The sequence below is a fragment of the Cervus canadensis genome, chromosome 11, assembly GCF_019320065.1.
Source record: "Cervus canadensis isolate Bull #8, Minnesota chromosome 11, ASM1932006v1, whole genome shotgun sequence".
Taxonomy (NCBI): domain Eukaryota; kingdom Metazoa; phylum Chordata; class Mammalia; order Artiodactyla; family Cervidae; genus Cervus; species Cervus canadensis.
The window spans coordinates 22,310,469-22,382,557 of NC_057396.1; the positions used below are offsets into that span (position 1 = coordinate 22,310,469).

The following is a 72,089-nucleotide window of genomic DNA, read 5'->3' on the forward strand; positions in this document are numbered from 1 at the left end:
ACTAGCCATTGCAAGTGCAGACCTTCAACACATCCTAAAAGGAGTTTAGGGCACAGATCAGGAACGGGGCACTCTATGCTCTGGGAAAAACTGGCAGAACAGACTTTAAGAAAGTTAGATATTTTTCAGGAAAAGATTTTATGAGCCCTATTTTTTACATCTTCTTATAACTAGAACAGTACTAAAATCATTAACAGAGACATCTGCTTCTCTTGACTAGCAGAAACCTTCTGTGGAGATGTGTGCTTGACTGCACGCACCCCTTCACCAAAATCATATGTATGTTGACACTCCCCTACCTCTTTGGAGCAGTTCCTCAGAGTTATCTGGGAGTCTGTCTCCCAGGCTATAGTCCTCATATTTTTCCCCGAATAAAACTTAACTCACAATCCTCAGACTGTGCATTTTTTTTTCAACTGACAAACATTAAAGAACACCTAAGCTCTCCACCTCTAAACTATGACCTACTTGCCTTAGTTCATCTGAGTTGCTATAACAAATTACCATAGACTGGGAAGGCTTTAAACATGCATTTTTAATGTATTTATTAAAAATACATAAATGTATTTTTTCAGTTCTGGAGGGCTGGGAGTCTGCTATCAGGATGCCAGCATGGCTGGGTTCTGGTGAGAGCCCTCAGTTGGACTATAGACTGACTTCTTGCTGAGTCCTCATGTGGCAGAAAGAAGACAAGAGAGCTCTTGGGAGTCCCTTTCACGAGGGCAGTCATTCCATCATAAAGATTCCACTTTCATGAACTTATCAACTCACAAAGGCCCCATCTACTAACACTCTCACATTGAGGGTGAGAATTTCAACATGTAAATTTGAGAGGAGGGAGCACACACATTCAGTCTATAAAAATGGTCATTCTTTCATTTATTCAACAAAATTTTATTGACCATCTACTATATGCTGGGTGCTGTTCTACTGTGTTAAGAGAGACATATGGGCCAGCGAGTTATCTAAGTATCCACAGGTATTTTCATGAAGATCCAGATTCTGATTAACAGAGAGCAACTGAGCTGGTTATTTTCTTCTAGAACTTAAAGGAATATGTCTGGATTTTTCTAATTCATTTTTTTTTCTTCCAGTTTACAAGTCAGAAGACTGAGGAACAGAGTAGCAGAGTGAAGGTAAGAGGAGAAAGTGTTTCTTTATTAATCCAACTATAATTAGCAACTAGACAAGTCTCTCTTAAAACATTGATTTGAAGTGTCACTCTGAAATAACACACTTCTAAGTGTTTATTCAGTGGGAGGCCATTCATTCGTCAATTAAAAGAAAACACGCTATACGCTATACGTCAGTCACCATATTAGGCAGAAGCTAGATTTAAAGTATGTCTACAAATACTTTGATACTATTTCCTTTAAAAAGGCAAGCCTTTTAAAAAAATACATAATAGTGTATACAATAGATAACTAATGAGAACCTATTGTATAGACCAGGGAACTCTACTCAGCACTCTGTGGTGACCTAAATGGGAAAGAAATCCAGAAAACAGGGAATATATGCATATGTATGGCTGATTCACTCGCTGTATAGCAGAAACCAACACAATATTGTAAAGCAATTGTCCTCCAATAAAAATAATAAAATCTTAAAAAAAGGAAATCCTCTTATTGCCCTCTTCTCTAACTTTCAGCATCCATAAAGGAATTCCCGCTTTAGTCTCTTGAGCCCTACTTCACTGGGCCCCTCTGTGAAGCTTATGAGGTTTGATAATCCCACCTCTTTCCTAGGCTCCCCCAGCCCTAGGGTGATGACTGCTTTGTGCAGTTACTGTCTGATGTACCTCACTGTTCCTCCCCTTGGGTTTTTTTGACTCCACCAATATCTGTTTAACTTATTCTCTAATTTAACTTCTCTCTGTTGAAATAACTAGTGTGTGGTTTCTGATTTCTTGAATGGTCCCGGATTGATACAGGTAGGGATTAGCCAGGTGAGAGAGTGAAGGGTATCCCAGACAGAAGGAAGAGAAAGAACAAATCTATGAAAGCATGAGTGAGCACAAGGTAATTTAGAGCCTGGGCAGACAAGTGGGGAAAGGAACAACATAGGAAGACAATGGGAGAGGATAGGAGTTGTGACTTGTTTTTATATTTTCTTTACAAATATCAGTAATTAATTTGTCAATCTTTTAATGGACACTGCAGGTACAAAATGAGACTACTAGGACATGACTGATGGATTAGTGAAATTAGAACCTTGGAAAATCTTTCCCCCCAAAACCAACTGGACAAAATTATTAAAAACAACTACTCCCGAACTCAGAAGTTACCCAAATGCATACAACAAATAGAGAAGCATTTATTTGAGAAAAACTACGGGCTCTTGATAAGAAGGGTGGAATCTCTGACATTTTAACTCAGAGATGCTCATTCCACTCCCAGCTTCATGGAGTAGTAGCTATGAGGAATGCTAGCTGGATAGGGCCAAGCTGATTTCGAGATTCACAGAAAAGCCCCACCATCAGAGATGATTTTCAAAACAGTAACAATCCGGAGACAACTTCTGAACAGTGGTTTGAGGGGCAATGTGTGGACCCTTTTCCCAGTGAAGCAACTGTAACTGGTGAAAACTATAAAACACAGATTTAACATCTCTGAAAGTTATCCTAAGGGAACACAGTAAATGAATAAACATTTAAAAAAGAAAATATGCTAAATCTTAGTTAGAACAGCAAGAGTTTATGGCATTTGAGACAGGAAATGCTTCTTTTCTCCATGCTCCCCATACCTACCCCCTCACCAGATGAGAAGGACGGAAACTCCATTCTGGTGGGCACAGCCAAGAACACAGGGCCTCCCTTTCCTCAGCTTCCAGTAGAGGGTATCTTCCCCAGAAGAGTCAAGCACCAGCATTTCTCACCCCCTCCAGCTCCATGTTGCAGAAGCTCTATTCCAGGCAGAATGACTGAGAAATTGAGGACTCCTTTCCTCCTCCTAGCCTCTACTTGTAGGGCACAAATTTGTATTCCAGGTGCGGTAGACTATTAATCCTGGGCCCAAATCACTCCCATCCAGCTTCCTTGTTGGGAGACACAAGCTGAGACGATCTATGTGCAAAGCTAGCATGTCACTCTGGGGAAAGTGGGCCACTGTCCCTGTCCTCAGTTCTGGAGCAATTGCAGAGGTTTCGGAAAGGCAGAACATAGAACAGAATGCTCCAAAGTTCTCACTGAGAGAACTGAGTTTATTTGGGAAGTTCAAGCCTAAGGACATTCTCAAAAACAGTGGAGATACTGGTGGTAAGCAGTTAGGAAGAGGCTGGTAGTTACGTAAGAGCAATAAATTAAACCACAGACTGACTAGTTTACCAGAGAGAACCCATAGAAAGTGGAAACTAAGAGCCCTCTGGAGTTGGAACAAACTGCAATGACTAGTCTCAGAGACTGCCCATGCAAAGGGGCCTATGTTTAATTGATTAATCAAAAATAATGGAGTAATCAGTCAGCAATTACTCAAGCTGTTACGATGCTGTGTCAATAGATGCAGACAGCTTAACAGATCAGGATAAGAGATTGTCAAAGAGTCAAGAAATTTTGATAAAATCACTGTCAATTCAGGGTGATTGTGTGCATGCCCAGGGTTACACCTTCTGAGGAGTAACAGTAAAAGCTGCCTTCTCCAGGAGAAATAATCTTTACTAAAATAGCCAAGGAAACAACTAAACAAACAAGCGAACAGCATCAACATCCCGCTCCACAGGGGGAGGTCAGTGTATAGAGTTACTACAGTATGTTACCTCAAGCGTTCAGTTTTCAAGAACAACAATAACAACAAGAGACATGCAAAGAAACAGGAAAGTATGACCCTAAAACAGGAAAAAAGAAAAAGGACAAGCAACAGAAACTGCTCTAGATAGGACCAAGTTATCAGATTTAGTAGGGGTATGCCTGTATGTTCAAAGAACTAAAGGAAATTCTGCTAAAATACATTAAAGAAAGATATTATGACAATATCTCATCAAAGAGATCATCAGTAAAGACAAATTATTTTAAAAATAGCAAAATACAAATTTTAGAGTTGAGAGGTATACTGCTGCTGCTGCTAAGTCACGTCAGTCATGTCTGACTCTGTGAGACCCCATAGACGGCAGCCCTCTAGGCTCCTCTGTCCCGGGGATTCTCCAGGCAAGAATACTGGAGTGGGTTGCCATTTCCTTCTCCAGTGCCTGAAAGTGAAAGGTGAAAGTGAAGTCACTCAGTCGTGTCCGACTCTTTGCGACCCCATGGACTGCAGCCCACCAGGCTCCTCCATCCATGGAATTTCCCAGGCAAGAGTACTGGAGTGGGTTGCTATTGCCTTCTCTGGAAAAGTACACTAGTTGACTTGAAATGAAAAGCTCAATAGTATATTTGAATTGGAAAATTATATTTGTAGATAAATTGATAGAGATTATAGAGGAATAGAGAGAAAGATCATGAGAAAAATAGATATGTGGCACAATTTTAAGTACATGAACATACACATCATAGGCAAACCACAGGAGAGGGGAAAGAAAAAAATAGGAAAACTATTATAAGAAATAACTTGAAACTTTCTCAAATTTAATGAAAAACACTAATCTGCACATCCGAGAAGCTCAACCAACTCCAACTAGGATAGTATAACGCAATCCACTTCCAGACTATTAGAAAAAGTAAATAAGTTCAGCAAAGCTACAGAGTATAGGATCAATATACCAAAACTAATAATATTTCTATAAATTACCAATGAAAAATCTGAAAATGAAATTAATAAAAAATTCTGAAACCGTTTACCTCAGATTGGGACTTGAACCCATGTGCTAGGACTTGAACCCAGCCAAAACCCAGTTTGGGACTTGAACCCACATGGCTGGGGCTTGAACCTAGTCAAAATCTTGCTTGGGACTCTAACCCACATAGCTGGGACTCAAATCTAGCCAAAACCCATGGTCTTCCAACTGAGACCACAGACCTGGTTTTAGGACCTAATGAAGCTCAGGTTCTTAATGTCTCATCATAGAAAGAATTCAGTGAGAGACAAAATGATATGTAAGAAGTATATTTATTAGGACAGAAACATACTCCATAGACAGAGTGTGGGCCATCACAAAGGGCAAGTGCAATAGCCTTTAAATGTGACATGGTTAGTTTTTATGGGCTGGGTAATTTCATAGGTTAATGACTGTGTGGATCACAACAAACTGGAAAATTCTTAAAGAGATGGGAATACCAGAACATCTTACCTGCCTCCCGCAAAACTGTATGCAGGTCAAGAAGCAGCAAGAGTTAGAACTGGACATGGAACAACAGAGTGGTTCAAAATTGGGAAAGAAATATGTCAAGGCAATATATTGTCATGTTGCTTATTTAACTTGTATGCAGAGTACATCATGTGAAATGCTGGGTTGGATGAAGCACAAGCTGGAATCAAGATTGCCAGGAGAAATAACAGTAACCTCAGATATGCAGATGAAAACCACCCTTATGGCAGAAAGTGAAGAGGAACTGAAGAGCCTCTTGATGAAAGTGAAAGAGGAGAGTGAAAAGGCTGGCTTAAAACTCAGCATTCAGAAAACTAAGATCATGGCATCTGGTCCCATCACTTCATGGCAAATAAATAGATGGGGAAACAGTGGAAACAGTGACAGACTATTTTTTGGGGTTTCAAAATTACTGCAGATGGTGACTGCAGCCATGAAATTAGAAGATGCCTGCTCCTTGGAAGAAAAACTATGACGAAATTTGACAGCACATTAAAAAGTAGAGACATTACTTTGCTGACAAAGATCTGTCTAGTAAAAGCTATGGTTTTTCCAGTAGTCATGTATGAATGTGAGAACTGGACCATAGATAGAGCTAAGCACTGAAGAATTGATGCTTTTGAACGGTGGTGTTGGAAAAAACTCTTGAGAGTCCCTTGGACTGCAAGGAGATCAAACCAGTCAGTCCTAAAAGAAATCAATCCTGAATGTTTCTTGGAAGGCCTGATGTTGAAGCTGAAGCTCCAATACATTGGCCACCTGATGCAAAGAGCCAACTCATTAGAAAAGACCCTGATGCTGGGAAAGATTGAAGGCAGGAGGAGAAGGGGATGACAGAGGATGAGATGGTTGGATGGTGTCACTGACCCAAAGGACATGAGTTTGAACACACTCCAGGAGATGGTGAAGATCAGGGAAGACTGGCGTGCTGTGATCCATGGGGTTGCAGAGTTGGACATGACTGAGCGACTGAACAACAACAAGGAGTAAAAGGATTATTCCAACTATTTTGTGAAGGGGTGGAGATTTCCAGGAACTGGGCCATCGCCCCCATTTTGGTCTTTTGATGGTGCCTTGGAACTGTCATGGTGCCTCTGGGTGTGTCATTTAGCTTGCTGATTGAGGATCAAGGTCTAATTGAAGTTGGCTTGTCTGGCATCTTGGACCCATTTGCATCTAATCAGTTTACGTTGTGTCCTCTGTTCAGTTCAGTTCAGTTACTCAGTCATGTCCAACTCTTTGCGACCCCATGGACTGCAAAAAGATATGACACTTTTTGCTCTTTTGTGTCCTCAGGCTATGTCATTTTTTCAAACCTTGTGCCCTGCCCCCTTCCCTCCTGTTTCAATTCTATTTAAAGTAACATAAAAAATGTGAATGAATTTAATAAAATAAATGAAATTCTTATAGATAGGCCATATTCATGGATCTGAGGACTTAATATTGTTAGAATGACAGTTCTTTCAAACTGATCTGCAGATTGAGCACAATTGCTATCAAACACATAGCTAGCTTTTTTTTTTTTTGCAGAAGTTAACAAACTGATCCTAAAATTCATATGGAATTGCAAGGGACCCAGAATAGCCAAAATGATCTTGAAAGAGAATAATTTCAGATAATCCACACTTCCCAATTTGAATCCTTCTACAAAGTAATAGTGATCCAGCCTGTGTGGTATGGGCATAGGAGTAAACTCAGATAATGGAATGGATTCAAAGTTCAGAAATAAACCCTTACAAGTGTAATCAATTTCTTTTTGGCCAGAGTGCCAAGATAATTGAATGGGGGAAAGAATAGTTTGCATAGTTTATTTGATAAATGGTGCTGGACAACTGGTTATTCACACACAAAAATGAAGTTGGAACACTTCCTCATATCTTATATGAAGACGAACTCAAAATGGAACACAGTACCATTGTTACAGCAAATCTACAAAACTCTTGAAAAGAAAATATATAACAGAAAAGAATCTGAAAACAAATATTTATATATGAATCACTTTGTTGTACACATGAAATTAGCATAATATTGTAAATCAACTATAGTTCAACAATAATAAAAAATATAAGACCTATGTTAAGGAAAAAAAAACCAGGCATAATATACCATATATTGAACAATTATATTTGTATGAAATATCCAGAAAAGGCCAAGTGACTGAAAGCATATTAGTGGTTGCCTGGAGCTGGAGGTGTGAATATGGAGACGAGTCTTTGGGGGTGATAAAGATATTCTAAAATTGATTTTTGTTTCTCCCTTGATAGTATACTTGTTTCAATGCTGTTCTCTCAGAATATCCCACCCTCACCTTCTCCCACAGAGTCTAAAAAATTATTAAAAGGCAATGAACTAAACACCTAAAGTGGGTAGTCTTATTGGATGTATATTATAGCTTGATAAAGCTGTTAAAACAAGACATTTACAGTTATGTGGGGTATATGTTAAAATAGCAAAAGGCATCACATACTAGAAACAAATTGAGGGAAAATCAATCACTGTGTTTGGGGTTGCTGCTGCTGCTGCTCCAACTCTGTGCGACCCCATAGATGGCAGCCCACCGGGCTCCCCCGTCCCTGGGATTCTCCAGGCAAGAACACTGGAGTGGGCTGCCATTTCCTTCTCCAGTGTTTGGGGTTGGAGGGTACTAAACATGAAACATGGATTGGAAACCATTCTTGGTTTTGTTTGTACCTGAACACCCCCAAAACCCACTAAATACAGTCACTTGTGGTCTTTCTAAGGTTAAAGTTTAAGCCAGTCCACCATGAGATTGGTGCAGAGAGAGGGTTCATATAGATGCTGGTGGTGGGAGCCAAGGGAGCAGAATCTACATTTCCACACTGCTTTGTTACTTTCTCCTAGTGTGATATGAATATTATATGTAGAAAGTTGGACGTGACAGTAGTACTTGAAATGCGGAGAGTCTTAAAATGTCATCTCAGAGGTCTCCTATACAGTCGTTTTAACAACAATGTTTCTTTTTGTTGTTGTTTAGTTAGACACGTTTTTATTTGCCTGCAGATCCTCACTGAATTATGTGCAGGTGGAGCAGCAGATGCTGTGACGTTTGGTAAGTGACTCTTTGTTGTTGTTGTTGTTTTTAAAATTTTAATTTTATTATAATTGATTTGCAATGTTGGGTTTGTTTCAGATGTACAGCAAAGTGAATCAGTTATAAGTTTTTCTGCCTTACTTCTCTTAGTATGATGATATCTAGGTCTATCCATGTGGCTGTAAATTCATTATTTATGGCCAAGTAATATTCCACTATGGAGCTTCCCTGGTGACTCAGTGGTAAAGAATCTTCTTGTAGATGTCGCTTCAAAATTATAGCACTATTTACGATCGCCGAGATATGCAAGCAGCCTTTAACAGCAATTCAAATAAAAATGCCTAGAAATGTATAGGGCTTCCCTGATGGCTCAGCAGGTAAAGAGTCCGCCTGCAATACAGGAGACACAGGAGACATGGGTTCGATTCCTGGATCAGGAAGATCCCCTGGAGGAGGTCATGGCAACCCTCTCCAGTATTCTTGCCTGGAGAATATCATGGACAAAAGAGTCTGATGGGCCCCCTAGTCCAAAGGATTGCAAAGAGTTGGATACAACTGAGTGACTACACACACACATGCACACAGAAATTTGTTAGTGATACAAAAGGACATGTCAGCTAGTTACGACCTATGATGGCCTTAGGTGATTACTGGGTACTAGATATTTCAATGTAAGCGGCAAGGAGCCAGTGGAAAGCGAGGGTTGCCATCAACAGAGCTGCTTTCAAACAATTAAATCTCTATTTTCTTCTGTAGAATTCCCCCTCATTTTTGAGGATCATTCTCTTCTGTTAATACCCATCACACCCTCCTTTATTTGCCATCTATCAGTCTTTCCATTACATTGTAATTGAGTTTAGTATTGAGTTCATGACCTTCTTTCCACCCTAAATTTTGCTTTCATTCCGCGTGTTTTCAATAGTCATCTGGTGACACATCTGACATCTAAACCCTCATAGTTTCTTGCCTTTTCAATCCAGTGATCTTCTTCCCCTTTTCACCACTTTAGAGAATCAGACCCATGGGCATATATTACAGCTTGTCATTAGCTGTAATTTCTCTGCCACTTCACCGCTCCTCTTAGTGAGTACATCCTCCCTTTCTTCCTGTAGCCTCCTGGATTTTTCACTCTTACTAATCTAATGAGTTATTAGGCTGCTTAGACCCAAGATTGAAGGCAAATTTTCCTGTCAATGGCCAGATAGTAAAAATTTTAGCTTTTTGGTTCACATGATCTCTATCACAATTATTCAAATCTGCTGTTTCAGGGGAAAAGCAGTCCTAGACAGTATGTAAGCTAATAGGAATGGCTGTCTTCCAAGGAACACTTTACTTACAAAAACAGGCCACAGATCAGATATGATCCATGACCACAGTTTATACTCCTCCCTTGAGTTTAGACTCAGACCTAGACATGGGCTTATGCAAGAAAATGCAAGTTATTTAATTTTTCTGAGCCTTGTTTCTCTATGTATTGGGGATGATGCTTTCTAACTCTCCAAGTTTATAAGAATGAAATGAAGGAACTTTCCTGGTGGTGCAGTGGCTAAGACTCCACACTCCCAGTTCAGGGGATCTGGGTTTAATCTCTGATCAGGGAACTAGATCCCACATGCCTCACCTGAGAGTTCACATGCCACAACTAAAGATCCCTCATACCGCAACTAAAAAAGATCTCATATACTGCAACAAAGGTGGAAGATCTGGTGTGCCTCAGTGAAAACTCTGTGCGGCCAAGGAAATAAATAAATATTAAAAAAAGAATTAAATGAGAAGATGTATCACCAGCATCATGTAATTGATGGCACACAGTTGAGGAACTAGAAAAAAGCAAATGGAAAACATTGCCGTACCCCCAAATTCACTGTTACTTATAAGAAAGCTGGAATTGGAGAAAGGTGGCTTCTATCTGTAGGTAAGTGGCCTTTCTAATCTGAACCCCAGAATCAGAGAAGCTTACCTACATTGTCTAGGCAGCACCACACCAAACCAGGCCTTCTCGAACAGGAAGAAGTTGAGGAGCCTGGGTACCTTTTTATAAAAAAATCATTAAGGTCTGTCCAAATGGATGGAAATATCAGGAATGGGTTCTTAATGTTCTGCAAATGTTCACCCCCTTCTCCCACTGTTGCCAGGCTGGATGTTTATGTTTACGAGGTCAAGGCCACCTCTTCCCACAAGGGTGCTGGCAACATGCTGACACATTGTCATAGTTTCCTCAGTGTGTGCCAGGGGAGTTTTTCTGCCTTTAGCTCAAACTTCTCTGTGAATGTATTCCAAAAGCAGACTAGAAGGCACGTTAAACTTCTGGGACTTCTGGATGTGACTAAAAAAGACCCCACTAAGGGAGTAAGCTTCTTTGACCATCTGTTCTTTTTATGCCAATGTTGCATTTCCCTTGGGGTATGCTAAAGTTTAAATTGACAAATGTCTAAGTTATTTTCCAATTAAACAGCTTTAATCCCCCCTCACCCACCAAATCATTGAGTAAAATTAACACTATGGGAAAAGTGTACTTTTGGAGTATATAAGTACCCTCTTCCCCTCAAATGTGGCCTCATGCTATCTCTGCCATTCGGCAAAGTAATTTTAATTTGGGAAGCAAAAGCCAAGGCTTTGTTATTTCAACCAAAAATAGCTCTCCTTCATTGCATTTATTTCCTTTCAAATCGGTCTCCATGATGTGGAGACACACCCTGAACCCACCACACTCATTCCTGTGGACTGAGGGCTTGCACAAGTCAAGGGCTGGGAGCTCTAGCCTCAGCTCAAAGGATAGTCTCAGGTAGTCTCAGGCTAGTCTCACCTCAGCTGTAACCTCAGCTCAATTGCTGACACAGTGACCTCAGGCCAGTTTTGTAGCTCCTCTCTGTGCCCCAGGGTGGTAGTAACTATCCCAACTGGCTCAGCAGCTCTTACATAAACAAAATGAGTTAATTACATATTTTAGGGGTACAAAACATTTGTCTGGTTACTATGCTATTATCTAAGGGACTGTGGTAATTACGCTGTGGCTCAGAGCATACATTTATCATCAAAAATTTAGGGAGCCAAGTATTTTCACTTATTTCTACATGAGAGAAGCTTGTTAGGGTTTACTTTAAGAATCCTGGACCCACTATTATCATTGTCACAATCCGAGTAGTACAAGGCAATAGACAGAAATGTGCCTTAGAAGGGGCAGGGAAGGATTGGCAGGATCTAGATCTTTCTTTCAATATATTCCTTTAGAAATTATCTACTCAATCTCTGTGCCAATCTTCTACGTGCTGTGATCACAGTCCTGATATACACGTAGTTATATGTATAGACTGGTACAGATGCAAACACACAAATGTTATGTGTACATACATATAGTATGTATGTGAAATAAACATATGTCTATCTATATATGGGCTTCCCTGGTGGTTCAATGGTAAAGAATCCACCTGCAAATGCAGGAGACCTGGGTTCAACCCCTGGCTTGGGAAGATCCCCTGGAGAAGGAAATGGCAACCCACTCCAGTATTTTTGCCCAGGAAATCCATGGACAGAGGAGCCTGGTGGGCTACAGTCCATGGGGTTGCAGAGTCAGACACGACTTAGTGCCTAAAGAATGACAACTATATCCACATCTCTACCTAGATATTCATCTCTATAATTATCTTCATGCAAGTGTGCATGCATACTCAGTCGCTCAGACGTGTCTGACTCTTTGCCAATAGAATTTTAGCATGGAGTCCATTCTATTGACTCTGTCCATAGAATTTTCTCTTTTGGATGCTCTCCTATCCTGTGACAGACGCAGGGTACGGTGGGATTTAGACCTATGCCTCCTCCTCTTACAGCCTGAGATTTAATTTAGATCATCATTGTTGGAGTGCTCAATAGATGTAGTTGCTTAGCGCAAGGGGAAGAGTTTACAAAGAATACAACCTGAATATTGAGAAGAACCAGGCAAATCAAATCTTAGTCATACAGCAACTGTGGTCAAAGGCTGTTTACCTTCTTTCCAGTTTTTCAGATACTTCTGTTATTGTGAAAGTAACTAATTCCACGTGACAGGGAAATGAGGGCATAAGCAAGGGAAATTCACTACCTAAATATGTAAATACGTAAAAAGTGTAAGACTGCAATAAAAGGTGACCACGGGCTGGGACTAGATGTGTCTGTTTTCTGAAATGAATTTCCTCCTCCTCCTGGCTCTGTGAAGTGAGCAGGGGCAGGGCTGTGGTCCTACGAGGCACACTTGAGCCACCAATGGCATTTCAGCTTTTGATCAATGAAGCTTATAGGGAAACTCCAGTCCCGAAATAAATGCAAAGACTGCTTTATCCAAAGAAAGTCTGGACGGCTGTAATTCCTGTGAGAGAATATGATGGAGAAGACATTCATTCATAGGTACCATCCAACTCTTATTTGTAAATTTAATGGCTGAAACAGGAGGGAGAACCATAGACCTGACGGTGATTTTCAAACTGTAAAAATGAGTTTTACTGGGGCGTAGAAAAATACTTTTAAAATGAAATACTCACATAGAATAAAATGTAAAAACTAGAAAATATCATAGTACACTGCATGCAGTAAGAATAAGGATTGTTTATGAAACTTGTGTTGTGTATGTGTATGCACATGTGTGTGTGTATGCCCTGAAATGAGATTTGATCTGGTCTCAACTGTGTGTCTCAGGCAAAAGGTTTGGGAAATGCTGCCATAATTTAGCTCTTTGCCACATACTTTTGGCATTCTGTGTTTGCAAAACAAACTAAAATTCTGGCCACTCAACAGTGACCTTCTCTAAAGGAGACACTCTTGCCCTTTATGGCAATGCTTCTCAACTACTTCAACATGAGGCGATGAAAAACCTGAGGTGGAAATAAGCTGCCTAAGAAAGCAAACGGGAGATTGAGAAGGAAGCCTCCTGAAGCAGTTAACACCAGGGAGAGAGGACGCCAGATAATGCATATGTGCGCGTGCGTGTGCGTGTGTCTGAGAGAGATTTAGAGACCAGAATTCATTACAGGGCACCAGAAAAAAAAAGTGTTTCTTAGGGTAAATAGCTGTAAAACCTTGCTACACTTGCTGAGCCATTAATGCGAGAGCCCTGATATGACTCAAATGAAAAAGTTTGTCTGAGAGTTAGGAACCAGGAGATCTTTCCTGATTCACCCAGTTCAGTTCTTTTCTTTGGGGAGGACAATTTTTTCTGATTTCTAATAAAACCTATGATGGAACATCCTGGAAACCCAGAAGAGAGCAGCTGTCTAGAACATAACCTATTCTTATTCTGGAAAAGTACTGAGGAGGAAGCTAGGTATGCAGAGCAATGTCATGTTTATTTGAATCAACATGTGAGTATTTTTCCTGTCTTCTCTTATAGGCTCCTCGCTTTGTTTCCAAATGCCATAGCTCATAAATTACTGCTGATGTGGATGTTTATCTTAGCTTTCTGGGTCATTTACTTCTCTCCCAAAGACCACACAAAGGTAGGAATTGTTTCCTTTTTCAGAATTTCAGAAAAGGTCACAATGACTTGGAATGTTCACTGTGATTAACGCAAGAATTAAATGTTAAAAGCATGTAATCTTAGCAATAGATGTGGATGAGAGGATCCTTTGTTCAGCAGTAATTCCTTTGACAATATGCATTCTATTATTATTATTTTTTGAGCGACAGGTAGATTTGCAGTCTCTACGTAGTGTTTGGCACTGCTAACCGTCCTGCCTAAGAGTTTTCTCCAACTTTGGCCTCTGAGCCTCCAATCCAATTAAATCTCCGTGTCAGCCCCTGCCTTTTTCACAGTTTTTTTTTTTTTTTAAATACTTTACATAATTCAGTTCATATTCCTTGACTTTCCTTTTCTTCAGTCTTTTTTAAAAACTGATTTTGCTTTACTTTTTCTTCTTCTCAACCATTCAATACAAATCTCATCTTTCAAAAATTCTGTTTTCATCATCTTCTTGTCCTCATGATCAATAACTTTCACCAATGGCTTTCAGAGGGCAGTGCAGAAGAGATCAACTCCTTAACCATTCAAGCTTCTTCTAAATCTGAGCCCAGCTTCTTTTCAAAGTATCTATTTCACCTTCGTCTAATACAGACCCTCACCTCCAAATAAGAAGGACCACAAATCTAGGACGTTCAGACAATGATGGAAACTGGTAAACTGTAGAGCTCTCAAACCACAGCTCAAAAACTTCCTGTCTGTGAACCTTCTCTGTAAATATGTGTTTTCTAGATTTCTCCCATCAGTCTTCTCGTTCATGCTTGTACCCTTTAATTCATATGCTCAGGTCCCATCCGCAAATATTTGTGTCTCTTAAAGTGAGGCCTGGACACTCTGCACTGAAATGCCCATGTTTGTGCATGTGTGTGTAAAATGCAGATTCCTGAGCCCTGCTTCAAAGCTGCTAAAAACAAATCTCTGGACTTGAACCTAAAATGAAGTTTTGAAAAATCTAATCAGAAAAGATACAAATACACCAAGGTTCATAACAGCACTATTTACAATAGCCAAGACATGGAAGCAACCTAAGTGTCCATCAACAGAGGAATGGATAAAGAAGATGTGGAATAGATACTCAGTGGAATATTACTCAGCCATATAAAAGAATGAAATAATGCCATTTGCAGCAACATAGAGGGACCTAGAGTTTATCATACTAAGTTCACTCCAGCAAGTCAGAGAAAGACAAATGTTGTATGATATCACTTATTTGTGGAATATAATAAATGATACAAGTGAAGTTATGTTCAGAGCAGAAATAGACTCACAGACATAGAAAACAATCTTACGGTTACTAAAGGGAAAGTGGGGATGGGGGAGGGGTAAATTAGGAGTTTAGGATTAACAGATACACACTACTGTATATAAAATAGAGGGACCTTGGTGGTCCAGTGGTTCAGACTCTGATTCCACTGCAGGGGAGCTGATTTCTGCTTGGGGAGCTAAAGATACCACATGCTGTGAGGCACAGCACCCCCTCTCCCCAAAAACAGAAAAACAAAAGGACCTACTGTATAGAACAGGGAACTTTATTCAATATCTTGTAATAACCTATAATGGAAAAGAATCTGAAAAAGAATATATATATATATATAAATAACTGAATCACTTTGCTATACACCAGAAAACTAATACAACATTGTAAATAAACTGTACCCCAATAATAATGAACAAAATGATAAAGTTTGAACAAAGTCCCCCAGCTGATTCTCACACACACTGAAGTTTGAGAATCACTGCCTTCGTATTTCCAGATCTGAGATCTTTTCTGTGCCTCACTCTTGAATTCATTCCTCGGTTATCTCCACCTGTTTCACTAGTGTTGCCAACACAGAGAAAAGCACACAGAGGTTATCTTCTTCCTCGCCTCCCTCCTTGGCAAAATAGAATCATGTGGAAAGGAATTCTCTGTGTTTTCTCCTATGTTTTCTATGTTGCCTCAGCCCATTAGTCAACTTAATCAATTCTCTCTCCACAAGCAATCAGTCACTAATCTCCTAAATTCTACCTCCTGTTTCTCTCATATCTATCCGTTTTTCTCCATCCCCAGAGTCTTGATTTAGTCAAGTCCTTTGTCATTTCTCATCTATGGTGTTGAAATAGTCCTCTTATTAATTTCCCGCCTCTGGTCTCAGGCTGATCCAATCATTCATTCAACAAACCTTTGTTGGGTATAGATTGTGTGTCAGGACTGAACTGGGTATTAGGGATACAGAAATATAGGACATAATCTTTGTGTTCAGGATCTTGAGATTATATTTCTAAAAGAAAAATGCCATGCTCCCAACTTCAGGGGAAGCATGGCAGGGTTCAGATTTCCTGGCTCACTGTCTTAGTCAGGCTTTTTTATGAAAGGATTTAGAAAACCTGGACCAAGGCATTCTTGAACTGGCTGATTCCTCTGCTTGTTCTTCCTCCAGATTTTCACGTAGCTAATGCTCTTCGTTCAGGTCTTTGCTCAAATGTCATCTTTATTTAGCACTAGAAATGGCTCCCACCCCACTACTTAGCATTTCCCTTACTCTGACTTTAAAAAATAATGATAATACTTTTCACTTTCTAAAATACTATATAATTTACTTACTTACTCTGTTCATTGATTATTGTCCCTCTTGGTCTGCTGTAAGGTGACTGCCATAAGAGAAGGATTTTTATTATTATTCATTTGTTGGTATATCCCAAGTGCCCAGAACAGTGGTTGGCACATAGTAGGTGCTTAACAAATAAATTTCTTTAAATTACAAAATAAGGACTGCTCAGTGGTCCTGGTGAGATATAATGGTGACCTGAAATAAGGTACTAACAATGAGGATGGAAAAAAGTCAAGGAATTTGAGTTAAAATTGATAGGAATAAATTGACTGTGGGGCAGGGGTGAGGATGTGGAATTAAGTAGGAATTATTCCAGATATGTACAACTGCCTGGCTGGTGATGCCATTTGTTGAACTATAGAATAGAGTAAGACAAACAGTTTTGGAAGAAAAAAGACAAGTTTAGATATGAACAGTCTATGTTGGAGGTGCTTTTAGGTCATCTAAATGGAGATGTTGCTTCAGTAGACTTGAATATACAAATCTGAAGCTAAGAAAGATGTGGTTTAGAAAAATGGATTTAAGATCATCAGAATATAAATGGCAGCTTAGCTTATTGATGTTGATGACAATTCCTTGGGTGAGCTACAGAGTGAAAAAAAAAAAAAGACCTACTATACAGCACAAGGAACTCTACTCAACACTCTGTTATAGCCTATATGGGAAAAGAATCTAAGAAAGAGTTCAGCTCAGTTCAGTCACTCAGTCATGTCAGACTCTTTGCGACCCCATGAACCGCAGCATGCCAGGCCTCCCTGTCCATCACCAAATCCTGGAGTTTACCCAAACTCATGTCCATTGAGTTGGTGATGCCATCCAACCATTTCATTCTCTGTCGTCCCCTTCTCCTCCCGCCCTCAATCTTTCCCAGCATCAGGGTCTTTTCCAATGAGTCAGCTCTGGATGTATGTATGTGTACAACTGATTCACTTTGCGGTACACCCAAAACTAACACAATGTAAACCTACTATACCCCAACAAGAATTTAAAAAAGAAGAAAAGGTTGCTAAACTACTGCCCCAAGGAACAAAAAAAGCACTGGTCTGTGAAGTGAGTGGGAGGAGAGAAAAAGACTGACAAGAACTCCCGAGAAGTTTAACTGTGTAAGTTTAGGGAATAAGCAAAAGTTTTAGTATAGCAGTTCTTTGTATAATATGGGAGATATGTGAAAATGCTTAAATTCTTATGGAAAGAAGTTAACAGAAGTAAATAGGAGGTAAAGGAAAAAATGTGGGTCCAATTAAGTAGGCAAGGGTAACAGAAAGTTGAATTGCTGACTACTTTAAAAAATTTATTTAGATTTAAAATTTTTTAAATTAATTATTTATTTTTGGCTGTACTGGGTGTCTGTTACTGTGTGGGCTTTTCTCTAGCTGAGGTGAGTGAGGGCGACTCTCTAGTTGCAGTACATGGGCTTCTCATCATGGTGGCTTCTTTTCTTGCTGAGCGTGGGCTCTGGGACGTGTGGATTTCAATAGTTGGGGTGTGAGGCTCCGTAGCTGCAGGTCCCTGGGCTCTAGAGCATAGGCTTAGTGGTTGTGGCACATGGGCTTATGGGATCTTCCTGGAACAGGGATCAAACCCGCGTCTCCTGCGTTGGCGGGTGGATTCTTCACCAGTGAACCACCAGGGAAGCCCTGGATCTTTTTTTTAAATAAGAATTTTTTAAAATATATTTATTTATTTATTTGGCTGTACTGGATCTTCATTGTGGCATGCAGGATCTTGGTTTAGTTCCCTGACCAGAAATCGAATCCACGCCCCTGCATTGGGAGAATGGAGTCTTAGCCACTGGACCACCAGGAAGTCCCTGACTACTTTTTTAGATTTTTAAAGTTTAGAAACAAAAAAATTCAGTTATTGGAGGAGATGCCTCCTGAATGTTGAGGGCTGCTTGGATGTTATCAGGATTTTCAACGATGAAGACTATAAGACAATTTCTTCAAAATTTTCAGTCAATGAGTTGAGTAGAAGCTACCAATGATTAGTACATGATGGATGATAGGAGGATTATGTAGTGATATTAGTGAAATTTGGTTAGACTTATCTTGGAAGACTCTAAGTCCTCCCCATCTGCAAAGATCTGAAAGAAGATCTTCGAGTCTTCCAAAAAACACAGTATGTATTAGGGCCTATATATGGGAAATATAAATGCATTTGAATTAAGTATTTATATTTCATATGCATATGTATTTACTCTATATTTATCTCTAATATACACTTGAAATATATATCTATATCCCTAATATTTATATTTGAAATAAGTATCTTTGAAATAGGTTGTTAAAGGAATGAGGCAACTGGGTAAGAGAAATTGAGCACTGAATCCTGATCCCTGCCCTACTACTACTATCTTAAAGAGACATTCCCCTTTCTGTGACTCATTTCAAGGGTCAGGTACAAAATTGTTTTCCCTAGCTCATATTTATGGCTCATATATTATGTGATTTCAATACACAATATTCTTCAAACAATGGAGGAAGGGAGAACAGAGGATAACGGATTACGAAGGGGTGGGAGTGGGAGGGACTGAGTGTGACTAAAAAGGGCTATATGAAGCAGGCAGATGGTGATGGAGATATTCTGGATCTTGATTATCTGAGTGTTAGTCTCTCAGTCATGTCCTACTCTTTGTGGCCCCATGACTGTAGCCTGCCAGGCTCCTCTGTCTATCAATTCTCCAGGCAAGAATACTGGAGTTGTTAGCCATTCCCTTCGCCCGGGGGTCTTCCTGACCTGGGATCCAGCCTAGGTCTCCGGTATTGCAGGAAGATTCTTTAATGTCTGAGCCATCAGGGGATCCCCATCTTGATTATATTCAGTGTCAATATGCTGGTTGTGATATTTTACTACAGTTTTACAAGGTGCTACTGTTGAAACTGGGTAAAGGATACATGAAGTCTCTCTGTTATTCTTATTTTTTTCATATTTTATTTATCTTATTCTATTGTATTTTTATTTATTTTATTCTATTATGATTATATATGTGTGAATTTACAATTGTCTAAAAATAGTTTTTGTTCACTCACTGCTATACTACTGTTCAAATTAAACATCTCATTACAAACCGAATCTTGCCCAAACTATATATCCCTTAAGAGTAGAGCCTCATGTGGTAGATTGCCTTTATCAGTTGTTGTTGTTTAGTTGCTAAGATGTGTCCAATTCTTTGTGAGTCCATGGATGGTAGCCCCCTAAGGCTCCTTTGTCCATGGGATTTCCCAGGCAAAAATGCTGGAGTGCCATTCTCCTACTCCAGGAGATCTCCCCGACTCAGGGATCGAACCTGCATCTCCTGCCTGTCAGGCAGAGTCTTTACTACTGAGCCACCCGGGCCTTGTTCAAATGTTCCTGCCTGATTCAGGTGCTACAGGAGTTATAGGGAAACATGTTAAGTTTCTCATGCAGGCTAAGAAACCTTCTTCTTGCCCCATTTGTCTGGCTGAATGGCCAAAAGTAGGGATTCCATAGAGTGGGCAGAGAAGACAAAGCTCAAAAGGGTTATCCCCCAAAGCGGAGATTAGCCCGTGTCACTCTTACCCTAAATAGCATGCTAAAGGCTTGGGGGAATTGAACTACAGGCTGGACCATTGCCCAGGTCCCAGGGTGGCCACTGGATATTAGATGCATGGGACAGATTCAAACAGTACAGGCAAAGGCTTAGAGAACTGAACAGACCTTGAAACTAGAGCTTGTAAAAGGTGGGTTGGAACTTATGGCTTTAATCTAACTAGGTTTGATTGCCTGGTTAAAAAAAAAAAAAATCAGCATTATCTTTAGGGTTTAAACAAGACCCGAATCTCATAGCACAACAGTTAAAATATCCAATATATGAGCCAAAACGATTTAGCATATGAGGAACCAGGAAAACTATAACTTTCAGGAGAATAAGCAAAGTTACTAACTCTTAGACACATAGAGGTTGAAGTTATCAAAAACTTTAAGACAGTAGTTACAATTGTATTAGTTTTCTTCTGCTGCTGTGACATATTATCACCAACTTGGTGGCTTACAGGATACAAATGTATTTTATGTTATGTTTCTTGAGGTCAAAATTCCAGAATGAGGTCCAACTGGGCTAAAATCAAGGTGTTGGCAGTATGTACACCTTTCTGGACACTCTGTGGGAGAGTATATGCCCTTGCCTTTTCTAGCTTCTAGAATTTGTGTGCTTTTCTTGGCTCCTCCATCAGTGGAAGCCAGCAAATTTGGGCCAAGTTCTTCTTAGCCAGCTGACTGGTCCTCCCTCCTTTGCCTTCCTCCTTTATTTTTTTTCCCCCTCTTTTACTTTTAAGGACCCTTGTTACATTTGGCCCACCTAGATAATTCGATATAATTCAGTATTCCCTATTTTAAGGTCAGCTGATTAGCAACTTTAATTGCATCTTTGATTTTAATCTTGAGATGCAATCATCCTGGGTTAGGGTGGACCCTAAAGCCCATGACAAGTGTCTTTTTAAAAGAGAAGAAGGGAGAGGATGCATAAGGGGAAGGTGAAGTGGATCTGATGGCAAAGATGGCAGTGATGCTTCTATAGGCTGAGAATACCAAGGACTGCTAGCATCCACCAGAAACTAGGAGAGAGGCATGGAGTATACTCTCCTTCAGAACCCCCAGAAGGAATCATCTCTGTTGACGTCTTAATTTTAGAATTCTGGCCTCCATAGCTGTGAGAGAATAAATTTATGTTGTTTTAAGCCACCAAATCAGTGACAATTTGTAATGGCAGCCCTAGGAATCTAAAACAGTCAGCAAAAATATAGAAGAACTAAAGAATACAATTAACTGAATCTGTTTGACATTTATAGAACATTTCACCCAGCAATAGCAGAATATATGATATTTTCAGCACATAAAACATTCACCAAGATAGAACATATCTAAAGTCATAAAACAAATCTTAATAGACTTTAAAGTGACTGAAATTACACAAAGTTTGTTCTTTGACCATAATGAAAGTATACTAGAAATCAGTAACAGAACAATAACTGGTAAATCTCTCAGCATTTGGAAATTAAGTGACACAATTCTGCATAATCCATGAATCAAAGAATAAGCTTCAAGGGACATGAGAGAACATTTTGAACTAAACAAAAATGGCAATATAACATTAATATTTGTTGTATTTCCAGTACAGCTAAGGCTGTACTCAGAGTGAAATTTATAAATGAAAGAAGAGCAATGCAGGAGTCAACAGCTATACTTTTGAATTTGTTCTTTTTTTTCCATGTATAACTCATCTATAAATTAAGTGGTTATTTTAAAAAAGAAGAAAGTTGCCAAATCAATAATCTAATTTCTACCTTAAAGAACAAGAAAAAGAAAGCAGAAAGAAGGAAATAATGAACAGCACAGTAGAAATCATTAAAATTGGAAACAAATACAATGGAGAAAATCAATAGAACGAAAGTTGGTTCTTTAAAATGATTAATAGAATTGATCAAACTTTAACCAAACTGATATTGAAAAAAGAAAGAGTAGGCATAAGTAACCAATATCAGAATTGACAAAAGACACATTATTAAGGAAATTACAGACATTAAAGGATAATAACGGAAAACCACAAGCTACTCTATGAATGTAAATTTGACAATTTAGATAAAATGGATGAATACCATAAAGTACCAAAAGTCACCCAAGAATAAATAGATGTTCTGAATAGTTAAAACTCTTCTGAAAAAAAAATATCTAGGCCCAGATAGTCATTTTACATGGTAAAATTCTATCACATACTTAAAAAGTAAATAACACTAATTTTATACAGTCTCTTTTTCCAAAAAAGGATAGAAGAGAATGGAAAACTCCCAAATTATGTTATTAGGCCAACATTACACTGATGCCCAAACCAAAGAGTACGAGGAAATAAAATAACAGATCAATATGCTTTATGAACACAGGTGCAAATATCCTCAACAAAATATTAACAAATCAAATCTAGCAATGTATAAAAAGAATAATATACCATAACCAACTGGATTTTATCCCAGGAATACAATTGCTGGTTTAATGTTTTTAAAAATCAATCAAAATATTCAACCATGTCAACAGGCTACAGAAGAAAAAAATACTTGATCATATCAATTTATACAGAAAAAAATTGACAAAATTCACATGTCATTTATGACAAAACCTTTAGCAAGCTAAGAATGAAAGAGAACCTCTTTAACCCATTAAATTACATCCCTAGCAAATATAGAGCTAACATAATTTTTAATGGTGAAAGGGATTCTTAATCCCTGAGATCGTAAAGAAGGCAAGGATGTCCATTTTCACCACTTCTGTTTAATATCATACTGGAAGGGCTAGCCATTATAGCAAGAGAAGGAAAAGGAAGCAAAGCACATGTACGTTGGAAATGAGGAGATAAAACTGAACCTATTTGCCCTATTTGTCCCAGATGACTGGATTGTCTACATAGAAAATCCTGAAGAACAGACAAAAACGCTCCCAGAACTATTATGTAATTTTATCAAGGTCATAGGCTATAAGGTTAACACAAAATTCAGTTTTTTTCTATATACTGTAATTTTAGCAATGAAAAATCAGATATAAAAGCCCACATAATGCCATTTACACAAGATTAAGAAATGAAACCCTGAGATAAAATTCTAACAAAATAGGGCAGAATCTATAGTCTGAAAACTTTAAAATGCTGAAAAAAATCATATACATAAAAATGTTCATACAGTGTTGAACACATACAGTGTTCATGGATTGGAAAACTCAATATAACTGTCATCAAACTACAGATTTAACACAATTTGAAACAAAATCTTCACAGGAATTTTTGTTGATCTAGATAAGATAATTCTAAAATTTATATGGAAAGGTGAAGGAAATAGCACAGACAAAGCAAGTTTTAAAAAGAAGAATAGAGTTGGAGGCCACACTAAAATAATTCGAGACTCATGATTAAGATATAATAGTTGACACAGTATAGAATTAATGAAGGAATAGACACAAAGCTGAGAAAAACAGAATAGAAAGTCCAGGAATGTAACCATACAGATAAGGTGACTTGATTTTTGAGGGATGTAGAAAGGAAGTTCAATGGAAAAATGATAGTTTTATAATGTGGTTAGAACCACCAGCCATCTGTATGGTAATAAAATGAATATCAACCTAAACCTCATAAATTATATAAAAATTAACTCAAGTGGATCATAGATCTAAATATAAAGTGTAAACCCATAAAAGTTTTAAGGAAGCAGATTATCTTAACCTCCTGTGGTTAGTCAGATTTCTTAGATATAATGCTAAAAACATGATCCCTAAAATTAAAAAATAATAATATGGGACTTCATCAAAGTTAAAACATTTTTCCTTGCAAAAGACACTGTTGAGAGAATGAAATGACAAGGAATGGAATGGGAGAAAATATTTGCAAATTATACATTCAACAAAGCACTTGTATCTATAAAACACGGTGAACACTTGAGTAACATGAGTTTGACAGCACAGGTCCACTTATATGTGGATTTTTTTCAACAGTAAACATGCCAGTTCTATAGGATCTGCAGCTGGTTGAATCCATGGATGTGGAATCAAGTATATGGAGGAGTTGCATTTACTGATAGTAAATGACTATAAGTTATACTTCTAGTATAACTGACACATAGGATAAATATAGCTGACTACAATTATACTCGGATTTTTGATTGTGTGGAGGGTTGGTACCCCAACCTCCACGTTGTCTAAGGGACAATTGTATAAAAAAGCTCTCAGAATTCAACAGTAAGAAAGCAAATCATTCAATTAAAAATTAGGCCCCCAAACTTCACCAAAAAGATATAATGGATGGCAACTAAGCAAAATAAAAATATATAATCCGTGTGATTTGCCACTAAAGAAATCCAAATTAAAACTCTGATGAGCTGACCCTATGTACCTACTAGAATGGCAAAAAATACAATAAAAGAAAACCCTGAAATTTCAACTGCTGGTAGACATGGAACTTCCATTGCTGGTGAGAATGTCAAAAAATACACATGTTCTAGAAAACAATTTGGTTGTTTCTTGTAAAGTTAAGGATGCATTTACCATATACCTTTATAATTCCTACTCTTAGGTATTTTTTTGTGGGGCAGGTCTCTCAGTTGTAGAACTCTCAACTGGGCCAGTAATTGTTTGTTGTTGGGGGTTGTCCTGAGCATTGTCAGATGATACACCTTGACCTCTACCCACTAGATGTTACAGCAACCTTTCAGCCTCCCCACCCCCCAACACACCCCCACTCTGCTTCAGCTGTGACAATGTCCCTCAGAGACAGTCAAAAAAGAACCATGAAAAAGATGCTCAACATCACTAATTATCTGAGAAGTGCAAGTCAAAACTACAATAAGTTATTACCCCACATGGGGCAGAAAGGCCATCACCAATAAAACACACCTTGACCCTGAGTAATCAATGGAAAGTCCACTCTGGAAGTCCCAAGAAGAGCGAGTTCCAATCTTCAGAATCTTCCACAATACCTTCATCATCTGTTAGCCTAGACTCTTATTTAGTTGTTACTGGGATCTTTATATCATAAGAACTATAGGATATTTGTTTTTGTAAAGAAATTAGGAAGCAGGATTGCATAGTTAAAATTAATGAAGGCCATTGTCAGAAAGAAGGAAACCAAGATGGCTGATTCTCCTTATTTGTTCCCCTGAGCTCCTCCAAGTCCTTTAAATATTTAGGTTAGACTTTTTGCTCTTTTTTCTTTTCTTTTTTGACACTAATTGCTTTCTTTACTGAAAGAATTGTTCTCGATGAAAGGTTAATGGTTCTGGACTTCTGGCCACAGTTTACAGATATATAGTAAAGATAGTCTTTTTCTGAAAAGATAAAAATCTCAGTTCCAGAAATAGCTATCCCTAAAAACCCTTTTTTCTCTTCTCTATATGGTAATCTCCCTCTTATCTTTTGAGAACTATATGTCATCAGCTCTGTGAAGCCATTCTTTAAGGGGGAAAAAAAGTTTTATTGGGATATAACTCATAAAATATACTACTCATCCATTTAAAATATATAAGTCAGTGATTTGGGGTATTAATTATAAAAACTGTGATTAAATAGAACATAAAACTTTAATATTTTAATAATTTTAATGTGTATAACACAATGACATTAATAACATTTATAATATTGTGCAACCATTTCCACTATCTATTTCTAAAACATTTTTATTGCTCCAAAGAGAAACTCTGTGACCACTAAACCCCAATTCCCATTTTCCCCTCAGGAAGCCATTTTTAACAGTCTGGGGCCAAGTTTGCAACAATCTCTTTGGAATGCCCTTGCAATTCTACTTACATGTCTTTCAAATTATTCTTTTTGTAATAATAAGTTTATATATTTGTTATTTTCACTAGATTGGTTTTTCTGGATATACAATCATATCCTCTCATAATTAGTCAGAAATAATTAATTAAATTAAAATTATTATTATTAAGATCAGTAAAGGCAAAGAATATCTATGCCATAAGAACCAGTAGACAGAAATCAACATAATATTGTAAAGAAATTATCTTCCAATTTAAAAAAAAGAGCCAGTGGAGTAGATCTTTCTATTCACTTATTTGAATTCTAGATAGACAAAAGAATTTAAAAATCCAGTCATACAAAATATGAAAAAACTGGTTTTAAAGTTTGTGTGGAGAGGCAAAACCCCCAGGATAGCCAAATCAAGAGTAAAGAACAGAGTCAGAAGCCTGACACTACCTGACTTCAAGACTTACTATAAAGCTTAGTATACCTACTGTAAATAGTACATGCTCAAGACAGAATGATATTAGTGAAAGAATGATGAGCAAATCAGTGAGACAGAGTAGAGACTCCAGAAACAGACCCGCATAAATAAAGTCAACTAATGGTTAACAATGGAGTAAACACAGTCTTTCCAGTAAATGGTACTGGAACAACTGGTCACCCATCTATGTTTTAAAAAAAAACCTAGACAACTTTTCTAAAAATGAATCACTGACCTAAATGTAAAATGTAAAACTATAAAATTTCAAGAGATAACAGGAGAAAATGATACTGACTTTGGGTATGGAGATGACGTTTTAGATATCATAGCAAAGGCAAAATCTATAAAAGAAATAATTCATAAACTGAACTTCTTTAAAAGTAAACTTGTGCCCTATGAAAGGCAAAAGAATGAGAAGACAAGCTGCAGACAGAGAAAATATTTGCATAAAACACATCTGATAAATAAATGTTATCCAAAATATACAAAGAACCCTTTTTTCCCCTCTAGGATTATTTGGCACATTTACACATGAGAAAAGTGAGAAACCACTTGATACGTATATAATACACACACAGAGTAACTGAAGCATCATCTTTGGAATTTGAAATATGAACCTTAGATAAAGCTGTAGCTGTAGATAGCACATCAGTTTCCAAACTGAAAGATCCTCTTATTTATCTCAAAATTGCCACAGGAGATGCTAGTTGTGCAATATTAAACATCTTCTCCTAAGGGAACACTCTACCATTGCTTAAACATGAAATTTATCTTCACACATATCCTTTGCCAAACCCATTTGAAAAGCCATTTATTTGGAACATTTATTTGATCAATCTAGTTTGTAGCCAAAACATCTTCTAGTCCTGTAATCAAAATTTGGAGCATATTTTCAAGCAGAGCCGGATTCCATACACTAAAAGATAAATATGAACTAAAACTTAGTAAGACAACTCACAGTAACCACATCAAGATGAAATGTTCACTGTTAAAGTAGGTCAAAATTGTTTATAAAAAGCACAAAATACATATACATTTAAAAAAGACTTTATGGTAAAAAATAAACCAACTAAGCTTTTTAATTTATTCCCTTCTTGTCGACTAAAGAATTTCTTCAGCGTATAGTACAATTTAGTGGTTAAGACTGCAGGTTCTAGAGTCAGCCTTCCTGCATTTGAATCATACTTCCCACCACTTACCGGCTCGCATCTCTGGCCAAGTTATTTAACTTTCTCAGGGCCTCAGTTTCATTTTCTGTAGAAGAGGGGAAGCAGTTCTACTAGCTTCAAAGGGTTGTCATGAGGCTAAATTAGAAAATCCAATTAAATCAATTAGGAGAGCATCCTTTTATAAGCATGCTTATTATAAGCAAATGTTTTCTATGTGTTGACTGTTCTAATTGTTTAGAATGCAATTCTAACTGGAATGCAAAAATAGGAAGTCAAAAAACACCTGGAGTAACAGGCAAATTTGGCCTTGGAGTACAAAATGAAGCAGGCAAAGGCTAATAGAGTTCTGCCAAGAGAACGATCATAGCAAGCACCCGCTTTCAACAGCACAAGAGAAGACTCTACACATGGACATCACCAGATGGTCGACAACGAAATCAGATTGATTATATTCTTTGCAGCCAAAGATGGAGAAGCTCTATACAGTCAGCAGAAACAAGACCAGGAGCTGACTGTGCCTCAGATCATGAACTCCTTATTGCCAAATTCAGACTGAAATTGAAGAAAGTAGAGAAAACCACTAGACCATCCGGGTATTACCTAAATCAAATCACATATGACTATACAGTGGAAGTGAGAAATAGATTTAAGGGAATAGATCTGATAGACAGAGTGCCTGATGAACTAGGGATGGAGGTTCATGACATTGTACAGGAAACAGGAATCAAGACCATCCCCAAGCAAAGAAGAGCAAAAAAAGCAAAATGGCTGCCTGAGGCCTTACAAATAGCTGTGAAAAGAAGAGAAGAGAAAAGGAAAGATATACCCATTTGAATGCAGAGTTCCAAAGAATAGCAAGGAGAGATAAGAAAGCCTTCCTCAGTGATCAATGCAAAGAAATAGAGGAAAACAACAGAATGGGAAAGACTAGAGATCTCTTCAAGAAAATTAGAGATACCAAGGGAACATTTCATGAAAAGATGGGCTCGATAAAGGACAGAAATGGTAGGGACCTAACAGAAGCAGAAGATATTAAGAAGAGGTTGCAAGAATACACAGAAGAACTATACAAAAAAGATCTTCACGACCCAGATAATCATGATAGTGTGATCACTCACCTAGAGCCAGACATCCTGGAATGTGAAGTCAAGTGGGCCTTAGGAAGCATCACTACGAACAAAGCTAGTGGAGGTGATGGAATTCCAGTTGAGCTCTTTCAAATCCTGAAAGATGATGCTGTGAAAGTGCTGTACTCAATATGCCAGCAAATTTGGAAAACTCAGCAGTGGCCACAGGACTGGAGAAGGTCAGTTTTCATTCCAATCCCAAAGAAAGGCAGTCCCAAAGAATGCTCAAACTACCACACAATTGCACTCACCTCACACGCTAGTAAAGTAATGCTCAAAATTCTCCAAGTCAGACTTCAGCAATACATGAACCATGAACTTCCAGATGTTCAAGCTGGTTTTAGAAAAGGCAGAGGAACCAGAGATCAAAGTGCCAACATCCGCTGGATCATTGAAAAAGCAAGAGAGTTCCAGAAAAACATCTATTTCTGCTTTATTGACTACACCAAAGCCTTTGACTATGCGGATCACAATAAACTGTGGAAAATTCTGAAAGAGATGGGAATACCAGACTACCTGACCTGCCTCTTGAGAAACCTGTATGCAGGTCAGGAAGCAACAGTTAGAACTGGACATGGAACAACAGACTGGTTCCAAACAGGAAAAGGAGTACGTCACCCTGCTTGTTTAACTTATATGCAGAGTCCATCATGAGAAATGCTGGGCTGGAAGAAGCACAAGCTGGAATCAAGATTGCCAGGAGAAATATCAATAACCTCAGATATGCAGATGACACCACCCTTATGGCAGAAAGTAAAGAAGAACTAAAAAGCCTCTTGATGAAAGTGAAAGAGGAGAGTGAAAAAGTTGGCTTAAAGCTCAACATTCAGAAAACTAAGATCATGGCATCTGGTCCGTCACTTTATGGGAAATAGATGGGGAAACAGTGGCTGACTTTATTTTTCTGGGCTCCAAAATCAGTGCAGATGGTGATTGCAGCCATGAAATTAAAAGACGCTTACTCCTTGGAAGGAAAGTTATAACCAACCTAGACAGCATATTGAAAAGCAGAGACATCAGTTTATCAACAAAGGTCCATCTAGTCAAGGCTATGGTTTTTCCAGTAGTCATGTATGGATGTGAAAGTTGGACTATAAAGAAAGCTAAGCACTGAAGAATTGATACTTTTGAACTATGGTGTTAGAGAAGACTCTTGAGAGTCCCTTGAACTGCAAGAAGATCCAACCAGTCCATCCTAAAGTTGATCAGTCCTGGGTGTTAATTGGAAGGACTGATGTTGAAGCTGAAACTCCAATACTTTGGCCACCTGATGTGAAGAGCTGACTCATTGGAAAAGACCCTGATGCTGGGAAATATTGAGGGCAGGAGGAGAAGGGGATGACAGAGAATGAGATGATTGGATGGCATCACCTACTCAATGGACATGGGTTTGGGTGGACTCTGGGAGTTGGTGATGGATAGGGACGCCTGGCGTGCTGTAATTCATGGGGTCACAAAGAGTCGGACATGACCGAGTGATTGAATTGAACTGAACTGATTATTAATGTATTTAATACAATTTTAATTTCTCACTTTGTTTTCTAATTTTCCATTGAAGTCTTCCAACTTAAAAAATTCAGGGGAGATTAGGTGCATCTTGCTTATATTTCCACATGTCTCCATAGTTAACATAAGGTTGGGTGCATAGCATGGACTTACTACATATTTTATGGAAGAAGGGAGGGAAGGAAAAATGAAGTAGGGAGGAAGGGAAGAAGGGTAAAGGAGGAGAGGAGGATAGGAGAGAAGAGATATGGGAGAAGAGAGGAAAGAAGAGGAAATAAGGAGTAAAATAAGTGAAAATGTTTAGTCAGGAGTAGAAAACCAATAACAATATGGCATGGTTTCATGATTTGGAGTAGAACTCTTAATAATTTCACAGGTGACTTGACTGTTCTTTATCTAAATCTACTTTTTTGATACTTTTGATACATATGTACAATCACAGTTGTTTGAATACATTATAGATGTGTTTTTACCTGTGGCTCATTTACACTGATGTGTGGCAGAGGCCAACACAATATTGTAGGGCAATTGTCCTCCAAAAAAACTTTTTTCCAAATATTTTAAAGTATTTAATTTGTTTGGTTTATACACACACACTGAAAGGTATGAGGGAAAACACAGAATGAAGCATAAATTCATGTAAACAGGCTAATTCGAAGTTTCGCTTTTCAACTTATTTACCTTAGACCCATCTTCAGCTTTCAGGTTGGTTGGGGTGGTGAGGCCTAAGGCAGCTTCTGAAATTTCTGAGTGGCTCTAATCAGGACAAGATAGTTCTAATAGTCTTGAGTTATATATACAGTCTACTGAGGCCATCAGATGTCTCACTACTGGATCCTCCAAGCTGGCTCAATGACCAGGGTCTGCCTTTGAGCACTTTGTCAACAGTCAACTTCATGACTGCTCTGACCACATCTGCTTCATCAGCCCTGAAGTCAGTCAGTTCATCAAGGACACTGGCAACCCAAGTATTAAAAATTTTTTTTCCATGGGTAGATATTGACCAAGCCATTAGGTGTTAAATTTGTTAATTTAAAACTGCTATATGTTACATGGCAGCTTGAATGGGAGGGCTGTTTGGGGGAGAATCGATACATGTTTATGTATGGCTGAGTTCCTTTGCTGTTCATCTGAAACTATCACAACATTGTTGATTGACTATACCCCAGTACAAAATTTAAAAAAAATTTCTTTTTTGTAAAAAGTGCTATAATTGGGACTTCCTTGGTGGTCCAGTGGCTAAGACTACAGCTCCCAATGCAGGGGACATGAGTTCGATCCCTGGCCAGGAAACTAGATCCTGTGTGCTACAACTAAGGCCCAATGCAGCCAAATAAATAAATAAACAAAATAAATATTTTAAAAGTGCTATAATCTTAATAAGAAGTAATAAAGTTGTTATCCAATTTAAGATAAAAAAATTGGGGGGAGCGATTATTTACCAGATGGTGAAATTATGATCATATATGATAGTAAAAAAGAATGAAAATAATGTAATAACATGTAAAAATGAATTCAAAACAGGTAATAATCCTGCTAATTTAACTAAATCTAATTAGAATGATTATGGGTAGTCTAAGTGATCTAGTTTGGCTGACTAGATTTTTCCTTAGTAAAATAGTCGATTTTTCTCTTTGACTTAGTACCTGATAGACTTAGTACAAAGGTACTTGTTTATAATTTGAAATGACATATTTTTCATGATTTTCCAATAGTACTAATTCCTACAGAACCAATACTTTCTCAAAATTTTGCTCTCTACTGAGAGGGTATTTTTATTCACTAAATAAACATTTTATTTTGTTTAAAAAATAGAATTAAATATTTAGAAAATGAAAGTGTGGAGAACAGTCAAAGATTAAAAGCAATAGAAGTATATCACAAAGGAATTTTTCAGTGCTTTTACAGTAAACATTAAATACTTCTAAAAATGTCAATAAGTGACATTTGCAGATAAAATTTTTTTCTGCAAAACTGAGAGATTAAATGTTAAAATGTTTGTTATATAAAGAACTGATGTACCAAGAAATTAAAAAACATTGAAATCAATGAAATCAAAATAAAAAATTGAACAAAGGAAATAAACTATACGGAAGAGAGGAAACACATTATTTCTTATACAATATTTGAGAAAAAATAAAGTTGAAGCACACTAGTATTAAAATAAATGTAATTTAAAACAATAGTAAGTCTCCATTTTCACCTGTAAACTTTGCAAATAGTTTTAATGACAATGTTTTATAATTTAACCAACAGTATTTAAAGTGATAAATTTTGTAAGGGAAACTTAATTAACTGAGATATCCAACTCCTTTCTTTGGTGAGCAGACAGCTATCCAAACTCCCCAGTCAGAAGATAGATTTTGTATGATTCTTTTATTCAGTCCACAATCCAATTATTAGCATGTGAAATGCATGCATGTGTGCTAAGTTGCTTCATTTGTGTCTGACTTTTTGCAACCCCATGGGCTGTAGCCCACCAGACTCCTTTGTCCATGGGATTCTCCAGTATTCTTGCCAGGAGAATGGAGTTGCCATGCCCTCATTTAGGAGATCTTCCCAACCCAGGGATTAAACCCACATCTCTTATGCCTCCTGCATTGGCAGGCAGGTTCTTTACCACTAGCGCCACCTGGTAGGCAGAATATGATAGATGTGATGTTATATATTGTTTTGGCATAACTAAATCTCTTGTTCCAGAAAAATCTTTGACTATAGTTGCAGTGCTGCTTAGTCGCTCAATCGTGTCTGATTCTTTGCAACTGCATGGACTGTAGCCTGACAGGCTCCTCTGTGGGATTTTCCAAGCAAGAATACTGGAGCAGTTTGCCATTTCTTACTCCAGGGGGTTTTCCTGACCCGCGTCTCTTGAATATCCTGCATTGCATCTTTATGACAGAGGAAATAAGACATCTGAGCTTGAAGCCTTTCTTGTATAAATATTAAACAGCAGTTGACTTAAAAAGCAAAACAAAGTAAAATAAAACACAAACAAACCAATTAAGAAACAAACAGGAGTGGTTTCCGACCCTGGCTTTACCCATGTCATTTTAGGCTACAGCTAAATGTACTTCCTTGAGGCCTGAGAGATTCCTGGGACCTGAATAGACTTTAAACTGGTGGTGATGTTTCCTCCAATTACCTCATTGTCCCGCAGAAAACATGTATTCATTGTCAGCTAAACAAAAACTCCTGATTTGATTAACTATGTCCTTCAGTACTCTTGCTACGGAGCAGTGTACTTAACTCACATTTTGCTGCAATGTGGCACGCCAGCTAGTCTTACATATTGCTGGTGGCAATGAAAACTCTTATCTTGAGGACATATATTTGACACTTAAGAATAGAAATATTTATATTCTTTGGTTGACAGATAATTCAATAATGTATGATCTGATATGCCCATCCCTAGGAATCCTTCAAAGAAGTATCCTATGTTTGAAAAGTTGGAAAATATCCAAATGTAATGTCAAATGGAAGTAAATAGTTATAATCCAACTGTCCAGTGTCACTGGCCACAGAATTCATTTTGCCTCCTCTTGACAGAGTATCATGCAACCATTAAAACTGATCATGAAAATTATCTAACAATATTAAAATGTTTATAATCCATGGTATTATCTGCAAATATGTGTTAGTACTATATATTTAGTATGATTACAACTAAATGAATTATATGCATGGAAGGAAAAAGAAAAAGTGGACATAATAATTCAAAAACACCACAAAGAGCAAAGCTTAGGTAAGATCATATTTTTAAAAACATGGTGTTTTCCATATTGCTTATAATATGGCTATATGATTTTCATAAAGAAAAGTAGGCCAAGTGAAGAGTTGGTAAAGGGAAATACTTAAACAGCCAATCATTTGGTAGTATAAGATTATTTCATATATTTAATTTTTAAACCAATGACTTCTAACAGAAATCATCAGCTGGTAGCTAAGGAAGTCACATTTCATGGAAATTAGTCCTGTGATTCCAAAACTGAAAACTAGTTAGAATCCATTTTTTATCTGTGTGATTCTATCAGTTGAAATATATATAAATTAACCCATAATAGTTTATTTTGAAAAGCAAGCCATATTATTTGCTGATAATATATCCTTTTTTCAATACTTCAGTTCTTGTTCAGCTTGAGAAATTCTATTTCTCTGGATCATTGGAACACATTCAGAAATTCCACCTACCCGGAAGCCCCACCAAATCCAGAAATTTCACCAGCAGAGACTGAGCCGAGGATAAAGAGGATCGTGGAGAAACTAGACCAGCTGATCCCACCCAGGCCCTTCACCAACGTGAGCTCCACCACCAGCGCCACACACAGCAGAGCCACCCTCCTCAGCCCTCGAGACACACACTGCAGGGGGGACCGGCTGGACGTCCTGCTGGAGATGAGGGACCACTTGGGACGCAGGAAGGAATACGGTGGGGATTTCCTCAGGGCCAGGGTATTTTCCCCAGCCCTGAAGGCGGGTGCTTCAGGAAAGGTGACAGACTTCAACAACGGCACCTACCTCGTGAGCTTCACCCTGTTCTGGGAGGGCCGGGTGTCCCTGTCTGTCCTGCTCATCCACCCCAGTGAGGGGGTGTCGGCTCTCTGGAGGGCCAGGAACCAAGGCTACGACAGGGTGAACTTCACAGGCCAGTTTGCTAATGGCTCCTCCCCAGTCTTCTCTAAATGTGGCCTGACCCTTCACACCAGTGCTGAACTCTGTGAGTACTTGGACTATCGCGACCAGGAAGCCTTCTACTGCTTGAAGCCTCCCCAAGTTCCCTGTGAGGCGCTGACCCATGTGACTACCAGGAATGCAAACGTGTCCTATATTAGACAGAAAGAATGGGCTCTTTTTGACAGGTAAACAGCCTTCAAATATTATTGATACAAAGAGGGAGACTTAGGTTCAGGCCAACTCTGCTTAATAACTTTTCATAATCAAGCTCCCTTAAGTCAATTGTGTTGACTAGGTTATAATCAGAGTCAGTGGGGATGGTAATATATTAACAGGGTCCCAAATAGTTCACCTCCTCAACTGTGGTTTTAGTCATCCTGAACTGTTTGTAAAAAGAGTATAACCCATGAAGCAATAGGTCTATAGTTCTCCATGACTTGTCATAGTTTCAGATTCAGTAATTTTCTGGAGACTAACATTTTCTATGATGTATTCCATGAGATGCCAATCCTAGAGAGTGTCAATAGATGCTATGCAAAAACAAAGACAAAAACAGAACAACAATGACAAAAAAACCCCAAACAAACCAACCAAAAACCCACAGGGAGTGAATGTTATCATTATTTGGTCTACCTCACCCTTTATATCAAATGACTCACCAAATCTCATGAATTGTACCTTCCAAATACTTCCTGAACCCAGCCATTTCACACCATTGCTGTTCCCTCTGTTCTTGCATAAACTATCATCCCACCTCAGATTATTGCAGCAATCTCCAGAGATGTTTCCTTGCTTACAGCCTGGTTTCCTTCCTATCCATACTGCATTCAGACCACTGTTTTACTTTTCCTTGCCTAAAATCCTTAATAAGGTCCCATTCCTCTAAGGATGAAATCTAAACTCTTTAGTATGTTTACAAGGACTTGTCTCTCTCTGAAGCCGCTTATCTCACCTTTCAGCTACCTTGCTCTCTGTCAGGTAAATTGAACTCCTTTAATTATATAAAAGGACCATGCTGTCTCTCAGCTCTGGCATTTCACAAGCCTGCATCTAAACATCATTTCTGCTTTGTTTGGGTAAACTTCTGCTGCTGCTGCTAAGTCGCTTCAGTCGTGCCCGACTCTGTGCGACCCCATAGACGGCAGCCCACCAGGCTCTGCCGTCCCTGGGATTCTCCAGGCAAGAACCCTAGAGTGGGTTGCCATTTCCTTCTCCAATGCATGAAAGTGAAAAGTGAAAGTGAAGTTGCTCAGTACTGTCTGACTCTTTGAGACCCCATGGACTGTAGCCTACCAGACTCCTCCATCTATGGGATTTTCCAGGCAAAAGTACTGGAGTGGGTTGCCATTGCCTTCTCTGTTTGGGTAAACTGCTAGTCCCATATTCTTCCATTGTACTCTATTCTCCCCCAATCAAAATACTCATTACACTATTAAATCTCAGATAAATATTTTATATCCTCTGCCAAGCTATAAGCTCTGTGACCCAATAACTGTGCCTATTGGGTTGGCTAAAACATTCATTTGGGTTTTTCTGTAACATCTTATGGAAAAACCCAAATGAACCTTTTGGTCAATCAAACTTTGTTCAACATTCATTCATTCAATTTGTAAACAGTTCTCACTTTCTATATTCCAGACATAGCCCTAGGTGTTGAGAATTTAACATTCTGGGATGGGGTAGAAAGGCAACAAAGACATTTGTAACATAAAGTCATCAGAATAAGATTTGAATGTGATAGTGAATGCTATTTTAAAAGCATGGTCAGGTAAGTACCTTGAGCAGCAACCTGAGAATGGGTTACTTGAACAGCAACCTGAATGAAGTGAGGAAGTGAGCCACGTGCATTTGAGGGGAACACTATTTCAAGAAGGGGACTAGAACCTGAAGCATCAGCATGCTGGAATCTTCCAGGAACATGAAGGGGACCATCGAGGCTGGAATGCAGTGAATGAAGGAAAAAGGAGTTCCAGCAAGTAGGTAGAGCCTTGGAATATCTATTGACTTTAGTATCGATTCCTTCAAGTCAGATAGAACATGAAACACTTCTCAAAATTATTTGACTATAGACCACCTACTTAATGGATTATTTTAAGGGGTTGTGGTTCTATAGTAAATGCTGCTGCAGAATGGCCTTGGTTTTCTAAAACATGTTCAGAAAAGTAAGTTGAATAGCATAGTATCCTGGAAATTCAAGTTCAAATCCAATTCAAACTTTATGATGATGCAAGGGGAGGGGGCAGGATACAACAGACCCTACCTGGCTATAAGCTTTCCCTTCCACGCCTAGGTCGCCTTTATTTCTTTTTGTTTTCCTGGTCAAGGTTTGAAAAAATCCATTGATCTTATAGCTCATCCAAAAAAGGCTGGATTTTTTCAAATAAATATTATGCTAATAACTAAAGGACACATAATCATGGAGACATAAAGGCCTAAATAATCACAAAAGCGTAGAGACCTCCCTGCCTTGAAAGTCTCCAAACCACATCTCAACTCTATGCTCAGAGATTACCTGTGCTGATTCCGTATTTCCTGTTCACTACATCTGCTCCCTCTTGAGAAAATGGTCCTCCTTGCAGTTTGGGATGGAGGAGCTCTCCTTGCACATTCTCCTGTCTGCTCTCAGGAATGCTAAGTTCTGGGTCTGGCAGGTCTGCAGATCTGTATTTTGGATCTAATCATACTTCTCAGGTGAGCTATGTTCATGACAATAATCTGCCTAACTCCATTTTACTTCCCAAAGGACACATTTACTTCCTCCATACCCTGCTCTATTCAAACCATTTATCCCTCCCTCCCTCACCACACACCCCTCTGCTCTCCCCTGCCCGTCAATGCATAGAAGTAGAGATAAGAATCTGTTCACAGGTGTAGTTGAGTTCATAGGTGATTCCGAATCCATGAACTCTCATGCATCATTCTCTCACTAAGATCAAGGGCCCCTTCTTAGGCCCAAGCCAGGTTCTGTGGCATCTTCCTTTCCCAGAAGTCCAGGGACTAAGCCTATTTCTCTTTCATTTGTCACATAATATTAACAGATACATTTTCCCACCAAGGTCCTCTCTCCCAACATTGGCTGCAGAATCAGATGCTACCTCCTCAGATACTCAATTCTTTGAAGTTAAAAAAAGGTTTTTTTCTTCTTAATTTAAGAGTTTTATTGATAACCATGATGGAAATATAAGCAAAGGGGTTATCGTATGAGAAGACATCATACAGGCAACAAGTTGTTGGCAATTCTTTTATTTCTGTTATATTTCTATATTGCTATCAAATTCATTCAATCCTTCTGTGGGTGGAAGGGATGATTATAGACTCCCTTCTGAAATGTAATACACAGACACTCTCAAGAATACTAAGACAAGGCACACCTAAATGAATGTCTTCTTACTACGAGTACATGTTTTTAATCCTAATTTTAATGGCCCATCACAGTTTGGCTTTGGTAACCAAATTTACAAGGTAGCCAGATATTGGTCTCTTTTGTCAACTTCAAACTTACCTGGAATGGATGTGGGAAAAGCAATGTTTCAAGTTTCCCATTGAGACAAAGTTTAATTTGTGCCACAGGTAAGTCTCATAGGATCCTCAGTAAGAATACTCTGGAGTGACTATGCCCATTTCACTTTTGTGGAATTTAATCATAGACATACTAAAGAGCTTGGCCAATATAGGTTGCATCTAGTAAGTGGCAGAGTCAGAATTGGAATCCCAACATACCGTAGTCTGGTTACTTCCCTGGTGGCATAATGGTAAAAGAATCTGCCTGCCAATGCAGGAGATGCAGGAAACACGGATCCAATGCCTGGGTTGGGAAGATCCACTGGAGGAGGCAATGGCAATCCACTCCAGTATTCTTGCCTGGAGAATTCCTGTGGACAGAGGAGCCTGGCAGGCTACGGTCCATAGGGTTGCAAAGAGTTAGCATGACTGAAGTGCCTTGGCACACATGCACAAGCCCTGTTTGCAAGGAGATAATAGGGAACAGGAAATTTCCTGGAGGATTTGTGAAGGAAAAGAGTATATGGAGGAGAGGCTGGATAAGGAGGTTTTATCTTTCCTCCTGGATAAGGAGGAGTCATCTTCCCATGACTTTCCATCATCAACCTACAGTTGACGATCTTGGTTCTTATCCTGTAGGTTGATGATGGAAAGTCATGGAAAGATTCTGTGTAGAGGAGCAAAACAGGCAGCATACAGGATATATTTAAGTGGGATAACCCTAAAGGGCATAAAGACAATATTATAACAATCTAGGATGTAGCTCTCTGATGTCCTTGTATCAACAGCATCTGCATCTCTTGAGAGTTTTGTTAGAAATCCAAATCTGTGGACTCCACCCCAGAACTAGTTTTCTCTAGTGTTATTGAGGTATGATTGACAAATACAAGCTGTATATTATTAAGGTTACAACGTGACGTTTTGAGACATGTATGTGTTGTAAAATTTCCCAGGTGGTGCTAGTGGTAAAGAAACTGCCTGCCAATACAGGAGACATAAGAGAGGTGGGTTCGATCCCTGTGTCAGGAAGATCCCCTGGAGGAAGGCATGGCAACCCACTCCCACATTCTTGCCTGGAGAACCCCATGGACAGAGGAGCCTGGTAGGTTATATAGCCCATGGGGTCACGGAGAGTTGGACACAACTGAAGCGACTTAGCCAGCATGCATGTGTATGTTGTAAAACAATTACTAAAATCAAGCTGATTAACATACCCATCGTCTCACATAGTTTACATTTTTGTCTTTATGGTGAGAACACTATATCTACTTTCTCAGCAGATGTCAAGTATACACCGTTATTAACTATAGTCACCATTCTGTACATTAGAGCCCCAGAACTTAGTCATCTTAAAACTGAAAGTTTGTATCCCTTAACCAACATCTCCCCACTTCCCCAACCCTCAACTCTTCAACATTTTACTTTCTGTTTCTATTCTCTCTGTGCTGTGCTTAGTCACTGCGTCGTGTCTGACTCTTTGTGACCCCATAGACTGTAGCTCACCAGGCTCCGCTGTCTGTGGGATTTCCCAGGCAAGAACACTGGAGTAGGCGGCCATTTGTTTCTCCATATCTGGCTTGTTTTATTTAGCAAAATGGTCTCTAGAGTCATCCATATTGTTGCAAATGGCAGGACTTTCTTAAGGCTGAGCAATATTCCACTGTACATATAAACCATATTTTTCTTTATCTATTTATTCACTGATAGACACTTAGGTTGTTCCCATATCACAGCTATTGCCAATAATGCTGCTATGACCACAGAACTACAGATATCTCTTCAAGTTTGCAGAACTCTTATATCAGAAGCTCTGAAGATGAAGCCCAGCGATCTGAGTTACAACAAGCACTCTAGATGATTCTGATGCAAACTTGAATTAGAGAAGTACTCGCCTAGGAAAATATCCATGAAGGACTAAATTGCTATGAGTGCTAAATGTGGTAGAATGTGGTCAAAAATAATTTGGATGGTAAAATCGAAGAGATTTATACTTGATTAATTGCACATACAATGTGAGTGACTCTCTGGATCTCTGGATTCCTATCATTAGCAGGAGAACAGTTTTACAGAATCCTGGCCTGTTTGCTTTCTGCATAATATCTAAAATATATCAAAATAAAGAAAAAATGTATTTACAGAGAGTTGAGAGTGGTTTGATCTTTCTAAGTCCCCTGTGATCTGTTCTTACTTTAATGTCTCAACTGTTATCAGGCTAATTTGTTTTCTCGTTTCTTAAAGGTCCAACGTGGGGGTTGAAATAATGAAGAACTTTGCCTCCATCAAGGTCTTAGCGTGTGGCAGTAAGTCTGTTGTGTTAAAAATTTATCCATTTAATGGATATCCTTACTTTAAGAGATATTTATTGAACATTAACCATTTCAATCTTTCATTTCCTGGGATAAATAGTATCAATCATCTTGGGCTTTGCAGAAGGGGTTTTATTCTTGGAAATTATTTTCATATAAATTTAAACCAATTTTCATCTTGAGCCAGCTATAAAAGGCTAGGCAACCCTTCATTTCAGCTGCTTTCTCTCAAAATGTGCAGGTTATTTGTATTTGTATTTCAACTTGGGATTTGTTCCTGAAAAGCCAATAATTGGGTACTGGTGAAAATATCTCAAATGAACTACAGAGCTTGGAAACTTTTTTGATGGTCTCTAATCTCTCTTTCAGCCAAACCATCTCAGTTAAAGTTGTATAAACTAAAATTCCTGTGGATTTCTTTCAGTTTTTTCACATAAACTTCAGTGGTCAATTCAAAGCCATCTCAGTTATCAAAGTGATGTTTCTGCTATACTGAAATTAAAGTGAACTTCAAAGAAGCAAATTACTTCCATTTTAACAGTCAGTAGGGTATACATCTATCTACTGCCCTTTTCTCATATATTCAGAAAATGTTTATTGAGGACCTACTATAGGCAAAGAACTTTGCTAAACCCTGTGGGGATATAAATAAACCAGAAACCCAGATCTAAAGCTCATGGGCTCTGGGTGAAAGATAGATTCCTTCCCTGCCATGGCAACCATCATCCATACCTAATTTTTACATCAATGAAAGTTCTTTGACTCTTTAGGCCAATTAATTTGTAACACCCCTGCTTGATTTCCCTCTTGCCTAGATAGTAATTTCTAGTAAAGTCTTATAAGATGTTGTGTTCCTAAACATATATCCCAAATCCGAGCAATGTAGGCAGATAACAAAAAGATGTGGCTTTAATAAAATGATGTATTTATTTATTTATTGGCTGCACTGGGCCTTCGTTGCTGCACATGGGCTTTCTCTAGCTGTGGTGAACAGAGGCTACCCCTCTTTGTAGTGCATGGGCTTCTCATTGTGGTGGCTTCTCTTGTTGTAGAGTACAGTCTATAGTAGTTGTGGCTCTTGGGCTTAGTTGCTCTGTGGCATGTGGCATCTTTTCGGGCCAGGGACTGAACGCTGTCACCTGTGTTGGCATGTGGATTCTTAACCACTGGACCACCAGAGAAGTCCCAAGATTTTTTTTTAGCTTATTTATTTATTTTAATTGGAGGATAATTACAATATCGTGATGTGGCTGATTCATGTTGATGTATGCCAAGATGGGTTTTAAAGTGGCAAAGGATAAAAATGGCTCAGTCACACATGGATGGAAAGATTTTGATATGAATCAGCGAGTTCAGCTTAGGCCACTTTTAAGGTGGAGTATTTGGGCTTCTCGGGTGGCTCAGATGATAAAGAATCCACCAGCAATGCAGGAGACCTGGGTTCCCTCTCTGGGTTGGGAAGATCCCCTGGAGGAGGGCATGGCAACCCACACCAGTATCCATGCCTGGAGAATCTCCACTGACAGAGGACAGAGTTGGACATGACTGAGCGACTAAGCACTGCAAAGTGGACTATTCAGAAAAAGCAGATAGTGTTCTTCTCTTTTTCTGCACTAATCAGACCACACAGAATATTAAATTCAGTTATGGGCACAAGGAAGAAACATTGAAGGAGTTTTCTGTGAACTAGTAAACATGGTTCTGATATATACAGAATAACAAGCAGTAGCCACTTCGTAAATGGATTCAAACTTTCTCCATGGGTACGTAGTTTGAGGAAGAGATGTCCAGTCCTGCCTGGCCAGTGTCATGGGAATGATATTCAGTTGGGCTACTGATTCCTGCTTGTTACCACCACGCATTTCTCCCTCAGTTTTGGCTAGCTGTCTCACAACTGCATGGCCTTAGGAACAACATGAAGCCCTGGGAAACACTGAAAATTCACAAGGGACAAATCCAACCCCACGCTATGTGTGTGCATGCTCGGTCATCCAGTCGTGTCTAACTCTTTGAGACTCTATGGATTGTAGCCCTCAAGGCTCCTCTGTCCACGGGATTTTCCAGGCAAGAATACTGGAGTGGGTTGCCATTTTCTACTCAAAGGGATCTTCCCAACCCAGGGGTCAAACCTGTGTCTCTTGTGTCTCCTGCGCTGGCAGGCAGATTCTTTACCACTAATCCACCTGGGAAGCCCCAACCCCATTCTAGGGACTACCATTCATTATTGAGATTATTCAAAAGTGATAAGTTTTAAGTCATCCTTTTAACATGATCTTGTTAAGTAAATATTTGGGAAGAAGACAGGAGAGCAGCAATAGAGAAGGGCGGAGGGAAAGGGGGAAACAGAGAAAGAAAATGAGGAAACTGTCTTTGAAATAATTTGTGATAATAAAAATTGCTGATTGTGGGAATTTTTATCACCAGAGAGTAAGAACATAACAAAATGTCAGCTCGGCATGAAGAGTCCTTTCCCCAGTGGTTATACTCTGAAAAGAAAGTGGATTGCAGCATTTTGTAAACAGAGAGAATTAAATGAAACAAAAACTATAAATGACTGCTTGAAGAGAAAACTTATTTACCTAATGGGAGATTCAACACTGCGTCAGTGGATTCAATATTTACCAAAAATGGTAAAAAGTATGTGTCTTATTTTGAAATTATAGTTGCCATCAGAAGTTATTTTTATAATAGAAGTCTTCATTTTCCTTTTCTAATGTTAACTATTTTTTAAAATGTGTCAAACATTTGGATTTGGGCCTTTAATCAAAAGTTAAATTTTATCTTTTCATTCTCTAATATCAACATTTTCTTCCTCTTTCTCTATTCTGGTAATAATTTCACAATTTTGTTAAGATTTTAATGCATTTGGTAAAGTTCTCTTCTTCCCATAGGCAGCAATGCTTTTTTAGTTAGAAGTGATCTTGGTCAGAATTTTATAAATATGTGCATCTAAAAATTGTATCATTATTTTCCTTTTGTTAAAACAGTTATTGGTTTTTTTTCCCCATCAGCCTTAAAATATTTTGATCTTCATGGAGTTGGGCCGTTTAAAACACATGTGCTTCTGGATGCTGAAAGACATATTTTGATTCAATGGAAAAAGCATGGTCATCCATTTATTACCCAAAGTCTGTACTCGGTAAAGGATGATAATTATATCCCACGGGAAATTGACCGGATAGCAGGAGACAAGGACACCGCCATTGTCATCACTCTTGGTCAGCATTTGAGACCCTTCCCCATCAAAATTTTTATCCGTAGGGCCATCAACATTCAAAAGGCCATAGAACGACTATTCTTGCGAAGCCCAGAGACCAAGGTGATCCTGAAAACTGAAAACACTAGGAGGATGTTTGATAATGCAGAGATGTTTAGTGATTTTCACGGTTATATTCAGAATCTTATCATGAGGGATATCTTCATGGATCTCAATGTGGGTGTTATTGATGCCTGGGACATGACTGTTGCTGACAGCACTGATAATATCCATCCTCCTGATTATGTGGTTGAAAATCAGATCAACATGTTCTTAAACTACATTTGCTAGAGGAAAAACACAGCAACAACAAAAAAACCCAGTGCTAGCCATTCTCTGTAGATGACCTCACTTATACTGCAAGGGTAGTTTAATACAATCCAAGGTAGGAGGACACAAAATTAAAAAGTTACTGTTGAAATAAACATAATTTAAAATTTACCACTTACACCATTTTACGAGTACAATTTCGTGGCATTAATAACATTCACAATACTGTGCAAGCACCATCATGATCCCAGATATTTTTTATCATCCCAAACAGAAACTTTGTATCTATTGATTAATAATTTCCCAACTGCTCTTACCCCCAGATAACTACCATTCTACTTTCTGTCTCTATGAATTAAACCATTCTAGGTAGCTCATATAAGTGGAATTATATAGTATTTTCCCATTGTACTGGCTTATTTCATTTAGTACAATATCTTTTGAGTTTCATCCATGTTGTAGCATGTGTCAGAATTTCCTTCCATTTTTGCAGATGAAAAATTCCATTGTTTTATGTATATACACATTTTGTCTTTCCAGGCATCTGTTGATGGGGATATTTGGGTTGTTTCCATCTTTTGGATATTGTGAGTAATACTGCTATGAAGAGGAAACCAAATTTAAAGGATTGTTTATAGTGCTGAGTGTGATGACAGAACAGCAAAAGATCATCATTCATAGTTTAATTGTAGGAAATATAAGTCCTGGAAATGAGCAGTCTAAATGATTAAAGTTTAGAGAAGTTTAGAGAAAATGTGAAATATAGAAGAAAACCTAGTGGAATCGTAATAGCAGTCTTTGTGCTTAAGATAATTATTTGAAATTTGTTAGCCAGTTGTTCTCTAGATTTCAGTAAGAATCAGGAATCACAGTCCAAACCTGCAAACTCATTGAGAGAAACCAGTTAGTATTATTATGTCAGTGTACAGACCCTACAAACCTGGCTCTTGCTGATCCTCAAAGTATGAGATGAGATCTCCTTGAGACGACTTCAAATGATTTTATAAGCTTTTCTCTAGATTGTCCTCTCAAAATAAAAGTACCCTCCCTTTCTATTAATATACTTGAGGTTCAGTCAGTTCAGTCACTCATCGTGTCTGACTGTGACCCCATGGACTGCAGCACGCCAGGCCTCCCTGTCCATCACCAACTCCCGGAGTTTACTCAGACTCATGTTCATAGAGTCGGTGATGCCATCCGACCATCTCATCCTCTGTCGTCCCCTTCTCCTCCTGCCTTCAATCTTTCCCAGCATCAGGGTCTTTTCCAATGAGTCATCAGCCCTTCACATCAGGTGGCCAAAGTATTGGAGTTTCAGCTTCAGCATCTATCCCTCCAATGAATATTCAGGACTGATTTTCTTTAGAATGGACTGGTTGGATCCTTGCAGTCCAAGGGACTCTCAAGAGTCTTCTCCAACACCACAGTTCAAAAGCATCAATTCTTTGGCGCTCAGCATTCTTTATGGTCCAGCTCTCACATCCATATATGACTACTGGAAAAACCATAGCTTTGACTAGATGGACCTTTGTCAGCAAAGTAATGTCTCTGCTTTTAATATGCTGTCTAGGTTGGTCATAGCTTTTCTTCCAAGGACCAAGTGTCTTTTAATTTCATGGCTGCAGTTAACATCTGCAGTGATTTTGGAGCCCAAGAAAATAAAGTCTGTCACTGTTTTCATTATTTCTCCATCTACTTGTCATTGAGTGATGGAACTGGATGCCATGATTTTAGTGTTTTTTTTTTTTTCATTTATTTTTATTAGTTGGAGGCTAATTACTTTACAATATTGTAGTGGTTTTTGTCATACATTGACATGAATCAGCCATGGATTTACATGCATTCCCTATCCTGATCCCCTCTCCCACCTCCCTCTCCACCCAATTCCTCTGGGTTAATGTTGAATTTTAAGCCAACTTTTTCACTCTCCTTTCCCACTTTCATCAAAAGGCTCTTTAGTTCCTCTACACTTTCTGCCATAACGGTGATGTCATCTGCATATCTGAGGTTATTGACATTTCTCCCAGCAATCTTGATTCCAGCTTGAACTTCATCCAGCCTGGCATTTCGCATGATGCACTCTGCATAGAAGTTAAATAAGCAAATTGACAATATACAGCCTTGACGTACTCCTTTCCTGATTTGGAACCAGTCTGTTGTTCCATGTCCGGTTCTAACTGTTGCTTCTTCACCTGCATACAGATGTCTCAGGAAGCAGGTAAGATGGTCTGGTATTCCCATCTCTTCAAGAATTTCCCACAGTTTGTTGTGATCTACACAGTCAAAGCCTTTGGTGTAATCAACAAAGCAGAAGTAGATGTTTTTCTGGAACTCCCTTGCTTTTTTGATGATCCAACAGAAGTTGGCAATCTGACCTCTGGTTCCTCTGCCTTTTCTAAATCCAGCTTGAACATCTGGAAGTTCACAGTTCACATACTGTTGAAGCCTAGCTTGGAGAATTTTGAGCATTTCTTTGCAAACATGTGAAATGAATGTAATCGCATGGTAGTTTTAACATTCTTTGACATTGTCCTTCTTTGGGATTGGAGTGAAAACTGACCTTTTCCAGTCCTGTGGCCACTGCTGAGTTTTCCAAATTTGCTGGCATATTGAGTGCAGCACTTTCACAGCATCATCTTTTAGGATTTGAAATAGCTCAACTGGAATTCCATTGCCTCCACTAGCTTTGTTCTTAATGATGCTTCCTAAGGCCCACTTGACTTCACATTCCAGGATGTCTGGCTCTAGGTTGGTGATCACACCATCGTGATTATCTGGGTTGTGAAGATCTTTTTTGTATAGTTCTTCTGTGTATTCTTGCAACCTCTTCTTAATATCCTCTGCTTCTATTAGGTCCATGCCATTTCTGTCCTTTATTGTGCCCATTTTGCATGAAACGTTGCCTTGGTATCTCTAATTTTCTTGAAGAGATCTCTATTCTATTGTCTTCCTCTATTTCTTTGCATTCTTCACTGAGGAAGGCTTTCTTATCTCTCCTTGCTATTCTTTGGAACTCTGCATTCAAATGGGCATATCTTTCCTTTTCTTCTTTGCAGTTAGCATCTCTTCTTTTCTCAGCTATTTGTAAGGGCTTGTCAGACAACCATTTTGTCTTTTTGCATTTCTTTTTCTTGGGGATGGTCTTGATCCCTGCCTCCTGTACAATGTCATGAACCTCTGTCCATAGTTCTTCAGTCACTCTGTCTATCAGATCTAGTCCCTTGAGTCTATTTGTCACTTCCACTGTATAATCATAAGGGATTTGATTTAGGTCATACCTGAATGGCCTAGTGGTTTTCCCTACTTTGTTCAATTTAAGTCTGAATTTGGCCATAAGGAGTTCATGATCTGAGCCACAGTCATCTCCTAGTCTTGTTCTTGCTGACTGTATAGAGCTTCTCCATCTTTGGCTGCAAAGAATATAGTCAATCTGATTTTGGTATTGACTATCTGGTGATGTCCATGTGTAGAGTCTTCTCTTGTGTTGTTGGAAGAGGGTGTTTGCTGTCGCCAGTGTGCTCTCTTGGCAAAACTCTGTTCGTCTTTGCCTTGCTTCATTTTGTACTCCAAGGCCAAATTTACCTGTTATTCCAGGTATCTCTTGACTTCCTACTTTTGCATTCCATTCCCCTATGATGAAAAGGACATCATTCACAGAAGACTGAGCCAGGCCTGTGTTTGAGTCTCCAGTGGAGGTGCGGGTCAGCAGTGGCCTGCTGCAGGAACAGGGGCTCTGGGTGCAGCTACCTGGTCACACAGCCTGTGGCATAAGCCCTCTTGGAGGTTGCCATTAACCCCACCACAGAGCCACAGAGCAGATGACCCACAACCTGCAGAACAATTATACCAAAGAAATTATTGCACTGTTAAGAAAGTTCTAGGCCCCACAACAGATTTCCCAACCTTGGGATCTGGCAAAGGGACTGAGAACCCCCTGGGTATTTGACTTTGGAGTCCAGTGGGATTTGATTACAGAATTTACACAGGACTGGGGAAACAGACTCTTGGAGGGCACAAACAAAACCTTGTGTGCACTGGGACCAAGGGGAAAGGAGCAGTGACCCCACAAGAGACTGGCCCAGACTTGCCTGTGAGTTTCCAGGAGTCTTCAGCAGAGGCATGGGCCGGTGGTGGCCTGCTGCAGGGTCGAGGGTACTGTGTATGGCAGTGCATGCATGGGACCTTTTGCAGGAGGTCGCCATTATCTTCATTACCTCCACCATAGTTTGGTCTCAGGTCAAACAGCAGGGAGGGAACACAGCCCTGCCCATCAACAGAAAGTTGGATTAAAGAGTTACTGAGCATGGCCCCATCCATCAGAACAAGACCCAGTTTCCCCCACAGTCAGTCTCTCCCACCAGGAAGCTTCCATAAGCCTCTTATCCTTATCCTTCAGAGGGCAGATAGAATGAAAACCACAATCACAGAAAACTAACCAAACTGATCACATGGACCACAGCCTTGTCTAGCTCAATGAAACTATGAACCATGCCAGGTAGGGCCACCCAAGATGGACGGGTCATGGTGGAGAGTTCTGACAAAACATGGTCCACTGGAGAAGGGAATGGCAAAACACTTCAGTAGTCTTGCCTTGAGAACCCCATGAACAGTATGAAAAATCAAAAATATAGGACACTGAAAGATGAACTCCCCAGGCTGGTAGGTGCCCAGTATGCTACTGGAAAATATTGGAGAAATAACTCCAGAAGGAATGAAGAGATGGAGCCAAAGCAAAAACAATACCCGGGTGTGGATATGAAAGGTGATGATAGTAAAGTCCAATGCTGTAAAGAGCAATATTGCATAGGAACCTGGAATTTAGGTCCATGAATCAAGGTAAATTAGAAGTGGTCAAACAGGAGATGGCAAGAGTGAACACTGACATTTTAGGAATCAGTGAACCAAAATGGACTGGAATGGGTGAATTTAATTCACATGACTATTATATCTACTACTCCTGTGGGCAAGAATCCCTTAGAAGAAATGGAGTAGCCCTCACAATCAACAAAAGAGTATGAAATGCAGTACTCGGGTGCAGTCTCAAAAATGACAAAATGATCTCTGTTCATTTCCAAGGCAAACCATTCAATATTACAGTAATCCAAGTCTATGCCCCAACCAGCAATGCTGAAGAAACTGGAACTGAACTGTTCTATGAAGACCACTTGAGGTTACAAGAGTAGAAATGTTATTACTCCAGGGTGATTTCTTTTTTGGACTATGTTTCCTAGGGAGAGGAAGTGAAATTATAGTGCTGTAACATCAGTATGAATGTCAATCCATACAGCTTAGGATCAGGCTTCTCTAAATAAGAGAACACATATTAGAAGTCTTTTCCTTTGGTTCTAAATCTTCACATTGAAAGCTTTCTTGAATAATAAGGGTTTGTTCACTTGTTCTAAAGCTGCACTGTAAGTATTATAGCTGTTAGTCACATATCACTGTTTAAATTAAAATTATATTAAATTAAAAATCATTTACTTGGTTGCACTAATCACATTTTGTATTCAGTGGCTACATGTGGTTAGTGGCACTGTGCTGACAGTACAATATTTACTCCATCTGAAAAGCCCACAGCTAACATTTTATTCAACATAGAAAGACTAAAAACTTAGCTTCTAGAATCAGGAACAAGGCAAAGATTCAACATAGTACTGGATATTCTAGCCAAAGCAAGTAGATAAGAAAAATAAATGAAAGGCATGGAAATTGAAAAAGAAGAAATAAAATTATTTGTTTCCAGATGACATGATCTTATATTTAGAAAATCCTAAAGATGTTACAAAAACACCTGTTCGAACTAATAAATCCAGCAAATTTGCAGAAAACAAAATCAATGTTTAAAAATCAGTTGCATTTTTAAATAAAAAACACAATGAGGTGTCATCTCACAACGGCCAGAATGGCTATTATTAAAGAAATCTGCATATAATAAATGCTGCAGTGAGTGTGGAGAAATGGAAACCTTTGTACACTGCTGATAGGTATGAAAATTGGTGCAGTTACTATGGAAAACAGTATAGACGTTCCTTAAAAAACTAAAAATAGACCTACTATATGATCTGGCAAGCCCACTCCTAGATATACACTCAGGGAAAAAAGCTTCTAATTCAAAAAGATACATGCATCCCAAAGTTTATAGCCACATTATTTATAGTCGTTGAGACATGGAAACAACAGATAATTGGATTAAGAAGATGTGGTACATATACAATGGACTATTACTCAGCAGTAAAAAAGGAATGGAATAATGCCATTTGCAATAGCCTTGATAAACACAGAGAATACTATACTTAGTGAAGTAAGTCAGGCAGAGAAAGACAAATACTGTGTGATTTCACTTATTTGTGGAATCTAAAAAATAATACAAATAAATTTGTATACAAAACAGAAACAGGCAGAAAACAAGCTTATGGTTACCGAAGTGGGGCGGGAGGAAGGGAAGAAGGGAAAAATCAGGAGTGAGGGGTTAACAGATAAAACCACTATACATAGATAGTAGGCAACAAGACTTTATTGTATAGCCCAGAGAATTATATTCTACATCTTGTAATAAACTACAGGGAGTATAATCAGAAAAAGATAGCAGAATCACTATGCTGCACACCTCAAACTTACACAGTATTGTACATCAGCTGTTATTTGATTTAAAAAAATTCAGTTACATTTTTATACACTTACAATGACCAACCTGAAAAAGAAATTAAGAAGGCTGTCCTATTTACTATGCCTCGAAAAGGATAACATATTTTGCAATAAACTTAATGAAGTAGATTATAGACTTGTACACTAAATGATACAAAATACTTTTAAAATCAAAGAGGTTACAAATAAATGGAAAGACTTTCACATACTTGTAGACTGGAAGACTTCATATTATCAGAATGTTCATACGTACAAAATAAAGCAATCTACAGACCCAATGCAATACTTACAAAAATTCCAGTGGTATTTTTTTGTGTGAAAATAGAAAAAAATTCTAAAGTTCATATGAACTCTCAAGGGAACCTGAATATCCAAAACAATCTTGAAGAAGAACAAAGTTGGAAGACTCAAACTTCCTGATTTCAAAATGATACTACCAAGTAACGGTAATTAAGGCAGTGTTCTTGTTGTTTGGTCACACAGTTGTCTCTAACTCTTTGCAACCTCATGGACTGTTGCATGCCAGGCTTCTCTGCCCATGGGATTTTCCAGGCAAGAATACTGGAATGGGTTGCCATTTCCTTCTCCAGGGGATCTTCACTACCCAGGGATGGAACCCACGTTTCCTGCATCTCCCACGTTTCCTGCATTGGCAGGTGGATTCTTTATCACGGAGCCACCTAGGAAGCCCAATTAATGTGATATGGTACAGGCATAAAGATAGATATATAGGCCAATGGAACAGGATAGTGAGTATAGAAATAACCCCTTGCATATATGGTCAAATGATTTTTTAACAAGGGTGCTAAGCCTAATTAATGGGGAAAGAACAGTCTTTTCAACAAATGGTGTCAGGAAAATCAGGTATGCACATACAACACAATGAAGTTGGAGCCTTACCTTATACTGTATATAAAAATTGACTCAAAATTTATTAAACACCTAAACAAAAGACCTAAAACTGCTAAACTTCTAGAAGAAAACATACGGGAAAGTCTTTAAGATGATAGATTTGTCAATGATTTCTTTGATATGACACCAAAAGCACAAGTAACAAAATAACCACAAATGGGACTATACCATGAACTCAAAAACTTATGCATGTCAAAGGAAAAAATGCATGAAAAGACAGCCTACAGAATGGGATAAAATAATTGTAAATTGTACATCTGGTAAAGCTTAATATTCACAATATATAAGGAAAAGCTACAACTCAACAACAATAACCCAACAACCTGATTGATAAAATGGGCAAAGGACTGAGGCTAGAGACAATTCTAGGGGAATTCTCAAGGCAAGAATGCTGGAGTGGGTAGCAGTTTCCTTCTCCAGGGGATTTTCCTGACCCAGGGATCAAACCCAGGTCTCCTGCATCGCAGGTAGATTCTTTACCATCTGAGCCACGTGGGTATCAGCTACTGATTTATTGTGCTAGAGTCCTTGAGGAGTAACTGCTGACCTTATTCACTGGCTGTGGCATAGTCACCAGCTAGTGACATGAAGCAGAGGAAAAAACTGAGCAAAGGAATCAATTAGACTTTCTCCAAAGAACATATACAAATGGCCAATAAGCACATGAAAAGATGTTCATCATCACTGATCATTAGGGAAAAGTAAATGAAAACCAAAATAAGACATCACTTCATGCCTATCAGAAGGGCCACAATCAAAACAATGTTGGTGAGGATGCAGAGAAGATGGAACTCTTGTGCACTGTTAGTGGGAATGTAAAATGGCGCAGTTATTGTGGGAAAAGGTACGGAGGTTACTCAAAAAGTTAAAAATAGAATTACCATATAACCCACTGATTCTGCTTCTGGGTGTATCCAGAAGAACTAAAATCAGGATCTCAAAGAGTTATGTGCACTCCCATGTTCACTGCAGCATGATTCACAACAACCAAGATATGGAAACAACCCAAATGCCCTCTGAAAAATGAGTGAATAAATGAAGAAAATGTGGTATATACATGAAATGGAACATAATGGAAGTTTCAGGGAGAAAAGGAAATCCTGTCACATTATAACATGGATGAACCTCAAGGAAATTACACTAAGCAAAATAAGTCAGTCACAAAAGGACAGTGTTAAGATTCCACTAATATGAAGTAAAGTAAAATGAAGTAGTTAAAATCATAGAAACAAGAAGTACAAACGTGGTTATCAATGTGGGGGAAAGGGAGCAAGTATTTCGTAGGTGTAGAGTTTTGATGTTGCAAGACAAAAGTTCTAGAGACCTGTTGGACAGCAATGTGAGTACACTTAATGCTACTGAAATGAGCATTAAAAATAGTTAAGGTGGTAGATTTAACATTATGTGTTTTTTACATGATGTGTATTCGTTCCATTTTATAGCAAATAAACATCAGTGTTGAAATCCAAAGCAGTTCATTTCTTTGCTCAACATGTTAAAATGAAACAGCCTCAGTTGCACAGTAGCTCTTAGTGTCTTGAATTTTTAATTTTCTTTCATAATGAGTCAACATTAGGAGGCATATTGTTGTTTTTTAAAAAAAAACAACCCTAACTGTTCTCTGTTTGTAAGCTGCATGTGAATTGGCTTCAGGTTTCAGTCTTGCTGCACACACAGTTGCTGTCCTAATGGGAGTAATCCCAACGCTTCTTTCCATTCTACACCACAGCACACAAAGTAACTTATATGAAAATTCTTCCCCTACAGCATAACTTTTCAATGACAACCAGAAGCAAAGAATCAAGTGCTTCAGCTTCTTATAAACGCTGCACAGATGCCAAGAGCTTATTTATAGCCTACATATCAATCACGTCAACCTACTGTAAAGCAAAATGTAATCTAGCACCACACCTTTCAATTCACATTCTATGTTATTGACGTTGTGTTTGCACAACAGTATCATTTGATAAAGGAATTTTACCAACAGTTCCTTCTGATTTAGCAGTAACCATATTTGTCATTAACTTGTGGTTGACTTCGTGGTTTGACATGTACCTTTTTTCATTATCAGGAGTGCAATGCTGAATGATACCTTAGTAATTCTAATCTTTCTTTTGACTTTGCTGATAGAATTCATCAAGTTTGTACTAGAAGGAAATCTTTTGTTCCTGCTCTGAAAAAAAAAGTAGATTACTTTAGCAGAGAGTTTACTGTGCTTTCTCTGACAATTACATAAAATCTTTGATGGCTTTAGTCCTCCGTATTAGATGAGACTTTTTTTGGCAGGTGATAGAAATCAACATCAAACTAGCCTAAGAAAGGGTAGGATTAAATACATTTCATTTCAACTCTATGAAATATAAGTACAAAATATTTACATGTTTTTCTTTGAGAACTACCCAAATACTTTCTGACCCCTTGATAAACTATTGTAGGCCACATTCTGAGGATTAGTGCTTTCTTCTAAAAGTGTATTTTCTTTTCTAAAAAAATTTTTTTTAATTTATTTATTTTTAATTGGAGGATGACTGCTTTGCAGTATTGTGTTGGCTTCTGCAACACATCAACATGAATCAGTCATAGGTATACATATGTCCTCTCCCTCCTAAACCTCCATGCCATCTCCAACCCCATCCCATTCCCTTAGGTTGTCACAGAGTACTAGTTTTCCAGGCCACAGGACTGGAAAGTGTCAGTTTCCATTCCAATCCCAAAGAAGAGCAATGCCAAAGAATGTTCAAACTACCACACAATTGCACTCATTTCACATGTTAGCAGGGTAATATTCAAAATCCTTTAAGCTAGGCTTCAACAGTATGTGAACCAAGAACTTCTAGATGTACAAGTTGGAGCAAAAAGAAGCAGAGGAACCAGAGATCAAATTGCCAACATCTGTTGGATGATAGAAAAAGCAAGAAAATTCCAGAAAAAACATCTACTTCTGCTTCATTGAGTATGCTGAAGCCTTTGACTGTGTGGATCACAACAAACTGTGGGAAAGTCTTAAAGAAATGGGAACACCAGACCTTCTGTATGCAGGTCAAGAAGCAACAGTTAGAACCAGACAGGGAACAATGAATTGGTTCCAAACTAGGAAAGAAGTACATCAAGGCTGTATATCATCACCCTGCTTATTTCACTTATATGCAGAGTACATCATGCAAAATGCCAGACTGGATGAAATCAAGCTGGAATCAAGATTGCTGGAGGAAATATCAATAACCTCAGATATACAGATGACAGCACCCTAATGGCAGAAAGTGATGAGGAACTAAAGAGCCTCTTGATGAAAGTGAAAGAGAAGAGTGACAAAGCTGGCTTAAAACTCAACATTCAAAAAGCTAAGATCATGGCTTCTGGTCCCTTCACTTCACAGCAAATAGACGGGGCAAAAATGAAAACAGTGACAGATTTTATTTTCTTGGGCTCCAAAATCATTGCAGACAGTGACTGTAGCCTTGCAATTAAAAGATGCTTGCTCCTTGGAAGAAAAGCTATAACAAACCTAGACAGCATATTAAAAAGCAGAGACATCACTTTGCAAACAAAGGTCTGTCTAGTCATAGCCATGGTTTTTTTTCAGTAGTCATGTGCGGATATGAGAGTTGGACCATAAGAACACTGAGTGTGGAAGAACTGATGCTTTCAAATTATGGTGCTGGAGAAGACTCCTGAGAGTCCCTTGGACGGCAAGGACATCAAACCAGTCAGTCCTAAAGGAAATCAGCCCTGAATATTTATTGGAAGAACTGATGCTGAAACTGAAGCGCCAATACTTTGGCCACCTGATGCAAAGATCTGACTCATTAGAAAAGACCCTGATGCTGGAAAAGATTGAGGACAAAAGGAGAAACAGACAACAGAGGATGAGATGGTTGAATGGCATCACCGATTCAATGGACATGAGTCTGAGCAAACTCTGAGATAGGGAAGGACAGGGAAGCCTGGCATGCTATAGTCTACGGGGTTTGAAAGAGTCAGACATGACTAAGCAACTGAACAATGCCAACCAGTCTGAGCTCCCTGCGTCATACAGCACATTCCCGCTGACTCTCTTATTTACACGTGGTAAGGTGTATGTTTCCATGCGACTCTCGGCTCCTCACTCCCTCTCCTTCCCCCGCTATTTCCACAAGCCCATTCTCTGTGTCTGCAAGAGTGTTTTCAAAGTCAGCTCCTCCATGGGCCTGGGTACCACAGCTACCTCTGAAGCTTATGAAAGACGTTGATTGACATGTCCAACTTCTGGCCAGCCAAATAAGACCTTCCCTGTGTGATGCTCAGAGATCTCTATTTTAAATGGTCTTCCAGTGTAACTCTAACATACCCATCCTGGCATCTTGCAATAAGATCAATTTAGGAATCATATTCTACAGTATTCTCTCTCTATTTCCTGAGGTCAAGCAGCTTACACTTGTCCATTTGCCCTGTTTATATCCCTCCGCAGTTCTCATCTAAACCTATCACATGGCTGAGTCCTCACCACAGGATACTATGGGAAGCAGCTCCAAGACAGGTGACTCATAATCCTTGTGGAAGTTTCATCAGCAGGTAGGACAAGGAAAAGCAGCCTTCATGGGACCTGGTTACCAGGCAGTTGTCTCTATCCTCACCTGCTCTGGATCCAATAAAGCTCACTGTCTACATCTGCACTTCTACTCAACTTCATGAAAAACGGAATTCCAGTGCTCATGGAAGGTCACTCCATTTACGGCATAGAAGTCACCCTAGGAATAGGGGAGGCATGATGAGGGATGAAATAAAGATGCTCTGAAATACAGGTGGGTATGTATCTTGTCTCTTCTATTTATCTCTGTCTCCATTATCTGAGTCTTGGATGTATTACACAATATGTCCTTCCTGCCAAGTATGACCTGGGCAGAGGAATAAGTGTGTGGCTCTTTTTAAGGATTTGGCCAGCATATATTGAGATGCAAGCCAAGGGCAAAGCAGTGAATGATCAGTGCTGCTTATATTGTCTTGAGTAATTCAGCTCTGATCCCCAAGCTGCATATCCCACTAAGCCAAATGAGAGCTCTGTGATTGAAAAGACCTGCCCTACTCAGAAAGTTATTTGGTATCAGGCCATTGCCACTTGGTTATACTCTGTAGGGAGAAGGCAGGTGGTGTTTCAGTATTCCATACTTGAAGCAGTTGATGAAAGTATTCATTCCACTTGCAAAGAGCACTTTCTCTAAGGAGAATGTAAATAAATAAATAGGTTCTGCCTTTCTGCAGATCTGCTGCTAGTTTAGGAGTCAACAAATGAATGGCTACCAGCCAAACCCAGACTGCAGCCTGCCTTTATACAGCCTGGGGGGTGGGGCATAAGTATGGCTTTCGCCTTTTTAGGTTTGTAAAAATAAAACAAAGAAGAATATGTGACCAGCAAACCTAAGATAGTTACCATCTGGCCTTTTACAGAAAAATTTGCTGATATTTGGCTTAGAGTCCTTTTAGACTCATGTACCTGGTAAACTCCTGTTTGGCTGTCCTCTTAATTGGACTCTTTCTGGCTGCATCATGAAGACCAACTAAGAGTTGTTTCTGACTGAATTCATGTACCTGTCCTTGATTCACCCAGTCCCATTTGTGTCCGGGTAAGTGTTCAACAACCAGCAACTGAACCAAGAAGTCCTGATTTGTAGCGTCTGCCAATTTCTGTGGTGTAAATACTCCCCTCCACAGCTGATTTCAAGCTGCCAACAATTTCAAGCTGTAATGATGATGTTACTGAACACAAAATTGAGGGGCAATGCACACAATCAGATCTTGCTAGATGGTAGGAGTTAACTCCTGCAACCACTGCCCAATCCTGAGACGTGTGAGGCAGCTGGCATAGTGGAAAGAGAATCATTCTCCGGTTAAATATTCTTAAATTCAAATTAAATCATTACTTCTCAGGATGTTGCTGTTGTACAGTCACTCAGTCGTGTCTGACTTTCTGCGACTCCATGGACTGCAGGCTTCCCTGTCCTTCACTATCCCATGGAGTTGGCTTAAACTCATGTCTACTGAGTCTATGATGCCATCCCACCATCTCATCCACTATCACCCCCTTCTCCTCCTGCCCTCAATCTTTCCCAGCATCTGGGTCTTTTCTAATGAGCCGACTCTTTACATCATATGGCCGAAGTATTTGAGCTTCAGCTTCAGCATCAGTTCTTCCAATAAATATTTAGGGTTGATTTCCTTTAGGATTGACTGGTCTGATCTCCTTGCTGTTCAAGGGACTCTCAAAAGTCTTCTCCAGCACCACATTTCCAAAGCACCAATTCTTCAGTGCTCAGCCTTCTTTATGGTCCAACTCTCACACCTGTACATGACTACTGGAAAAACCATAGCTTTGACTATATGGACCTTTGTTGGCAAAGTGATGTCTCTGCTTTTCAATATGCTGTTTAGGTTTATCATAGCTTTTCTTTCAAGGAGAAAGTGTCTTTTAATTTCAGCACTGCAGCCATTGTTCACAGTGATTTTGGAGTTCAAGAAAATAAAACCTGTCACTGTTTCCATTTTTTCCCCATCTGTTTGCCAGAAAGTGATGGTACCAGATGCCATGATTAGTTTTTTGAATGTTGAGTTTTAAACCAACTCTTTCACTCTCCTCTTTCACCTTCATCAAGAAGCTCTTTAGTTCCTCTTCACTTTATGCCATTAGGGTAGTGTCATCTGCATATATGAAGTTATAGATATATATCCCAGCAATTTTGATTCCAGCTTGAACTTCATCCAGCCTGGCATTTCACATGATGTACTCTGTGAAATAAGTGAAATAAGTAATATAAGTGAAATAAGCAGAGTGACAATATATAGCCTTGATGTACTCCTTTCCCAATTTTGAATCAGTCCATTGTTCCATGTTTAATATTCCAATCTCTTTAAAAATTTCCCCAGTTTGTTGTGATCCACACAGTCAAAGGCTTTAGCATAATTGGTGAAGCAGACATAGATATTTTTTCTGGAATTCCCTTGCTTTTTCTATGATCCAACGGTGGTTGGCAATTTGATCTCTGGTTCCTCTGCCTCTTCTAATACCAGCTTATACATCCAGAAGTTCTTGGTTCACATACTGTTGAAACCTAGCTTGAAGAATTTTGAGCATTTCCTTGCTAGCATGTGAAATGAGTGCAACTCTTCAATAGTTTGAAGATTCTTTGACGTTACCCTTCTTTGGGACTGGAATGATAACTGACCTTTTCCAGTCCTGGGGCCACTGCTGGATTTTCCAAACTTGCTAGCGTATTGAATGCAGCACTTAATGTCAATGATCTTGGTTTTTCATGTATAAATTTGAAATAATGCTACAGTATTATCTCAAGAAGAAGGATCTGGGAAGAGTGCTCAGGTAGAAGCAAACAAACCACACAGTGCTTAGGACTCCCCTTCCCCATTTCTTCTCCGCTGGCCCCATGGCAGGCAGGGTGCTGGCTTCCTCTTCTCTCCTCCATTTTCTCTGCTGCCCTCTCTGCCTAGCTCAGGACCGGATGAGAGTCCAGGGGATCCTCCTTCTGGGTCTGTTTGAGGTATTTGGACCTCAGGAAAAGCTTGAGGTCTGAGAGAGTTGGCTGGGATCTTACAAGCAGGACAAACACGGAACTTTGGGTGGGTAGCTCTGAGGATGTTTGTCAAAGGATAAGATAGTCACTGGATTCCACTTTAGGAACTGAGTTCTGGTCTTATTTTGCTCTGTATCTACCATGCCTGACACAATTCTATGGAAATAGGAGCCATTCAGTGTATAATTGCTGGATGAGTGAATGAATGATGATTATATCTACCTATAAATGAATGCCATCATGATCAAATATTGATTAAAAGATTGGCCTCTGAACAGCCTGAATTTGAATCCCAGCATTGTCCCTTATTAGCTCTGTATCTTCAAACAACTTACTTAACCTCTCTGGACTTCAGTTTCATCGTATGTAAAATACATACTAGTATCTACTTTCTAGGACTGATTTATTAAAGTATTCAGTAAAATAAGTCTGGGACAATATAAGTATGCAACAATATTTTTAATTTTTTATTTTTATTTATCATTAATACCTATTATATTTTTCATCAAAGTCAATGTTAACAACTAACACTCACTGATACCCACTCTGCCTTATGCTCTTGTTTTAAGATATTAGTTGGTGTAACATTTCAAGGAAAGGAAGACAAAATACAATAGTACCACTCTAATATGGCAAGATGCTTAATTTTATTTTTTTAAATTTTTTATACTTGTATAATGTTTTATTTTTTAATTGAATTATTTTTAATTGAAGGATAATTGCTTTACAATATTGTGCTGGTTTCTGCCATACATGAACATGCATCAAAAAAAAAAAAAAAAAAAGAACCATACCAGATACACACACACAAATAAAAATAAAAAGTTTTCCCAAATTAAAAAAAAAAACAAAACATGCATCAGCCATAGGTATACATAGATCCCCTCCTTCTTAAGTCTCCCTCCCACTCCATTCCACCCCTCTAGGTTGTCACAGAGCCTTGGTTTGAGCTCCTTGAGTCATAAAGCAAATTCCCACTTGCTATCTATTTTACATATGGTAGTGTACATGCTTCCATGCTACTCTCTCCATTCATAACATGCTTGGTTTTAATAAACCAAACTCATCATAGCCAAATATTTCTCTTCTTTAGGTCTCCCATGCTGATCAGATTAAAGAAGCAAATGTTGCAATGAAATCAAAACAAGTCTAAATTACAGCAGCAAAAGATGTTAAGTACTATTGTTCCCTCTTGCCTCTGAAATGTTCTCTGCCTCACAGAAATGTCCGATCCTATCTCATCTATGTCACTGTGCTTAATTCTTAGATTTTATACCTTGGATAAGATATCGGGGAGATAACAGTTAAGAAATTGAATGTTTTTCTGTAATTAATATGATTTGGTCATTTTGATGCTTTTTGGAAGCGGTGGTATGGGTAGCATTCACCTTTTAGCCTCTATTTTTTTTCCATACGGTTGAACAGAGTCGGACATGACTGAGGTGACTTAGCATGCATGCAATGTGAAAAATGAATCTTCTCCCACGATGGCCAGCCCTTGCCCCACCCCTGGACATAATCTCATTCCTGACCTGTAGTCCAAATATTTTACTAGTATCAACTTTATTGTGGACAACTTGCTGTTAAATCTTTCAACTAATCTTTGGTTTCAAATTAAGTAGCTGGATTTAGACTGGGGCTTAAGTTTTTGGCTTTCTTGCTTTTGAGTTGAGCTGTACATTGTGTAACAACCATCAACATTAAAATATCCTGTGTCTTGAATCACTTTCGGGCTGTTGTGGTTTAGTTGCTAAGTCGTGTCTGACTCTTGTGACCCCAAGGACTGTAGCCTTCCAGGCTCCTTCAAATCCCTCCTCTGTCTATGGGATTCTCCAGAACACTGAACACTGAACACTGAAGTGGGTTGCCATTCCCTTCTCCAGGATATCTTCCTGACCCAGGGATCAAACCTGGGTCTCTGGCATTGTAGGTGGATTCTTTACTGACTGAGTCACCAGGGAAGCCCTTTGAATCTCTTTGGCTTGGTATAATTGCCTTGCTCCATTAGCAAAATGGTAGACAATATTCTGGGGAATATGTCATAATCCTTCAAATTTTTATCCATACAGATAGAAGAAATAATCCTTGCTGATGTCATTGGTAGAAAAAACATTAAAAAAAATCAAAGGCCTTTTCAAAACAAAGGAATTAAGAGTCAGACATGGAATAAAGTAAAAACAAAGTAACTTGCAGAGGTGGGACTTGCAGATGGGGCACAGCTGACAGATGGACTTGGTGGCAATTTTACTCACATCTAAAATCTTTTGGAAGAACCAAACTAGTCTGCCTCTGTTTCTCTTTCTCCTTCCCCATTTCTTCCCTCCCTCCCTTTACGCTCTCTCTGTTTCTCTCTGTCTCTCTGCTCCCTTTTGGTGGACAGGGATATGTAAATGGCAAAATGTAGCTTAAGAAAAACTGCATCAAAATTTCATCTGCAATCTGAAAATGGTCCTGAGGCTATTTGTGGTTACTTTTTTATTTACTTACATCTAATACTTTTCCATCCCTGCAATGTTGGAAATTTCTTAACAATTCTCCCCCTAGACCCCTACTCTCAATATAACACACTTTTCTTTTTATGTTGGAAGGTAATTCTGAATTCACTTCTGTCCTGGTGGTTTTTTATTTTTCAGGCTTTTAGCAGGCATGGATAAAGTTTCACATGTAATACTTAACTATTTTTATAAACAGAAATTGTGGAATGAAAACTGAGGTCCCCTTCCATTTAGGGGTCTGAAAAGAAACTCAAGGGGGCTCTTACTGGTCAAATATGGGGCAATGTGAACATTGAAAAAAAGACTGCAATTGTTTGAAACACATTGAATATGTAAAAGTCTCTAAGCTTATGGGAGAGAAGGCAAGGGAGTGAGAGAGAGAAGAAATCTCAATTTATCATTATTGGAGGCAGGAAGTGCAGAAACACCTTACTCTAAATGTTGATAATTAAAGTTAAAGAATTTGCATTCCCCTTGCTTGTCCTGTGTGAATTATATTCAGGGAAATCAAACAGCTTGAACTGATGAAGGAAACTTTTTAACAGAAGTGTTTCAGGGAATAAATGTGGAAATAATTAGAAAAAAATTACCAGTTTTAAAACCCCTAGTGAGTTTGTCTATCTAGATAATAATCATTAATAGATGCTAAAGTAATTACAGATCTTCACAAAGTGTTCAAACATTGCCCTGCAGATTACTTCCTGGATGTAAGAGGAAAGTGCAACTACATAATGGGGAAGTCAGCCTACCACCACCTGAACCCACCCAGAATCACTACAAGTGGGAGAGTCAGCAACTACATGCCTTCTGACATGATTCAATCTGAACTGTTTTTGTCCAAAATGTTGAACTAGAATCTAACAGAGGCTTCATATCTATTTCTAGAAGGGTAATGGAACAAAGTAACTAACACTTCGAGGAAGCAATAAGAAAATTCAAAAGATGGGTTATTCTGCAGAACAACTGCTTCAATTTTCAACCAGTCAATGTCAAAGAAAAACAAAGGGAGTTGTGAGACGACTGTTGAAGACTAAAAGAGATTTATGAAGTAGAATGGTGATTGTCAGCAGCATCTTGGAGCTCTTTAGTGGGTATAAAGTTTCAGTTATACTAGATGAATTCCAGAGAACTTCTGTACAATATCATGCCTATAGCTAATGCTACAACATGCAGTTAAAAAAAACTGAGAGAGCCGATCTCATGTTAGCACACACACAAACTAAACAAAAATAGCCAAGTTGCGCAAGGAAACTTTTAGAAGTGATTAGATGTGTTTATTATGATGATTGTTCTGATGTCATGAGTGTTACACATTTTGTTCCAGATAAGTTTTTAAAGTTTAGTTGAAACAGCCCCCATCATGCTCTGATCTCTTTTAATTCACTCTGACTTGCTTTTTACAGAGCTTTTTGCTTAGTTGCATATCCATACCTGGTATTTTTCTCTTTTTAAGAACTCTCCCTTTTACACACCCTTCTGAACTCTCCCTTTTACACACCAACTTCTTCCTGTAAGTATCCTTCACTCCCTTCATTCCTGAGAGATCCCAGTTCAATAGCCTCCAGAACCACAGAAGCCCGTCACAAGACCACTGATGCCAGCCAGCACTGCTGGTCTCATTAAATACACATTAAATACATACAGATATTTGTATATCAATTATATCTCAATACAGCTGTTTTTAAAAAAGAAAGACTTAAGAGATGTCTCGTCCAAGTATTAAATTTATGATTATTTATCGAAGCCTGGTTTGAACTTATAAAAGATGTTTGGGGGACAATTGGGGAATTTTGAATATGAACAGGATATTTGATGGAATTAAGACAATACTGTAAATCTTGTTGGGAATGGTAATCTGTTTTAATTCACTCTGACTTGCATTTTACAGATGACTTGCTTTTCTGCTTAGTTTCATATCCACACCTGGTGTTTTTCTCTGTTGAGAACACTCCTTCTACACACCCTTCTTTGTAAGCATTCTTCATTTCTGAGAGAAGATCACAGTTCAGTAGCCTCCAGAACCACAAAAGCATATCACAAGCCCAGCTGATGCCAACACTGCTGGTCTTCAGATATCTGGATGGAAGGAAGGCAGGCCCTGCCTGCACATAGATCCTTATCGACAACCCTGCTCCCTAAACCATTACAGAGAGATTCCTCAACCCCACCCTGGGCTGGGACACGCAGCTTTGAGGGCATTAGTCTGCTGTGGCCCTCTTTGCCTGGCAAAGCAGTAAAGCTATTTTCTGCTTCACCAAAAACTCTATCTCCGAGATTTAATTTTGTGCTGATAGACAGAGACCAGAATTCAGCCACACTATGTCAGGCTCAAACTATACACATTAAATACGTACAGAGTTTTGTATATCGACTATACCTCAATAAAGTTGTTTTTTTTTTTTTTAAAGAAAGACTTAAGAGATGTAATATCCTATTTTTAAAACATATAATTTTTGAATCCTGGTTTGACCTTGTAAAAGATGTTTTGGGTACAACTGGGGAATTTTACATATGAACAAGATATTTGATGGAATTAAGACAGTACTGTAAATCTTGTTGAAAATGATAATGGCATTAACCTTAAGTAAGAAATGCCATGTTTTAGAAAGGAGAGGCATATACACATTTGGAGATGAAGTTTCATTTGTTTGACATTTACTTTAAAATACTCTGCACTGCTGCCCCCCCCCCCGCCCCCACCAAAAGGAAATAATATAGTGAAATGTTGCTCATTGTTAAAACCAGATGATAGGTAACTGAGGATTAATTATGTTAGTCCAGTCTACCTGCTGATAAAAATGTTTGAAAACATCCAGTAAAAAGTGTAAAAGAAATCAGGGTCCAGAATTCCTCTGTAATAAAGAAATGGGTGAAATCACATCCATCATTGCTCCTTTTCTCGTGGTCAGTTGAGATCCACAATAAGGATAGTAAACCTGGTAGAATTTTCAATGAAACTGCTGTGAATGTTAAGTACATATAGTCATTAGTGTAACCAATATGTTCAGGCTTCATTTATCTGTGACAAAAATTAAATCACAAATCCTGTTTTTAAAAATTTGAAATAAGAAATATAACATATAAGTTGTATACACATATATATAACAAGATACAGGCAAAGTAAAAAATATATCACATATATTAATTTATATATGTGTGTGTGCTCAGGCTTTCCAGGTGCTGTTAGTGGTAAAGAACCCACCTGCCAATGCAGGAGATGTAAGAAATGCAGGTTCAATCCCTGGGTCTGGAAGATCCCCTGGAGGAGGGCATGGCAACCCACTCCAGAATTCTTGCCTGGAGAATCCCGTGGACAGAGCAGCCTGGTGGACTACAGTCCATGGGGTCACAAAGACTGGAGTGATTAAGCACACACACGTGCATTTGTGCCCAGTTGTACAGTTGTGCCCAACTCTTTGTGACCCTATAGACTGTAGTCAGCCAGGCTCCTCTGTCCATGGGATTCTCCAGGCAAGAATACTGGAGTGGGCTGCCATTTCCTCCTCCAGGGGATCTTCCTGACCCAGGGATTGCATCTGTGTCTCCTGCAGCTCCCGCATTGCATGATGAGCCACAGGGAAGCCCTCACACACACACACACATGTTAAAAGCAAGGCCAAGTACAATAGAATGATATCACATGGAATACCACTCCCTCCAGAGTTAATTATTTCTATTTTAGGTTGGCAGGTAGTGTTCTATAAATTTAAGTTCATACTTCTTATTGACTACACAGACATTAGATGGAATTCATTGAGTTGTCACTGGGGAAGATGAGGAATCTAGATCACTTCCAGCTTCTCTCTGCCACGGTAAGAGTTTCTCCTTATATTACTACTTTTAGTGCTTCTGTGGATTGCGTTTTTTATTGCTTTATCTAATACAGTCAAACCTTTATTTCGTGTTAGATCACCTGTAGTCACTGTGTCTTCACTGCCAGCAGGTACAATAAATAATAATACTGCACTACTTCCTGTTTTCCATCTCTCTTCCAACCCAACCAAAGAAATGGCAGAAATAATACTTTTATGAATGAATGAATAACCATTTTAGGAAGCAAGGAAGAGAACCAAGGGCCAATGAGAAATTTGGAGCAGTTTCTGGAAGTCAGAAAACAACGTCACTGCTGAGCGGGCAGAATGGGAAGCATAGCTTAATGCAGCGAGAGGTTGGATGCCACGAACTTTGGGGGCGAGAGAGCCGCCTGTTTGTGCCTTTGCTCTTTTCCTCATTACTTTGGATGGACTGTTGCCCATTCTGATACAGGCCCCTGGTATCAGTCAGAAGTGGCAGTGCCCTTTAGAACCACTGGGTACATTTGGTCAGGGAAAGTGTTTAGAAGACTTACACTCAGTCTCTGCCTCCCCAGGCCCGGCAGAGGGCCTGCAGAGTGACTGCAGCCAGCATCATGTGCTGGCAAGGCCCAGGGGCTCAGCTTGCGTTTGGTGCTGTGGTGGCTGAGGGTCTCAGGTCACAGCATGAATGTCACATGTCTCCTCTCAAGCAGTTTCCTGGCCTTGGTCCTCCACTAGGAGCCTCTCGAGACAAGTAGGATGAGGCTCTGGCCCTTTCTGATGCCGCTCCCTCCCCAGGTACCCCGGGAAGCCCCGCAACTCTAATGGGTACCCGAGTGGCTGTCCCCTGATGAAGGTGATAGCCTGGCTGGGACAGCTCTGAGGGAGCCTGTGCCCCGAGTCTGACCCGACCCCCCATGGTTCTGCACCGTTTCTGACAAAGGAGGAAGCCCACAAGATCCAGCAGCCACCCAGGGTGCCCAGGGTGAGTTCTGGCCATGGGTGGCCAGAACTCACTCTCCCATTTCCCTCCTCCTGGCCAACACATATGTGGTCTTAGGGGTTCCTTCTTTTCTTGAAAACCTCAAACGCCCCTGCTTTCTGAGTGTGCTAGGTACTTTGACTGGTGTTTAGACCCTGCAGATCTTGCCCTGACTCCCCTCATTGTTACACTAAACACCTCCTAACACCTGCTTAGTCCCATTCCCATCCCTTAAAATCGAGTTCATGTGCCCTGTCTCGCCTGGGCTATTAGGCCCCGGATATATCCGTGTCAGCCTGTAACTGGCATGTGTCATGTGTCAGCCCCGCAGCGCGGGTATGGCTGGGGTCACGGCTGAGCGCCACCATCATCCGTTCTCGGTTCTCTCCCTACGTCTCTACAGAATGTGGGAGTCTGACACTCTTTCCTCCTTGACACCCTTCCAACTTGTCTTCTAGGGGGACCGCTTCTTTGGCTGTTTTCCTTTTACAGACTCTTTCAGGGAAATGAGATCAGAGCTGTGCAAGGAAAATAAATGGTTTCCTGTAAATACACTCCCGAGTTCCATGGATCTGGCGGAAAGGAGCGAGTGGATCTCTGAGTGGATGGATCTGTTTGCAGAACTTGCTGTGAAGTGTGGGGTGACTCCACTGAGAAAAGTTCCACTGAGGGAGTCTGATCCAAGTCTGGTCCCATCTTAGTTCATCTGCTGATGAAGGCCTGTTTATCTGTAGAGCAAACATCTTTCTCTGAAACTAAGAAGGACACTTTGCTGTACCTGCTCTTCAGGTGGGTCAGGGCACACGTCAGGTTTCATGCAGTAGAAGACTTCACGGTTGAAACCTGCTGTGTCCAGGTAGCCACCAGTCACACGTGGCTCTTAAGCACGTGAAATCTGGCTGGTGAAAATGGAGGTGCACGGTAAGTATAAACATGTGAGCTTGACAAGGGAGGTCCCCGTGAGGAAGTCAATCACCCTTCCTGAAGCACCTGCTCTCAGGTCCTGGCCTAAGGAAACCCCTCACTGTGCTTTTTCCTTCCCCCCAAGTGTTTTCTCACCCCTAGCAGGAGGTTAGATGACTCTTTTGTGGGCCATCCTGAGGTTGAGGATTGTATGTACACCGAGAGCTGGCAATCGTGGACGTGTGAGATCATTGAATTTAGCTTACTTTTAAAAATCCTTGAATTAGTCATTGCTGCTCTGTGTTCTTTAGGGCACAGTAAATGATGTTTCAAAGCATAATCCCAATGGAATGATGAAGAACATGGTTTAGTGCTTTGTGAAAATTACAGACTTGTCTTCACATTATTATCTATGTTGGTGGGCTCATTACTAGAGTTATATAAACTGCTGCTATCTCTTGCCTGGATTCTGCCACATTTCTAGATCCCCACTGTTGGAGAAAGAGAGCCTGGGACACCTGGGGTAGTATTATGGGAGTCAGGGGAAGTGAGGGGAATAAAAACAAGTGAAGATTAGTTGGCAAGAGATGGAAGAGAATGGAAAATACAGAGTAAAAAGATGAGAGTGATATTTAATAGCTTTGGGGAGTTGACTGTGTATCCACTCCATATGAAAGATTTTTTAGTATTGATATTATTTCTCTTACTTCCCATAATCACCCCCTGAGGAAGGTAGTAAAATCATCCCATTTTACAGATGAGAAAACTGACACAGAGTGAGGTTAAATAATCTGCCAGACTAGGATTTGAGCCCAATCTGACTTTAGAGTGTTTGTTCTTAATGATTGTTCTTCCTGCCCATGAGTAGAATTAGGATAGGGGATTACCTACGAAAGAGAAAGAAGTGTCAAAAGAAAAAGGAAATGGAACAAAACAATGATATCCTAGAAATGTGAGTAACATAGAGGAAGAGAGAAAAGTTTGACTAGTAGGAGATACGAAGGAAGTGGGAAAAAACTATAGTTTCAACCCTTGTTTATATAACTGGAAGATCCCTATTGTCACATTCATCAGCAAAATGTCTATTTAAGCTTTACTTTTTCTATAGGGTTCTATTTATGATATGGTTCATGTGGGAACCACTTTTCCCAGTGCAGGAATTTGTGAAGAGGGAGCCTTTGTCAGAAGGGATGACATAGATGCTAGAGCAAGGTATTCTGCAGGGCGAGGAAAGGTACTTTTTGAGAGTGTGAGGGTTTTTCCCATGGAGACTGAGCAGAACCATAAAGACGGAAGGAACCTTTACGGTTAACTCCAAGCCAGGGTTCTGGGGTGTTGTCCCGCATTTCTCTGTACCTCATGGTTCCTTGAAAGGGTGCACAACACTCCCTCCCCTCTGAGATGCTAGGAAAGCCATGAGCAGGGATGCATATGAGCCCGGCTGGACCACACACTGCCCTCAGCTTGGGAGGGCATTTTGATCAGTCCAAGGGAAAATAGGAAAGCAAAACAAATGCAGTGCTTCACATAAAGATACATAAAAAGATAAATGTACATAATTTAACAAAGGATTTGGAGATTATTTCTAAATTGGGCATTGAAGTGTCCCCTTTGTCAAGCCAAAAATTGAAAATTCTATCTCAAAAACAAAATATTGAGAAGAAGGTTGAAGGAAAAAAGTTATATGAAACTGAAAGTTTTAAGACCAACAAAATAGTACCCTATATAAGGTTATATGCACATGTGATAAAAATCTGTAACATCATGCATGTAAAATAATTAACACCAAATTCAGGGTAGTGAATGCCTCTGGAAGTGGGGGAGAAGAGAAACTGGGTTGGAGATGGTATAAAGGGGGCTTTATTTTTATTTTATCTCTTAAACTGGGCAATGAGTACCTGGGTATTCAATATATCATTCCCTAAACTTTACAGAAAATTTGCAATTTATCTAAAAATTGCAATGAGGAAAGAAAGGAAAGAAGGAAGTGAGAAAAGAAGAAAGGAAAGGGGGAGAGAAAAAAGGAAGGGAAGCCTGGAAGGGAGGGGAGAGGAGGGGGGGTTACTAATTTTTTCTTAAAAAAGTATTTTGTATTGGAGTATTAACAATGCTGTGACAGTTCCAGGTGGACAGCAAAGGGATTCAGCCATACATACGCATGTATCCATTCTTCCCCGAACTCCCCTCCCATCCAGGCTGCCATGTAACATTTAAGCAGAGGTCCCTGTGCTATGTTGTTGTTTAATAGGAACAACTTTCACAACTCTTTTGCAACCCCATGGACTTTAGCCCACTGAGCTCCTGCATCCATTGGATTTCTCAGGCAGGAATACTGGAGTGGGTTGCCATTTCCTTTTCCAGGGGATCTTCCTGACCCAGGAACAGAAGCTGCGTCTCCTGCATTGCAGGGGGATTCTTTACCATTGAGCCACCAGGGAAGTCCTCCCTGTGCTATAAGAGGTTACTAATTTTTGAAATCCAAAGTGTGGAAAGCATGGAGTTGGAAAAGAGTTTCAAAAACACAGTAATAAATGATCCATTTGGGCATGAAGAGAGAAAACAGCCCCAGGTTATGTCATATGGCAAGATTTCCTGAGGTCTTCAGAAGGAACGAGCCTCAGGATGGGATTTGTATGCAGTTATGCATTCCCCTGGGCATGCACCTGCTGAACCCCCATATCTGAGTTATCTTCATAAGGACGTAGATTAACTTTAGCCTGCCCAGAGAATCTGTCATGAAGCAACCCCCTTATCTAATGTACTGAGTGAGTAAACATTTCTTGACTTTACAAAATCTTTCAAGGTAGGGCAAGGAAGGGGTTGCAAAAATGATCCAGGCAACTAGTACAAACTTTAGTATGGAAAATAATGCGTGTTTCCCTCAAATATCCAATACATGGTAAGTATTTTTTTTTCATGGTAAGTATTTTATTACAGATAAATATGAAAGAAATTTCATGCACAATCATAAGCAACATGAAGCACCCCTTGGTGCTGACCGCCGATCTCTCGCCACTGATCCTTTGTGCTCAGAACCCTTTTTTGACCAGCTCCAAGTTCTTCAGTTCTTCCCAGCTGTCATCTCTTCATAGCTGAGAATTTATCAACAATGCTTTCATAGAAGAGGAAAACCAGAAATGAGAAGCCTTCCTAAATTTCCTCTAGAAAAATAAAGTGTCAAAGTGGTCGGAGAGAACAACAGACACAATCCTAAGGATGAGAGACCATTATTATCTCCATTTGACAGATGAGGAACCTGAAATTTGAAGAGGATAAATAAAATAGTCAAGGTCACAGGAAGGGCAAACCATAACCTGAGATTTAATCCCAGAGCTGAACAATTCCTAACCCAAATCCTAACCACAGCACCATACTGCTTCTCATGCCATTAGGACAGCCCACCTCCCAAGTAGACTCTCAACCACAAGTCAGCTGCAGAGTGAAGTCTTTTTCCTTATACCACCAGGGTGCTTGACAACATAGTGCTTTAATGGGTTGACTTTGAAAATATTACATTCACTTCTACTTGTAATGATATAGCCAACAGTGAGTGTCTCAGCCTTACATTCTTTTTTTTCATCATCTTTTTTTTTTTCCTACCACTTGGCCAGTCCTTTGCCATATATAGATGTTCAAGTCCAAATGTTACCTGGTCACACCAAATGAAGACACCTGCATATTATGTTGCCACGTGTAAGTGCCTCTGAACCTTTCACCAGCCCAAGCAGGAACTTTACAATCTTCCATTGCACTCCCCCTGAACAAAATGTCTTCCCAGCTGCGTCTAAACATCCCCAAACAGGTGCCTCATGTTATCTATCTGCTGATCTTACTGTGTTTGTCTCTTTTGCTCCTGTCTGCTTTGGTTCATGCTTGCTCACAAGTAATGCTTGCAAAGCTGCTTGAAGAGGCCTCACTGAGACTTCCATGGCTTTATCTTAACTCTGGACAATGTTGCCTTCAGAAACTATCCCCTCCTAATTGCTAGTAAAGCTGGTGATCCTTGGGGTGCCACAGTGGTGCTAGATTTCAGGCAGAGGTCATGTTGTTGTTCAGTCACTCAGTTGTGTCCAACTCTGCAACCCCATGGACTGCAGCACACCAGGCTCCTCTGCCCTTCACTATCTCCCGGAGTTTGCTCAAACTCATGTCCATTGAGTTGTTGATGCCATCCAACCATCACGCTATGTTACATTTTTGCACTGGAGTCCTCTAGCAGCATTGTTTGTGCCAAAGCTTATAAAAGTATGTTATCCACACTAATAAACATGTGAGGTTTATTTAGCTCAACCAACCAAAATTCCCTGCTTCATATTATTAAATCATTCAATCATAGCATTTAGAGTTGAAGGGGGTGGTGAAGAGCTACTGTGCTAACCTTGTACATGGTGCCGAATTCCCATGTAGTCAATGGTTTTCTAACTTCAACATGTGTCAGAATCACCTGGAAAGCTTTTAAGTCACAAGTGTTTCTTGTAGTGTGTATTGACAACAAATTTTCTTAGCTTGCTTTACCTGAATATGCTTTATTTTACCTTCATTGCTGAAGGATATTTTTGTTGCATATAGAATTCTGTGTTGACAGTTGTTTTTCATAAGCATTTTAAACGTGTCCTTTCTCTATTCACTGGCCTCTATTACTTCCAATAAGAAGTCAGCTCTCATTTGGGTCATTCACTCTTTATGTATTGTCAGTTTCCTCTGTTTACTTTCAAGATGTTCTCTTTATATTTAGTTTTCAGCACTTTAACTACAATGTGCTTAGGAGTGGTTTTCTTCAAATCTGTCCTGCCTGGGGCTCCATGAAATGCTCAAATCTATAAATTTATTTTTTTCTCCAACCTTAGGACATTTCGTGGAGAAGGAAATGGCAACCCACTCCAGTGTTCTTGCCTGG

The 72,089-nt window shown here is 39.2% G+C and overlaps 1 protein-coding gene across 1 annotated transcript; it reads left to right on the plus strand.

Moving 5' to 3' along the window:
- The first annotated feature begins 12,491 nt into the window (after positions 1-12,491).
- On the plus strand, positions 12,492-44,080 carry NXPE2 (neurexophilin and PC-esterase domain family member 2). The gene is made up of 6 exons (XM_043482970.1): positions 12,492-12,667; positions 13,647-13,752; positions 34,021-34,754; positions 40,309-40,370; positions 42,801-43,013; positions 43,388-44,080. Exons 1-6 carry the CDS (start codon positions 12,642-12,644, stop codon positions 43,921-43,923), a joined length of 1,677 nt encoding a protein of 558 aa, XP_043338905.1. The 5' UTR covers positions 12,492-12,641; the 3' UTR covers positions 43,924-44,080.
- Positions 44,081-72,089: the final 28,009 nt, after the last annotated feature.

Excerpts from the sequence above, each read along its gene's own strand:
- NXPE2 (XM_043482970.1), top strand. The coding sequence starts at position 12,642 with ATGATGGAGAAGACATTCATTCATAG. Across the intron at positions 40,371-42,800 it reads CAAGGTCTTAGCGTGTGGCA|AGAGTAAGAACATAACAAAA; the intron begins GTAAGTCTGTTG and ends TTTTATCACCAG. Across the intron at positions 43,014-43,387 it reads TTTACCAAAAATGGTAAAAA|CCTTAAAATATTTTGATCTT; the intron begins GTATGTGTCTTA and ends TTTCCCCATCAG.